The following is a 69,860-nucleotide window of genomic DNA, read 5'->3' as shown; positions in this document are numbered from 1 at the left end:
TTATGTCTGAAGCTTTCTGGATGCTTTTCTTTGCTGTCGTTTAACTTTTCGCTTAGTCAGTTTAAAATGTGTGCCGAATTTATCGCTGATGTTCGTTCTTCGCATTTTGACCGTTTTTCCTTTGATGCGTGACTCTGAATAAATGATTCAATGTTATTAAACTAGCGTCGCGCATTTTGACAGCTGAGTTTCGCATATCTGCAGAAGTTCTCGCCTGTCTGGAGACTTTACTCATACTGAAGCTCTGTGTTTAACTCTGCTCTGCAACCTTTACTTATGTCTTTTAACCGCATATTCTGTTCTTATTTTTTGATAAAATTACTACTTTTAAAGCTGTTACGCATGTTAAATCCCGAGTTTTAATACATTTGAGTGAGTGTATCTGCACTGCAGATGTGTGTAGTGCTGTTTACTGATGAAGGATCTTTGCTTTCTATTATGTAAACTCGGACTTTAATCCAAAGAAAGCTAAACTAGCTGTTTTTTGAATGGAGTCTGGCATGCTTAACTGATTCTCCTGCACTGTTGTAATATCAGATGGTTTTTGATGTTGTGGTCATGTGCTTGGCTCAGGCTGACCTCCTGTTGTGTTTCTCAGGCCGCCGTCATGCCGCCGGTGTTGAACAGCACAAACTACGATTATGACTACGACGTGGTCCAGCCCTACTTCTTCCTGAATGGTGAAGAGGAAGACTTCTACCCTCCTCCACGCAGCCAGCTCCTGCCGGCTCCCAGCGAAGACATCTGGAAGAAGTTCGAGCTGCTGCCTACACCTCCCTTGTCCCCCAGCCGGAGACCCTCCCTGTCTGCCGCCGACCACTTGGAGGCGGTGTCTGACCTCTTGGACGATGACCACAGCTCCTCTGCAGCATTTCTGCAGTCCTTCATCATCCAGGATTGCATGTGGAGCAGCAGCTTCGCCGCCGCCACAGAGCTGGAGAAGGTGGTGTCAGAGAGGCTGGCCTCGCTGCGGGCCCGCCGGGACTCCTGCAACACTAAGACCATCACAGACAGAACAGCTGACGAGCAGGTGGGCGGGTCTCAGGTGAGCGCTGGGTACCTGCAGGACTTCCACACCTCGGTGACAGACTGCATTGACCCCTCTGTGGTGTTCCTGGGTGAGAAGCAGATGGATGATGGTGTGGCGATGGAGGTGGGGTCTGAGCTGAGACTGGACTCGCCACCACCCAGCAGCAGTGACAGCGAATCAGGTGAGTTTTATTTTGAAAAGCCAGCTCTTTAATCCTGAGTATCAGAGTCACTGAACTCTGAATTCTGCTTTTCTCCGACCTTTCCTTCACTTCTCATTTACCCTCTGAGACCAGTGGTTAGAAACAAAGAAGCATCAGGTAGGATCCACTTGCATTTTGGGAAATGTAGTAACCCAGTGATTTTCAGAGCATCTCAAAATACTGCATCTATTGATATCCAACACTACTGTGGTGTGGCCATCCTTTAATTACAGCGTCTGGGAACAGCCTATCACCAAGCAGGCAAATATCCTGCAGGCTGTGTGAGGATTTTCATAACAGAAGTAGAAACGACAGACTTTTCCTAAAGTAGTGAAATTATTTTTAATTTATTAGACTTACAAATATTAGATGCTGCAAACATTGTGACATCCTGCGCGCGCACACACACACACACACAGGTCAGATCTCTGAGTCAGGGAGCCTAAACAAGGCGGGGCTCAACAGGCTCAGGTGCGTTGGGGTCCAATCAGCTGACATAAGTGAACTCCTTAAAATCAGTAGCTGGTTTTCTTCTTGCGGTCAGTACTTTTACATCACAGGAAGTGCAGAGGACAGTCAAATGATGTGGGGGCTCTCAGTGAAGCCGTGCCTGTCATCCCAGATCAGACCAGCTGTTCAGAAAGCTTCACCACAGGGCTCTTTCTGTTCCTCATACGTCACCATTATTTTGACGCTATAGTTACTGTGGATAGTAGTACACTAAAACGTAACCTTGGTCTGAATTAAGCTGTGGATTAAAATATCCACCAGTACTGTCAGTGTCAGCAGACATCTGAGAAATGTTTTCATTGGCCGGTAAATGTCTGAAAACTATGGAAGCGAGGAGTTCAAGGAGGGCACGTTTTCTGTCTCGCTCTGCTGCTTTCACTCGTTTTCTGTCCCTGTTCAGTCACTCGTCCATCAGCAGGACGGTGGTTTTGGCTCAGACCGCGATCACTTTTATTTACACCAGAATGTTTTTCCTTGTTTTTTCTCAGAAGAGGAAGATGATGAAGAGGAAGAGGAAGAGATCGATGTGGTGACAGTGGACAGGAGAAAGTCATCTCGACGGTCCCACACCTCCCCTCTGGTCCTGAAACGCTCTCATGTCAACATCCACCAACACAACTACGCTGCCCAGCAACCCCCTGAGAAACGTGTGAAGGCGGAGAGCAGCAGCGCGGCACCGAGGCAGAGCGGCGGGCGCCGGTGCTGGAGCCCGAAATCGGAGGGCGAGGACAACGACAAGCGCAGGACTCACAACGTGCTGGAGAGGCAGCGGAGAAACGAGCTGAAGATGAGCTTCATGGTTCTGAGGGACGAGGTCCCAGCGGTGGCCAACAATGAAAAAGCGGCGAAGGTGGTGATCCTGAAGAAGGCGGCGGAGTTCATCATGGAGGTCAGAGAGCAGGAGAGGAAGCTGTTGGCAAAGAAAGATGAACTGAGGAAGAGGAGCAGAGAGCTGAAGCAGAGGCTGCAGCAGCTCAGGACTTCACATTAACATCTGCTCAGTCATTCTAGTTTCTTCACTTCAGGTTTTAAAGCTAAAATAATGACCGACGTCACCTGAATGCAGCACGCTGCCCGTGGGGCTCGCTGCTCGTCTGTAATCAGGTTTTCTGTTTTTTATTTATTTTTGTTTTTATTGACTATTTTAATTTAAAGTAGTTTTTCAAACATTCCAGTTTGAGGCGACAATGTGAATAAATGTGTCATAACTTTAATTTACAGCTGATGATGAACAATAATTTAATTCACTATTTAATCCGTTCACTCCCTAAAGCTTTTGTATTTGTGATTGTGTATTTTTAATTTCAGAGTTCATTTTTTTATATATATATTGTTTTTGTTCAAAAGCTTTTTTTGCACTAAAAGTACATCAGAAGTGTTTTCATCCCTTCAGAATAAAAGCCCTTCACATGTTGGAGCTTCTCTTGATCTCAAAGTGTCTGCTTTGTTTCTGCAAACCTCCCTGTTTGTTTGTAAGTCCCAGAATTCATGTGGTGGTGTGAAACGTGCCTCAGGCAGCCGCTGGATCCCCCTAGAAGGATCAGCTTAAACCCACAGTGACGTTACCCCACAGTCACTGATAAACTTCCAAGTTTCAGTGGAAGTGTTTTCAGCTTCTTGTAACATCTGAGGGTGGAATCGCCAAGTTGGTTCCTTAGAGACAAATTCAGCCTCTTGAAAATGATCCAGCGCATATTCCTGTGGGTCATTTTCATGGCATTTCCTCTGTATTCTGGCCTGAGCTGTTTCTTTTCAGTCATTACTCAACATTTCGGCTGCGTCATCGGAGAACATCCGGCCCAGCGGAGCAGCGCGCTGAGGCTGTCGTGGTGCTGCGCGATTTCCACACTGAACACGGGGTGAAAGTTCAAACCAAATCAGCTGCTCTGCATTTACCAGCCGCATCACTTTAAGAGGGTCAAAGGTCAACCGGCATGGCTTTGACTGAACAGTATCTATATACACAACTCCCTACTCTAGTAGTTAAATAATCTTTTGACTGAATAGCTGTCAAAGTTAATTTAACTCAGGACCACAGAACGTAACAATCAAACACACCCGAGTTAGTCACATAATTCAGTGTAAGTTCAGGCCAATCACGTTCACACAAAGCTGTCAAACATACAGCTGATCTCAGAAAGCAGCAGGCTGTACACTTACGTAATCAAATATATCCTGATCATGTGTCATACAGCCTGGACTCAGCAAAAAAACTGTATTGATTGAACACAGAGGTGGTAAATGTGTCCATATGCTGAGTCACGAATGTTCCCACCTGGAAGTGTTCGTTCTTCACGCCACAGAGAATTTACAGGGAACTGTAGGGAACGCAACACGATATGAAATTCAGTTTGTGACTTATGCTCAGATCAGTCAGGCAGGGTTTGTGTTCGGCTCGCTCGTCAGATCTGGTTTTAAAGGATTGAAGTTGTTACAATGAAACAAGCTGGAGGCGACAAACAAGCTTCACTGAAACAGGCTGGTGTCACAGTCATTTATTTTTACTGTTGAATGTGATATAAATGAGTGATGTAAGTAAAACAACCTAAAATCTGAGGTTTCTGAGGCAGAACAGGATAAAGTGTGTTTTTGAAATATACGCTCAAAATGAATGAGACCAATAAAGCAAATGTTTTTTTAATCAATCAGAATCAGCATATTTAATCCCTGAGGAAATGATGTGGGTTACAGTTGCTCTGTATAAATAACAGAAACACAGACATTTAAGACATTTAAGTAATAGCACAATATACACAAATCGCTCAACAATAAAATAAAATTAGGATTAACAGGTGATTATAAATAAATATCAAGAAAGCTGACAGGATAATCGCAGAGTAGAAAGAGTGTGTGCAAAAGGGTGTAACTACTGCAGTGTTTGCGCTGTGTTAGAGGGAGATGGCGTCGGGCAGGAATGGTTTCCTGTGTCGTGGTGATATTTGGTCACCTGAGTTTCTCGCTGAACGAGCCAGCGTGTCATGGAGTGGGTGGGAGGTGTTATCCAACATTGTCTTTATGACACCACCTTGAGGGAGTCCAGCTCCATTCCCACAACACTACAGGCCTTACGGATCAGTTTATTAAGTCTGTTGGCATCTGCGACCCTCAGCCTGCTCCCCCAGCATGCAACAGCGTAGAGGATCGCACTGGCCACAACAGACTCATAGAAAATCCTCAGCATTGTCCGGCAGATGTTGAAGGACCTCAGCTGCCTCAGAAAATAGAGACGACTCTGGCCCTTCCTGTAAAGTGCTGTGGTGTTTTTAGCCCAGTCCAGTTTATTGTCAATGTGAACTCCAAGGTATTTATATTAATCCACAACGTCCACACTGACCCCCTGGATTGAAACAGGGGTCAAGTGTTTCCTGGTCTTCCTGAAGTCCACGATCAGTTCCTTGGTCTTTGCCACGTTGAGCTGCAGATGATTCTGCTCACACCACGTGACAAAGGAGTCGACCACAGCCCGGTACTCTGTCTCATCATCCCTGCTGATGCATCCAACCACCGCAGAGTCATCAGAAAACTTCTGAAGATGGAGGTCTCTGTGCAGTGGCTGAAGTCTGTGGTGTAGAGGGTGAAGAGGAAGGGGGAGAGGCGGTCCCTTGTGCCTCTGTGTTGCTGATCACCTTGTCAGACACATAACATTGAAGACGCATGTATTGTGGTCTTCCTGTCAGGTAATCAACGATCTAGGACCCCAGAGAAGCATCCACCTGCATCGCTGTTAGCTTATCACCCAGGAGGGTCGGCCTGATGCGGTTGAAAGCACTGGAAAAGTAAAAACCATGACCCTCACAGTGCTCGCTGGTCCAGGTGGGTGTAGACACGATTGAGCAGAGAGATGATGACGTCCTCACTTCCCAGACGGGGCTGGTAATCAAACTGAAGCAGATCCTGATGTGGCAACAGTGCTATATGGAGAGGGAGGGAGCGACAGTGGTGTGGCTCAGGCTGACAGGTGAGGTTGTGGGTGTGTGAGCATTCACTGAAAAACAAATTCAACTCGTCGGCTCTATCCTCACCTGAATCCAGTGGTGGTCTTCATGCCACTCAATAAAGGCACATGAGTCAAATTCAGCCTTCATATGGTTGGACTCATCAGCAGCAACGACGTGGGAGTTCACATCTCAGACAACCTCACCTGGACCACCAACGCCGCCTGCATCACCAAAAAGGCCCAGCAGCACCTCCACTTCCTGGGACACCTGAAGCAGCCAACCCTCCTCCCATCCTCACCATGTTCTACAGGAGCACCATGGAGAGCGTTCTGACCAGCTGCATCTCCGTGTGGTTCAGAAACTGCAATGTTGGTGATCTCAGCAAACTACAACGAATTGTTAAAGCAGCTGCCAAGATCACTGGAACATCTCTCCCTCTGCTGCAGGACATCTTCCACAACTGCTGCATCAGTAAGGCCTCCGGCGTCATGCTTGACCCCTCACACCCCTCACATGGACTCTGTTCCCTCTGGCAGACCCTACCGCAGCATCGGGGCCAGATCCTCCAGACTGCGGTTTAGCTTTTTCCCCCAAGCCATCAGACTCCTGAACTCACTGCCGCCCCCTCGCAAACATGGGTTCTCTGAAAAGACGTTCTGAATATGACTTTTGCAGGGAAAATAAAGGTATCTTTTGATATTCTTCTGACTTTTATTTCACTCATCTGTTTCTGATATTTAATCACTGATAAAGAGTCTGGGCGCCGGCCGTGAACTTTCCTTGTTGCGTCTAGAGTTCAGGCATGCAAGAAACAAAAGAAAAGAACCACTTTGATAACAGCATCAGGACAGGATCCTCTCTCATTCTTTCCATGAATAAAAAACTAATTTCTGAGTCGCAGTGACTCAGGCTGATTCACGGGAACAGTCCAGACTGCTGAGTCATGCTGAAAACCTGCAGATCGTCCAGGACGGTCAGCAGTGACTGAGGGGTGACGAGTTTCCGGTTTCTGCTGCTCCAGAGCTTTGTTTCCCACTTTTTCCACGTTTCTGTTACCTCAGCGCTCATGTTTCTGATTAATTCTCAGTTTGAATTTGAAATCTGCATTAAGAATATTTTAGAAGAAGGCACAAACAAGCAGCCGCTAAGGGACAAGGAGCTTTGAGAGATGGAAAGGACTTTGAAGACGTCTCAGCGACACTAAGACGATTCTTGTTCGTCCACACAGAGAGACATATGAGACTCTTTGTGAACCTCCAGGTGTCCAAACCACCGTGGACAGCTGAGTGTTGCTCTGAGGTTCCAAACAGAGAAGCCTGTGGACCCACAGCCTCTGAGTGACTGACTGTAAGGTGCCAGGAAGAAAATCCACATGAAGATAAAGAATGGGCTCTCGGGTGTCCACTGGGCTTTTAAATGCCTCCCACAGCAACCATAAATGAGTCCAGTGTGTCCTTGAATAAATCATGAGGTGTTTCATGGACTCCTAAATCTCCTCATAAAAACATATAGTGGGCTCTTAGGTCTGTGGTAGTCAAGCGTGCAGTGGGTAATCAGATGTCCCCATGCAGACTTGTTGGGATTGTCATGTTTCCATTTATGTCTTTTAAGGATCTTTCAGGAGGTGACAATAGACCCTCTGCTGTCAAACGAGCCATTTGAAAAGCACATACAGGGAATATCATGTGTCCACCTAAAGACATTAGAGGCTCCGAGGTACCCACACAGGCAAAATGCCAAGAGGAAGTGGGGACGTGTACTCAAGGGAATTTCTGCATATTCTTGTTTGTACAGGGCATCCAGGTGCTCTCATTTTCCTCTTGAGGGGAATTTGGGAACGAATAAACACTATAAAAGCTCCATAAAAGACTGAGACAAATTCCTGTGACCACTGAGGCGATGGCAGGACTCCCACCTGCTGCTCATAAATCAGGAGCTGCACTTTCCTTGCGATAAACACAGTTGGAGGTCTCCCTGAAAAGCAGAGAGACTCCTTTGGCGTATCTTTTCCTCTGAAAACACACAGTGTTGAAATACTCCTGCTGAGCAGCTTCATCCAGACTGTTTGACACCAAATGATGTTTTAATTTCTGCTGAGTTACAGTCGGGACAAAGCTGGAAGCTGTGAATCTCATCAGGTAGGCAGAAGGCACGGATCAGGTGGCAAATCTGCCAGACTGGTGTTTGTTCGCGCTCTCTGACAGGAAGCTCGCAGTCACATGATCTGAGCTCTCAGGGTGACAAACAGCAGATCAAAGAGAATTCACAAACCATCGGGGGTGTGGTACATGTTGCTGTTACTTTGGCCATGTTGTCAGCAGAGTGGGATCTAGTTTGTGGTGATTACATGTTGATACAAAAAGCCCCTTAAAAACATATTTGTGTGTAACTCTGTTGTTGTGTTAAAGTGCTGCACTGTACCAAAGACAAACACGTGAGCTCAGTGAACCTTCCTGCATGGATGCAGGTTCAGTGACTGCCGGTGCTGTTCCCACTTCCTGCTGCAGAAACTGCAGTTGAACTGCATAATTTGAGATATTCAAATAAAAGCAGAAAACAGTTTCCTGGGACTCCCCTTGGAGAGATTTGCATAGACTTACCAGAAATTTCCATTTTTAATAATTGGTTTAAGTTCCATCCTTTGCATTTTATCCTGATTTTCTGGAGTCCAAAGCTCATAACTCATAACAGGCAGGAGTTTCTACACGTTCAGGGTTTTTGTACATTTAATAACTGAAAACTGTAGAAAAATCTTAGACAGGTGTTTGCTGGATACAGTAACTCGAAGTGTGCACAAAGAGACAGTTTAACTGTCATTGAAAGAGAATAAAACTATGACACACCTGTTACAATCATCCAGCGTCAGTCATTATTTGTCAGAGGTTCCACCGTGTGGACGCGTCTTTGAAACGCTAAGCTGCTGCTGCTGCTTTGGATTCAAACACAAACACTCAAAGAAGGATTAAATAGGGATGCTTGCATGTGATGTAAGGAAAATGTAAGGAATTCATTTTTGAGTTTGATTACTTAAAAACAAACGAACAAAAAAGTATCAAGTAATGTGTGACACAGATGTTTACAGATGCTTGCTTAGAGCTTTGCACTGATATAAGAGTTAAAGTTCTGTTGTAAACATCTTTATTTATGTTTTCCCTTTTTTTTCCTGTTAACTTTGAAATGTATTGTTTGCTACAAGATTTAAATGTAGATTTTAGGATTCGTTGTCATTCGCGCTGAAGCACTGCCGAGTATGAGGCTTTGTTTTTGGAGCAGATGGTAAAAAGAGACGCAGAGAAACGCAGAGTTTTCATTTATTCAGCATTTATTGTTGCAGGCTGTAGAGGATCGTGCAGCTGAGTTTTCTCACTTTTTCCAGGTGAAGCAAACAGCAGCTTCCCCTGAAGCTGTTCAACTGCTCACAACATTAACATGCAAATGAGCTCACGTGTAATTTCCACAGAAAACACAGCAGCTTTACGTCCGGTCAGAGCTGGTTTACCAGCCTGCAGGGCAGAATTAACCAGCAGGTCTTTATTAACATTTCTGTGCAAAACCTGAGAAAGCAGGGGTAAAATCTTCTGTTCTCCAGGGCAAATGAGGCCAAACCTAAGAAACAACACCATCTTACAGATGATGATGATGAAAAAAGAGAGGGTTTCCTTTAAACCTCATACCTGTCTTACCCGTCATTAGACATTTAAATGTTTGCTGCAGTATAAACTGTAAAAGCCTTTACAGCCACCTTCTTATTTCACGTCTTCATCCACCATCAGTGTCAGTTCTCCACTAGTTTGGTTTATGAGTGACTCTGATGACTCAAGCAGAACTTGTTCTCATCCTGAAAAAGTCCAAATCTGTTGACTTGTCGTATTATGCACAAATTGTCCTTTGACATTGGAGCATTTATGGATCTGCTTTAGCAACACAGGATGCTCAAAGATAGCTTTCCACTTTGAAAACCAACAAGTTCTGGATTAGACTGGAGGGCTGGCAGTGGAGTGTACTTACCAGTGTTTGCTTTGTGTTGGCAGCTCTGTATTTGATTACTTTGTTACTTTGTAATGCATTACAAAGCAACAAAGTAACGTGTTAATGTAATTACTTTACATTTTTAGCAACACAGTAATGTGATGCGTTACTGTAATAATTGAGTAATTACATTACAGTTACAATCCACTTTCATTACAAAGGTCCACATGGGCTACAATCAGCTGATTTCAGCTCAGGTGCAGGAGGAGGAATATGGTGGAAACAGCTGTTAGTCAGTGGAGAGTTGACTTTTATTTTATTGCATGAAAGGTAAGGAGCACGATGGTAAAATGCAAAATGCACCCAGAAGAGTTGCAAACAGCTGCATCTGCTGCTAACACAACTTCAGCTCTTTGTGTTCACAAACAGCATGCTAATGCTAAGCTAGCCAAGCTCCCAGAGTGATGTTAAAGCTGAGTGCATGCTGAGCCCACCCAGCAGCCAGAGCCTGGACTTCAGCAGGTAACAAACTGATGAGCGGTCAGTTTATAGACAGCGTGGTGATGGCTTTAAAGTCTCTTTGTGCTGGATTTCATGTTTGCTTTGTGTTCATACCTAAATACTAGGGGTGCAACGATACTCGTAACGATATTGAACCGTTCGATACATCTTTTGGTTCGGTACGCATATGTATCGAACAATACAACATTTTTAATTTATTTTATCAACTTTTCTTCTGACGATGCCGTCTGTGTTGAACTGAACTGTGAATTTTGTGTATTGTTGCACGTGTGTCCTCACAGGATAGGGATTTGTGTTGGCGTGTGTAGCCTCAGGTTTATATTGTTAAATGGTAATTTTGTTACAATGCATTTCTGGTCATTTTACTGAGCAAAGAGTTATGTAACAAGTAGTGTAATTAATTACTTTCTTTGAGTAATTAAGTAACATACTGCATTACTTTTAAGAAAAGTAACAAGTAATGTATACTACATTACTTTTCTTGAGCAACAACCCAACACTGATGCTTACATATGTGGAGCTCTGTGGTTTGATCTTTGGCTTTCACTTACTGTTTGGTTACGTTTAGTCACTAAAAGTTTTGGTTTAGAAAAGGTCATAGGTCAGGATGATCTTCTCGTTCCCTTCGTAGCAGTAAGCCCGCTCGCTGACTAATGTCGGACTTAGAAGTGACAGTTTTGTCTTTCTGTTATCATAATGCTATGTGTCATAACCTGATGTGTCAGGTTCAGTTTTGACAAATCACATGAGAGCAGGTGGCCAAAGGATGTTTTGTGTGTAAAATGTTTGACAAACTGAACAAAAATGGGCTGAAAGCACACCGAAGCTGAAACACTGACGTGCCCCCTGAGCTCCCCCTCTTTCTGTAGCTCAAAAACCAGTCAGGTGACCTTACAGCACACCTCCACAGGTGTTCATCTCTCTTTGTCAGGACTGTGAGTGACTGACGTCTTCTCCTCAGTAAGTTGTCTTGCACCTGCTGCTTACGGCTATATCATTTTATTTTTGTGCAAACTGTGGTGACCTGATAACTGCGCCTTTATTGAGCAGATCTAATCAACCGTATCAGCAGCTCGAGTTTCAGTCTTGTGGTTTAGGCACATCTGAAGCTTTTTTCTGGGTTTTTCTCTATAAATAAACAAAAAGTTCAGCTTTGAAAAGCACCTGTAGTGATGACACTGAGCTTTCACACCCTTCAACCTTCCCACCCATCCTGCCGAGCTCCCATGGGACACCGAGATGGCCTCCCCCCAAACAACCCCCTGCGCCCCCTCTCAGTGCGTCTGCAGCAGGGTTTTCCCTTGCGCAGAGCTGCTCCCCACGCTGAGCGGAAAAACTGTCTGTCTGCAGACCACCACAGAAAAACCTGCCGACCACAGCGCGGCGTGCTCACTGTTGGGTTTCCACAGACGTACAATTGTTTTAATGACACAAAGGATTTTCTGTTGTGGTGGGTTCGTTACTACGGGAAGAAAAGCATCCAGAGTTCAGCTGGTTCAGTCATTAATTTAAAATCAAGTGAAAAATAGAAACTAAGTTCACTTCTTGCAAAGACAATTTAAGACTGTAAGACTGTCTGAGGTTTGAAGGGAAACAAACTGCCGTGTGACGTCTCTGCAGATGATTTATAGTCATTTTTACAACAAGAAATTATTCTTAGCACAAAAATTCAACTCAGCAACTCTAGAAATGTGAGAAAAGCTCCATGCAGACAAAGATGCAAGCATGCAGACTGAAATAAATGCTTGATTTTTGGGGCGATGATGTTTTTGGAATGAAAGTTGTACCGTAAAATTAAGTTAAAATATAAGAAACCATTAGAAAAGGATCATATTTTACACACGTCAACAAAAAGTGACGCCCGTCAGGCTCAACAACACCCCAAGCTCCTAAAACAGAGGGAAACAGCACCACGAGCACCTCCTGACGAGGCCCGATTACTTTTTGTGGCCTCAAAGAAAAAGAAACTGAGGATGATGCAGGAAAAAATAAAACAAGAGAAGAACCAGAAATTATAAATGAAACCATGTGAGTGACACAACCTGCAGTACCTCTAATGACCACCGGTGGCAGGTAAGCAAGACAGTCGCTACCAGCTCGCAGGTTCAAGCTTTTGTACTTAAACTTCATCCATATTTCTATAAACCATTCATATTTATTTATGGTCATTAAATCATGAACATATTTTATATATATATAGTAAGTAGTTAAACATCTCTCATTTATTCAAGTATCTTTGCAACATAAATATATTATATGCATATATGGTTATACTGCTGTGTAGCAGCTGTGCGACATTGTCAGTATTGTGTGTTGTTGTTATTCTGTTGCATGAACTACGGTGGCCCTGAGAGGCCAAACAGACTGCAACAAACACCAGCAATAAGAAAAACACTGCAAAAGCACACAAAACACAACGGAAATAGAAAAAACTGATTTCCAAAAGCACAGGGGAAGTGTTTCTGGGGAGACAATAACCCGACGGACCAGTTGCAGGGACCCAAAACATGGTAGGCGTGTTTTATCATCATTCATATAATACTGATGACGGATTGTTAGGCTAATAGTTAGGCTAACACACTTACCTCTCATCTTTTCTTTCCTCACAAAACCACTTCTGTTCAGCGTCTCCCAGCACAGTTCTTAGCATATTTTGCTTCCTGCAACTGGTCTGCAACTTTTTTCTATTTCCGTTGTGTTTTGTGTGTTTTTGCAGCGTTTTTCTTTTTGCTGGTGCGTTTGGCCTCTCAGGGCCACCGTAATGAACACACTGAAAGCAAAGAAATAACTGCAGCCCAGTTCCTTGTATGTGTGAACATAACTGGTCAATAAAGCTGATTCTGACACATTAAATCAAACAAGAAGCACAATCAGAAGAAACAATTTTAACAACAGCACTGGGAGAGTTTCCTGCTTCATGTCCTGCATCACATCATCACACAGCATGGACACGAGAAAAAACAAAGTGTCAAAATTCTTCCAAAACAAAGAAGAAAATATCTGAGGGGAAATTTCCCTTCAAAGCAACAATCATAATGGAAACAAAATCTGGGGCCAAAGAAAGACACGGGTGAGTAAATCTGGAAGGTAAATGTGTCAGAAATCAGCATGTGAGTAAAAGCGTGAGTCATCGGTGTCTCCCCTTCACCTCCCTCAGCTCTTCACGCTTCATCGTTCAGACTGAGCAACTTTCCACAAGAACACTTCTGCAAAATCAGCTGAAGGAGCAGCCCTCTGTGTTTCTGTTAAACTGCCTTTCACCACAGGCCAGCTCGCTTTGAAGGACTCGCGCTGTGTATTTATGAAAGCAAAAACAAGACTTTCACTGCACTCGGAGTGGGAAGATGGTCTCAGAATTGCTTTTGTCTGGAAGTTCCCACTTTCAGAACCATTAGACAAAAAGGCGTAAAAACGACTGCGGTTAAAAGGTTTGCGCAAATAAACATCAGAGAGGCGTGAGCGCGCAGGCCGGGTTACTCTGACCGACGCCACAACATCTGTTTATGAGCATTTCAAATCTGCGCGTTAAAAATAAACCGAGCGGAATCCCCGAACATTCAAAGAAAGTATTTTCATAAAATTGTGCTGAAGAACTTTTTTACTTAGCGGGAATGTTCGTGCATGCAGCAGAGCAGCAACGCCGCAGTGATGCTGCATGTGAGGCGTGTTCAGCATCCACGCTCCCTGAGCTCTGACTGATCCTGTGGGCTTCACAGCATTTCTGTCGTATTAATAGTGCCCACTGATACAGTGAAGAAGAGTTTCCATTGATGTTCATCATGTTTTGTGTCGTCATATGCAGCTATATGATCAACAAAGATGATTTTGCTGGATTAGCAGAGACGGGAGCTTCATGATCCGGGCTTTCCCTTCTGGAATCATAACAGGAATAATAAACTGATGCCACAGTGAACATGGACAGCTCTGGACTCGCTCGCTCACTACAAACCAGAGCAGTCTGCAGATGTGCTTTAGTAATGCTTCCAGGATCGCTGGGGCTAATGGCCGAATGAAGTTCAAGGACTCACAATGAGGCAGGAGGGAAAGGAGGGAGTCCTAAACTTCTTTGGAGCATCCATACACAGTTTTGTGTCTGTGCCACTCCTGAGTTCAGAGCCGGTCCAGTTCTTGTTTTTCTTTGGGAGGAGCAGCCATAAGCAGCAGGACTGGAGTCTGTCCCAAAGCTCAGTGACCATCATTCACACTCTCCAAGGTCCATCTTCAGAATAATTTATCATCACTTCTGCAGCTGCCTGATGGAGCAGCCAGGCTCTCAGCTGCACATCAGGATGTTTTCAGTCCAGCTGAAGGTCTTTCAGAAAACACTGTGAGAGGGAACTTTTGGACTATGTTACCGAAACCTTAATCTGGAGTTTCAGCTGTATTTCCATGCACTGTGCACAGTAGATGGAATGATCCACTTTACTCTGGTGTGAAAAGTGAAAAAGAAACTGAAAGGCACATTTCAGTAAACAGCAGCAGCTCAGTTATCTGGAAGGCAGTAACCTAAAAATACACCCTTGTTTCCTGAGCTTCAAACACACCACCTTGTGTTTTTCTGAGAAGCTTCACCTGCTGTGGTTTCTTACATCAGCTCAGGTTATTTATTGACTTCTAGTCTCTCTTGAGACGACTGACAGCAGCCATTCGTCTTCAAGCTGACAGAGATGGTGACACTGTGCACGGCCACGTCTCGTACAGCCGTCCCTTCATCCCAGAACCAGAGAAAACACAGATCCCAGAACAATAAATGTTAATGGGCTCCAACAATGCACCTGCTGATATACATGTAAAGAGGACCATTAAACTAATGAGTCAGAACAGTCGGCTTGGAGCTGACGGCCACAATAGGGAAGTCGGAGACGGCCCAGTCTGGCTGCTAAATGTGGAACAGCTTCACTGCTGCACAAAATGCAGTATTTTTACATTAATGTGTCACTGTGACTAAACTACATGTTTATTCTTGGGGCAGGATTTGCTGACCTAGCAAAGTGGGAAAAAAACTCGAGCGATTCAGCCCAAACCAAACTCCATGATAATGAAGACGGAAAAATAACTAAATATAAGGACACTGACTGAAACTCGGAGTAAAAATAACAGCACCACAGAACATGAGCCCCAGCCTCCAGCTCCAACTTCTGAGGTGGACATTTTTTGTTTTGTGGCTGCAAAGCCAAATAAAGACAAAGAACCTTGAAGCTTCAACGCCACAAAACCAAACAGAGAACCATCGGGCTGCCAAGCTTCAGTTTAACCAACGCAGGCGGCTGTAGCTGCTAACTGCACCCCTGAACTGGACACGCGTTTGTGCTGTTGGAGATTTTAATGAGCCATGTGACCAATAATATGGCTGCTGTGAGTTTAATGGGAATAACAGGCCGGCCAAGACGTCTGAGCTCCAGCTTCTCTGAGTGAAATTCAATTTTTTATTAATTTAATTACCGTCTTTATAGTCAGTGCTAACAATGCTAATGAGCGTTAGCATGCTTTCAGCTCAGTTGGCCAAAATGTTCAGGTTGAGGCCCAAAATCAATGAGTGATGCCGCAGTAATCACGTCCATCTTTTGTATACAGTACGTGCAAAAACGATTTTATTATTGCGATCTTTTCCTGTGAAGCTCATCGGTTTTGTAGACCTCGCTGCTCTGGACCCACAAAAGTACAGGAACAAAGGAGGGATGCAGGTGTTTGGGAGATTTAATGAAAACCACTTCATGCAGCAGAGCTTTGAATCCTGTTCACAGTGTTACTGGTGTGTTTTGCAGGAGGCACTGGTGAACTGTGGGCCAGTAACAGTTAGCTGTAAATTGTGAGTCAGGACGTTAAGATGAAAAGAAAACAGTCGTGTTAGTGTTTGCAGTATCTTATCACACAGCTGCCGTCTGGTTAACCCACAAAACTAAAAGTAACACTCCCCACCTGACAGATCGAACTGCTGAGCTGATAAGCCTTCACGTGTCCCCTGTTTACCCACGATGCCGTGCGGTTTTATCACTCAAACGATGGAGCGGTTTCCTTTTTCACTCCAACATCAATCCCACCGACCTGCAGGAAGGAACTCCTAACACGGGCAGCAGGTGTGCTGTGTCACAGTGAAGTTTAATGAATGCACACGAGCGGTTTCAGGGACAGAGATGGTTGTTGAATAAAATAAGTTCCTCGAGTAGAAAGCTCACGTTCCTCATGTTGTTGGAAATAGATTGTTAGAGTTCTCTTACATGGAAAAACCAGAACATCACTTCCTTATTTCCTCACTTCAGCCCTTCCTTAATAACTAGAAGGATGCACATCGGGATCCAAAAATTATTTGTTCATAGAAATGAATCAAATCAGAATCCAGCGATAGTGACACCTCACAAGAACAACGTCCTGGGTTTGGATCGTTCAGCCTGTTTGCAGGTTCTCTCCAGGTTCTCTCTGGGTTCTCCGGCCTCTATAGTCCAAAGATAAGTATGATTGGTTAACAGGTGTTTCCAATCTGGCTGCAGGTGTGAATCATTTTGCCTTTGGTTTTAACCCTGCAACCACCGGTCCAGGTGTACGTTACCTTTTATTAACAGACAAATACAGGTTACATGTTACAAAGGAGCCAAATCAACAGTAAGTGTTTGCATCCTGTTAAAGCAGAGTGCTAGCGTGGCTCCTTCACAGCTCCACGCTGTATAAAATCATTCACACACAGTGTTTTGAAGCAGGTGATCACCATTTGCCTGTTTTGTCCAGTACAACTTCTGGCCCAGGTGTTATGAAGTATCTGACTAGATTTTTCCACTTCACTCATTTAAAACACTAAATTTCTGCCGCTTATCATTTTTATTTTTCACGCCTCCACTGACATTACAAGCGTGCCTTACCTTTTCTGTGTTGCTTTCGTGTGGTTTGGCTCTTCCCACGGTTCGTGCGGATCCTGATATTGATGCTGTTTTGCATGTTTTTTGCAAAAATGGAGATTTTCCAACAAAAGAGCAAAAAACCGAAGCGTGAAGAGTCTGAAGTTGCTTCTTTAATTTTTTATTTTTATTGATTATGCGGATCATGAGAGCTAAAAAGAAAAGGTTGGATATGATTATTGATGATGTATCTGGTTTCTTAGATTCTACACGTTTTTAAAATGCCTAAAATCATCACATTCCTGTAATAAAGATGAAGAGCAGCACTGATGGAGACTGCAGCGACTCCACAGCAGTGGGAGCTGCTCCACCTGCGTGAGCGTTTTATTATCTGTGAGGCTGATACTAAAAACCACTCTCGGGCTTATTTTTAACTGCCACAGCTGAAGGAAATCGTGCCTGATGTGATAATAATAGTTGACCTAAAAGGAGTCAGGAAAGGGAAATATCCCCGAGGTTTGACTTTATCTCAGTAGAAAGTGAGTTACAGCCTCCATCTGCCCCTGCAGGCCGCCGTGAACTGATCAGAGATTTCTTTTTCCATTTTAACTGTCATGAAGTTATTTTACAGGAAGTGACCACGATCTTCTGTCCCTGCACGGGGAACCGGTCTGCAGCGTCGGGTCCAGGTTCTGTCGCCCCTGAACGCACAGATCAGTCATCTGGTTTACTGCAGTACACGTGCTGCATTGTTTCTATAGCTTGATGTTGTCATCTTTAAATTAAGCAGTAGTGGGTGTCTCCCACCTGACTCCCTCAGAGTCAGCTGACTGGTTGACGTGTGTCCCGTGGTTCTGGCGGTTAGAGGCCACACAGAAACATTAACGAGAGTTTGGTTGTTTCATGTGTCAGAGCACTTGTTGATCCCTTCAGCAGGACATGGGCGTGCTCTCTCCTCCTTCTACAAACGCTTCATAAAAAGTGTCTTTGATCTGCGATGAGACACGTCAAACACGCAGGAAGTCTTTCTTTCTGAAACACACACACGCTCACAACCCACGCACTTTATCTAATCTTTACACTCTCACTATAAAGATAAGATTTCATTCAAATATCTCAGTCAAGATAACATGCATTCCTCTCCCGCCCACGTCCCTCTCTGAACACATTAGCAGCAGTCTGAAATCCAGTGAGGCGTGGAAGTGCCCCCTACAGGCTGCACTGCTCATTACTGTAGCTGTAAACGACTCGTGATTAAACAGAATCAGGTCGAGCGGTTTGGAGACAAAGTTAGAGACACACTGAGACGGTTTGACATGTGCAGAGCAGGGACCGAGGATACACCGGACACAGGATGATGAAGATGGAGCTGCCAGCAGATACAGGTGCAAATATCAATAGTAGCAGTCCAGATACTGGTATCAGATCAATACCAGCACAAGAAGTTTCTTTCTTCTCAGTTCAGTATGGAGCCCACTGATTTATGTTAAACCTTTTTTCTTTTTAATGACACAAAAACCTCAAACAAGCACTGTGGAAAACATCTGACCCTTTTTGTGTCGACTGTCACGTCTGTTTTATTTAAAGCCTATGTCACATTCAGACTACAGCAGCTGATCCAAAGTGCTTTACAGACACATTTGCATAAAAAACACATTTCCCAAAAATCCAGCCTCAATATCAGAAATTACAAATTGGTCATGATTCAGCCCAGACATCCCGACACGCTGCTCTCCCACATACGCCGCCTTCATAGGGTCAAAGTATTGGTTTGGTCCCTGTGTTACTTGGTATCAGCTGCCAAACAGCTGGAGAAGACAAAGACCTCAGAGGAGGGTCACAGAGGGGTGGTGCAGCAGAGGAGGAGGAGGAGGAGGAGGAGGAGTGTGTGTGTGTGTGTGTGTGTGTGTGTGTGTGTGTGTGTGTGTGTGTGTGTGTGTGTGTGTGTGTGTGTGTGTGTGCAGAATGTTTACAAACCACGTCATCATTTTGTGGTCATTGTGGTTTGATATGACAAAAACATGTGGCTGGTTTGTTTTCTTGTGTGATTAAAATGTGTCAGTGTTGTTATGTTGCTCTACAAAACAGGTGTGTTGTGCTGACAGAGTTCTTCACCTCCTTTTAGCTGATCCTGTGCTCCTGCTCGCTCCCAGTGAAGAGCCTCTGCCATCTCCAGCTCGGCCGCCTCCAAACCGTCAGAGCAGGTCTCACTAACGTCATATAAACCTTCTCTTTTACTCTTGTTGCTGTCCTACTGCCACACGTCCCCCTTACACTCATCTCCACCTGCTCCACCCTGCCTGCACCCTCTTCTTCACCTCTCTGTCCATTGCTTTGAATATTTGACCCCAGGAATTTAAACTCATCCACCTTTACTAGCTCTGATCCTTACAGCTTCACCGTTGCACTCGTCTCCCTCTCATTGACACACATCTTACGTCTGCTGTCTGTAAAAGAAAGGAAGAGAGCTCCTTTTCCATCAGGAGACCAGCTATCAAACAGATGGACAGACACCAGAGGAGGACACAGAGACTGGGGAACCAGCTGAGAAGTTTTAATCTATGAAACCAGCCTGAGAATTCTAAAAAACCAAAGTCATGTAATAACTATACGGCGCCAACTGGCAGTCCACAGTATAACTCCTCCTAACTCCTCCTCAACATCCCACACCAGTTCCATAAACGGAGCTTTTATATTTGGTTTGAAATCATAACATTTGAACACATATATACATACAGATATAACATCTGTGTTTAGTGTAAAGCTGCTGCTGGGATTTTATTTCTAACACCGAGCAGTTGGGACTTCTGCACCCTGCGGGGAAAAGAGCGGAACCAAAGTCCGACAGTATCACCGTCGGAACCTCAGAGTGTGACATCTGCCGGATGTAGACAATGAAAGCGTTAGCATCTAGCGTTAGCTCGAAGACCTGAGAACTAAAAACAGGAAAATGTTTCCGTGTTTGTATCTCTGATGGAATATTTCAGCTGTTGAAGTAGAAATGTCCTCTCCTGAGTGTGCGACAGAGTTTAAGAAGGAGAGGATAACGGAAACCGCAGAGGGAGAGCTGGATGAGCGCAGACTGCTGGACATCACCTGGAAACCCGACATAAAGCCGCACAGCACAGGTGAGTCTCACATGAAGCTGACTCATTCTCATCACAGCTCTGCGTTGGATTAAAGTCCAGGAAAACAGATACAAATGCCATGAGCTCATCTCACAGAGGTGACGACACTGTCAGGGGAAAGTGATGTCAGCTGGACAAAGACAGCCGTGACAGCATGAATGTTTTTAGCAGTCTGTCTGATGTCATTCATTGTTGTTTGTCTGTGTGACGCGTGTTTATGTTTGCTTCAGTCAGGATCTGTTCAGTCAGAGAAACAGTCCCTGTGAGCCGGAACTTAAATTTCAGCTCTGCGGCTTTATTCGTTTATTATTGTCCACGACTGTCCGCGTACACATGCGCAGTCAGAGCTCGATGGAGCGGAACAGGAACACGTGATGTTTTCATACAGCATGGAAATGTTATTGGAAGGAGGAGGCGGGTTACAAAGCAGCTTGCAGAGAAAGCAGCAAACCTTTACCATTGAAAGGCTTCAGTTCTGGCTCGTTGCAGCTGAAGTCATCACATGTTTAGAACAGTTTCTGCTCAACCATCTCGCTGCCTTAAAAACGTTTGATACGAAGTTTGAACACCGAAAATAATTACTGGAAAATCTTTATTTTTGGTTTTGTTTTGTTTTTCCACCCACTGTCAGGCCCTTTGTCCACACAAACATGAATATTCCGCTCACACTGGTGTGGTTCACAGCCAAGTGTGAAGCCACGTCGCTCAGGTCGCGGCTCTCGGCGTGCAGCGCCCTCTCCTGGTCAGGGAGCCACAGCATTTTCTCAATCGAGACCTGCTCTATTTTATTTTGCTTCTTTGTTTTTTCTGTGTAACTGAAATCTGTTCTTTTGTCTAATTTTGAGACATTTAGCTTTGTCGTATTTTTTCCAGTTATTACTGTTACTCGTTGCCTTCTACAACAAAGACATTTTCCATCGTTTATTCGAAGTGTTAGTACATAAAATAAGAAATTGCTTTTATAATTATTTTAGATTAATTTATTACATTTTTAAAAATATTGTTGTGCCTCCAGACGTCTCACAGCAGCATGTCTGTAAGGAGGAGGAGGAGGTTCTCCCTGAGCAGCAGCTCTGTGACCAGGAGAGGAGCTCCAGTGTGGGCCAGGAGGAACCAGAAGCTCCACAGATTAAAGAGGAACAGGAGGAACTGTGCAGCAGTCAGCAGGGAGAGCAGCTGGGACTGAAGGAGGAGACGGATACCTTCACACTGGTTTTGGAAAAAAATACCATGCAGTGTGAGGGAGACATCAGACATCAGTGCAGACCGTTGGATGTCATCTGGAAACCTGAAATCAAGTTACACAGAATAGGTGTGTGAAGCTGAGGTGGTCCTAATGAAGCGAGTGTGTCTTACATGTGTAGGAGCACAGGGTGAGGAGTACGAACTAAGGCTGCGTCCACACTGCAGGTCTTAATGCTCAATTCCGATTTTTAAATCAAATCTGATTTTTCTGTCTGCTTGTTCAAACTACAAATAAAATGCGACAGCAAACGCGCTCTAGTGTGAACGCTCAAAGCAGCCGCATGCGCAAAAGAAGACGTCACACACAACGCGCTCTGTTTACACCCAGAGTAAACAGTATTGTTTGACTGATGGCCCTTAATATTACGTTTCCCAATTTTGCTTTAAGTTATAAAGTTATTTTATTATTTACATTTGGCCTAATAATGATCCTTATTGCTGTTTCAGAGGAGCGCTGCTTCAAAGGATAGCTGCAGATTTCTGTCACAATCTGCAGATTATACAGAACAAAGAAAATGTTCACGTTTCTCCAACGTTGTCTTCCCAACAGTTTCACTGGATGGACAGGAAGTGTTCACGATGTCTTCTCCGGCGCTGATAATCGGCGTCTGTCTTGTGTCAGTGACGTAAAAAAGACGGATTTAATGCGACGTGACCATCAAACAGCAGTCGCTTTCTAAAACATCAGATATGTCTCGGCTTCAGTAGCACATACGAAAGTGACCCAGATCGGATTTGAAAATATCGGATTTGCGCCGTTCACGCTGTCAAAGCGTGATCAGATATGGGTCGCACAGGGTCAGAAAAGTCGGATTTGATGCGCTTTCGCCTGCAGTGTGAACGTAGCCTTAGAGTAGACCCTCCTAGCACATATAAGACACACGGCTACAAACAGAGAGTGGACAAGATTTTAGCTTTTTTAAACCCAATATCAGTTTTGCTTAGTCAATCAAAAAAGTCTTGTTTCAAATCTCTAGAAAACTTTATTCAGGAAAAATTAAAAGTTTAAATATAATATTTTTACTTTAACAATTTCCTTTTGATTTGATTTTGATTTGATTTTGATTTACGTGCATTTGCACAGTAATCTGACTTTAGCACACATCACAGCTCCACGTCCTGAAAGCTGCTTCACTTATTTCTCCACAAATGAACATTTTACTGTGAAAGTCTGCCTGCTGACGGGGATCTGATGTTATCAGTTTGTGGTTTGGTCCCTTTGGCTCTGACAGAGCCGCGTTACTGTGTGATGCTTCTTCTGCCTCATAAACAACAGATTCTATCACGACAGTGAAAAAAATGTGTGATGATGATTTTATGACAACATAGAAAATTCATTTCTATCCTTCTCTTACTGATGATCTGAGTCAAAGCAGGAATCAACTGTCACAAAGTGCCAGCAGCATCATTACAGTGTAACAATGGTGACACAGCTTTATCTGCAGTGATGCAGCACAATATCAGCAGAGGCTGTTTTCAATGGAAATATTTAAGTAAAAGTATAAAATAAGTGCATAAAGCTTCAGTTTCACAGTAACTAAAGTACCTTAACCTTTGTGACTCCACAGAGCTTCACTGTTGTCACACAATCAAACTGAAACTGATTTTCCAAGCAGATGTTGGGTCGAGCGAGCGCTCCAGCGACGCTCGGTGGAGCCGCTTCTTGCTGCTCTCTGCGGCATGTCTGCGCTTGTGGCCGATGTTGGGAAGGGAAGACAGGGAATGTAAATACAGGATGATATGTCTGTGTCACTGATATGGTGACAGTTATCACACCAAAACCTGTACCGATATTATTTAATGGTGCAGGCAAAGCTGCGTCGGCCTGTTCTAATAACAGACCACAGTGTGAGGAGCTGAGACAGGACAAAGTAACCAGACTGTAAATAACAGGAAACACTTTCACATTAAAAATAAATAAGCCAGTGATGGAAACACGCATTCTATGTTTTTAGCCTAATGTTTGGGTCTCTGTACACTGAGGTGTCCAGTTTATCAGTACGTGCATCAGCAGACAGCTGAAGCCAGCGTCTCACTGCGCTAACAGCTGGCTCATGTTAGCGCGTCTCTGATTTTAACGTTTATGAAGAGATAAATGTTTTTATGATGTTACAAAACTCCTCAGGAAGTTGCAAGGAAGAATGAAATTCTGGAAAAATGGTTCAAGGAGGTCAAATTAGGGCAAAACAAATTGATAAAAACAAATTATCATTAAATTTGAATAAATCTAAACTTATGTTATTTGGAAATAGTAGTTTAAATACAAATGCAAAGATTCAAATAAATGGTGTTGATATTGAAAGAGTCAGTGAAAATAAATTTCTGGGGGTAATAATAGATGAAAAACTTAACTGGAGAGCTCACGTAAGATATATTCATTCCAAAGTATCACGAAGCATTGCAGTACTAAACAAGGCAAAACAGGTATTCGACAGAACATCACTTCATATTCTCTACTGTTCACTGGTTTCACCATACTTAAGCTATTGTGCAGAGGTCTGGGGCAATAACTATAAAACCACATTACATTCACTTTTTACTCTTCAAAAGAAAGCAATTCGAATCATCCACAATGCAGGTTATAGGGAACATACAAACTCACTATTTTTGCAGTCTGAAATATTGAAAATTGACGATATAGTGAAATTCCAAACAGCACAAATTCTATTCAAAGCAAAAAATAAAGAACTGCCAGGTAATATTCAGAGTATGTTTCTTTTGAAAGAAGGAAGTTATAATTTAAGGGGTTTTTGTAACTTCAAAACAATGAAGGTACGTACTACAAGAAAAGGCTTTTGTGTTTCTGTTCAAGGAGTGAAACTATGGAACAAACTGAATATGGAATTAAAGCAATGTCCAAACATAAAACTGTTCAAAAAGAGTTATAAAAATATGATCTTCTCGATCTATAAAGAAAAGGAAAATATTTAAATTAAGTGAATGTCTATATTTAAAAACAAACAAACAAAAAATTCATGATGTGATATTATAGTATATAGTATATCAGAAATCTGTTCACTATTTTTATTACAAATTATATCAGTAAGGAAGCTGACTAAATATTCACTGATAATTTATGGGACAGGGGTGGGATTAAATAAGTGTATACTTCTTCCCACTCCCTTTCAACATGTAAATTAATCAGAATGTTTTTTTGTATGTAATTTGTATAGTATATATATTTTTTTCTCTCATTTCTTTTCTAAATGTACTTGTATATTGTTCACATGTTGAAATAAATTACCAATCAATCAATCAATCAAAACAAAATATTTTTATTAATACCTGGAAAAAAGACCCTAAACTACTCCATGTACAAAAGGGCTCTCCTCACCCTGAGCTGAAAGACTCTGTCAGCCTTCAGCAGCTGTTTCTCAGGTGCATCCAAATAATCTGACATTTCATCTCTAATCACAATTAGATTCTAGAATATTTTTACTTTTCCTGTAATCACACTACAAACCTTTCTGTGTCCCTCCAGACGTCCCACAGCAGTACGTCTGTAAAGAGGAGGAGGAGGAGGTTCTCCCTGAGCAGCAGCTCTGTGACCAGGAGAGGAGCTCCAGTGTGGAGCAGGAGGAACCAGAACCTCCACAGATTAAAGAGGAGCAGGAGGAACTGTGCAGCAGTCAGGAGGGAGAGCAGCTGGGACTGAAGGAGGAGACGGATACCTTCATGGTGACTCTTACTTACGGTGAAAGCGACCACAGTGAATCAGAACCAATCAGTGAGCAGCTCCTCTCTCACAGCTCTCAAGAAACTGAGAGCCGAGATCGGGAAGGGAGCGGGAATGTTGAGTCAGGAAAGAGTATCAAGCTAAGAGGGAAGAAACAGTTCAGAAACAGAGGTCACAGTGATGTGGATAACTGCAACACTGTTGCAGGTAAAAAGCCGGTAAAATGCGCTTTCTGCGGAAAGGTTTTCAAACACAAGTCGCAGATGGAGCGACATCACAGGATCCACACGGGCGAGAGGCCGTACTCCTGCACAACGTGTGGGAAAGGGTTCAGCCAAAGCAGCAATCTGACCGTCCACATGAGAACGCACACCGGCGAGAAGCCGTACTCCTGCGAAACCTGCGGGAAACATTTCACCTGCAGCTACAGTTTGTTGGTCCACATGAGAATCCACACAGGTGAGAAGCCGTATTCTTGCGAGGCGTGCGGGAAGCATTTCAACAGTAGCTTCAACCTCAAAGTCCACACGAACACCCACGCGGGCGAGAGGCCGTATTCCTGCAAACTGTGCGAGAAAACCTTCAGTCAGCCGAGTAACCTGAACGTCCACATGAGAACTCACACAGGTGAGAAGCCGTGCCTTTGCAACACCTGTGGGAAAAGATTCACAGACTTATCGGCACTGAAAAACCACATGACCGTCCACACAGGGGAGAAACTTTATACCTGCCAAACCTGTGGGAAAAGTCTCAGCTCTAGGAAAGGCCTGATGGTCCACATAAGAACCCACACAGGTGAGAGGCCGTACGTCTGCAACACCTGTGGGAAAAGGTTTACCGAACTGACGGCGCTGAAGAAGCACGTGATGATCCACACGGGCGAGAAGCCGTACATCTGTAACACCTGTGGAAAAGGTTTCATCCAGAACATCCATTTGCTGTATCACATGCGGACACACACAGGTGAGAAGCCTTACTCCTGCAGCACCTGCGAGAAACGATTTAAAGACCCATCCAAGCTGAAAATTCACACAAGGACTCACAGAGGTCGGAAACAAAGCCCGGAAGCACCTGTGGGGGAGAATTACCCGGCAGACCAGGCCCGATAAACGTCTGGATTTAAACATCTGTTTGTGATGTGTGAGCTCGCCGTCACACAGAGAGCATCGGAAACTGTACAGCAGGCGTGTGTGAGATATCCCACAGTAAGGCTGCTGTGAGCCTCTGTTATTCTGTTACCTGTGTTTATTCCACTGTTTAGGTTATTTTGCTGTGTACTGTAGCTTTGCCTGTTAGGAGTCACCACATTTCAGTCTCCGTCACCTGCATGTTCTTGGCTCCTCCCACCTGACAGGCCCACCTTTAACATTGTTGGGGTCGTTACTCCAAAAATCCAGTATGCTGTCTGCACGTCCTCGCTTATTTAAAAGTCCCTGAAGAAAGTCGCACTTTACATCATTGCTGCATTACTTCGAGACACCTGTGGTGCAAGCAGCGCTGTATCTGTATGTGATACCACACCTCCAGTTTCTCCACAGAGACACATTTCAGCTCCTGTCTCCGTCCATCAGCGCGCTCGGAGCAAACGGCCCACCTGCTGCTGACGTGACACCACTGCTGCTCACTAATCTTCACTCTTCTTTCCCAGAACTTCTTCTGTGGTCACCTTTATTCCTTGGTGCTTCCTGCGGCTCTGCTCCATGTCATCAATATGCTTTATAAGTTTATTAGATCTCACCACAGCGTGCGGCCTGCAGTGAACGCTCAGCGCTTAGAAGCCGTGGCATTCATGCAGAACGTCTTCATGTTTCCTGGGAACGTTTAAAATTTGAAGGTTTTTATAAGAGACTTGTTTCAGTGTTTGAGATCAGTGCATGACTTTAGCTGCGAGGAGTAAATGTCTGAATGTTTAATTCAAATATACAATTTAAACATTTTATTAAACTATTAAACTGTTTGGTGCAAGTGAAGTAATGTTTGTCGCTATAGTTACAGCATTCTCCTCCCTCCACACGGAGCAAAATTAACGAGTTGTGTTTGAGAAAAAAAACTTTTAATCAGGAGCAGGTTCGACCATGACTGTAGAAAACATGGACGACGCAACAGCTCCCCAGAAATGAAGCCAAAACGTCTCTATCGCCCCCTGGTGTCTGGCTGCAGTATAGGTCATAAACCCCGCCTCCTCCATGTTAGCGGATGGGACTGGGGTCAGACTAAAATAGATTAATTCCCCTTAGATAATTTTTTTTCCAAAGATTCTTTCTTTTGTTTTCAATAGTTCTCATCACGCTGATTGATGTCCGAGGGGTCTCCTTTCCCATGAGTTTGATTCTAATTCCTACCGCCATTGTGTTAAATTGGGGTGAAACATCATCATAACAGCTTTGACTGACAGCTGCAGTCACGGAGAAACTTGCGTATCTCTGTTCGCGAATAGCAGATAGAGCGTAGGCTCTGCGAGGAGGGCCAGAGTTTACGCTACGAAAACACGACCCAGTGTTTTAACCTGACAGCCTGAGGTGTTCTTCAGTAAACTGGACTACCCGACAGAAGGACCCGAGGCCCTGCTGCACCTTTTCGGTAAGTTAAATGTGTTTGTAAGCTAATGCGTAACTACTGTCCTTAGCTCGGTCCTGAGACCTAGCTAAGATGAGCACTCGGCTGTCAGGGTTCGTTTAGCTAATCTGTGCAGGTGAATGAATTTACCCTGACTAAAGAAATCAAGCTGCTCAGTCACTAATTATCATTACTATACTTTTATTACAAGTATTATACTGTAAAAGCAACAGGCTGCATCCTGCTACAGCTCCTGTGCAGAGCTGAATATTAAATATGTGCAAACAACAGCATGTTTTCAGTCTCTTGCCACATCTGTAAAGACAGTAACAATTTTTTAAAAGCTTGTACTTCAGTAGCTCCTCATTACTCTGGAACTATGGATTAAAGTACTGTAGTGTACTGTAATACTGAAAAAATGTAAGAGAAGAGCTTCAGATCCTGAGTGTGTGAGGACAGAAGAATCAGCTTTATTTCAATTTTGAGGGATAAAATTTATATCTGAGTTTGTGATGGTTCTGTTCTCTTTGTGATTACAGGAGCTGCCCTCAGATTCAGACCTCAGCACCACCCAGTGACAGCAGACAGATCATCCAACATGTTCACGTGTTAACTGCAAAATGAACTGATGGAAACAGTGCAAAGGTTAAAGTACCACACTGTTTTATTGATAAAGTTAAAGACAAAAAAACAAAAGGATTAATCACCCCTGTAACTGTGTCACTGTATATCAGCATTAACAGGACCTCAGTTTGGTGTTTCAGAGAGCTGCTGATCTCAGACCTGCACAGCTTCTGTTTTAAACACTTCATGTACTCAGCTGCATGAAGAGCACGTTTGAGTTTCTCTGACACAATTAAATAAAACCTGATGAAGGTCAAAGGTCGTCACTTGTATGTTGAACTACAAACTTGTGATCTGGAATTCTTTCAGTGTTTTGCAGATAGTGTTATTTACCATAAAGTGATTCAGAGAGGATCATGTGCTTTTAAATATACAACTTTCTACAGGACTGAATATAATATCTTTATGTAAAAGTCCGGAGCCTCTGGGGAGTATCTGAGTATTTATAACATTACACAAACCAAAGGTCCCCATCACAGTGTTCATGAATCTATGAATCATGTATCTATGAAGCGCCTTGAGGCGACTTATGTTGTGATTTGGCGCTATATGAATAAAATTGAATTGAATTGAATGAAATGCTGGGTTTATCCATCTCGTGGGGCGGGCCTACGGAGGAGTGCTGAAGATTTCCCTGTGAGGGAGCTGCTGGTGAAGATCAGCAGCAGCCGTTCTTCTCTGCGTGAGTAGCTTAATGTTGTTCGTGTGTAATTTACGTTGAGTAGGCTAACCACGTTATTACATTAATGCATGTAAGGTGAACTAGCAAACACCGTGGTAGTTACATGCAGCTGTCTTCTTGTTTGATGGCAGATACTCCCTTCACCCTGCCCAAAAAGGCTAAAATGACCAAAGAAGAAGAGGGAAACAGCTGAACATGAGAGCTCTCATGTTTAACACACACTTTATCCATAAACAGAGGTTTTTGGATAAAGTGTGTGGTTTTTTTTCCATTGTTTAAGCACTGCTTCCAGCCAAGAGTGATGCCATATATCCCCTATAGCTGCAGAAAAGGCTAACATTGTTATCTTTTTACAAAAAAACAGCTGAACATGAGAGGTTTTTGGACCAATTTTGTGTTCTCCATTCTTTAAGCACCGGTTTGAGCACCGTTTAAGCACCGGCACCGTTTCAAAAGTACCGGTTTGGTACTGGTATCGGATAAAACCTAAACGATACCCATCCCTAGTAAAAACCAAGGAGGAACCTACCCGGGGGATTAATAAAGTTTTATTTTATCTAATTTACTCTAATAACTTTAATCTCAGCCAAACCGGTTTACTCACGAATAAATAAAACACTGAAAAAAGCCCAACAATAACATTTTTAGGTTGTCTAAGTGACTTATATATTACGTTTAACCTGAGTAGCGAAAGTCCACGGTGATCTGAAAATGATGTGCCGGGAGTTGTGCCGTTCTCGAGCTCTCGGCTCGCTATCGAGCTGGTGGGTAACAGACGTCTCCGAAAACGTCGAAGCACTTATGCAAATATGCGAAATCTTGATAAACCGAGCAGATATTTCAAGTTTACACGGCCACGTTCTCGCCTGAAAATATGTTAAAAGTTTATTTTGTTACCCAGAAAGATTAGTATGAGTAATTTTAAAACTTAGTAGAGGCCGCCATTGTTGGAAACTGGAGTTTGGCTGGGCTGCGCTATGAATTCTGGGATATGGTGGGCCACGAAGGACACACCCGACCCATCCTTCAAATTTGGGGAAAAGGAGGACGCATTTGTCGGCTGCATTCGGAGGAATGCAGCCTTTGGCACGTCGCTGTGACGTAATCTGTCTACAAATGCGTCCTCAGGAGGACGCAGCCCATGAATTTGGACACGAGCTTTTGGCTTCATTTTTGCACAATGGGAGGAGGCGGTGTCGCGTCGTCCATCTTTTATACAGTCATTGGTCCCGACTTTAGAAGGACGTCGTCATCCAGCGAACACAAAGGTCAAACCTGCTGCTTAGTGCGCCCCCCTGTGGTCTGATGAGTGACGCTGAAACCTTTGATTAGTTAACTGCTGTGTGGACGCTCCCACTCAGGACTTGATGATGACATGAGAGACAGACGCATCATTCTTAAAAATGTAAAAAGTTTATTTTGCCAACACAGACATCATTTCAAACACTTAATGCCATACAGTCCCTGAAACGGCAGCGCTAACATACAAAGCAAAACAAGAAGCTCAAAGTTTCCAGTCAGCCGGCCCAAAGTAAAGTCCTCCTCGGTTTCCCTCGTACCTCATCCTCCTCATCATCATCATCACAGTGGTTCTTTGGTTGGCCGATACCCGCTCTCAGCCCCTCCCCTCCCCCCGACAGTTTTGTGTTAGAGGATTTCAAACCTCAACAATGTTTCAGTCTAAGCTTAACAAATGAAAGATAAATTGAGCTGAGTGTAAAGAACATACATGAAACCACAGAGAACTATTTGAAACGGTGTGTTTGGTTAAACCAGGGGACCAAATGAGGAATTAAAGCTTTTCCACCAAAGAAACTTCAACGTACCATCAAATAATTAGAACAACTCAGCACAGTCATAAAACAAGAAAACGAGAACACTGAAAAGGCCTCAGATTTACCATCAGGCTGAAACATCTCAGCTCGATGAAACTCTTCTGTAATGTTTGAGATGGCTAAACCAGTTTTGGCTGTGACGTTTTGCACCGCTGACCTCACCTCACTGCAGACATCAACAAACTACATTTCATTAAAGTTAAGAAATAAAAGTGTGAGTTGTGCAGAGCAGGACTCCACACACGGCCGTGGTGACGGGTTGGTTTTCCTGCCTGTTGGTTTGGTTTGATAAAGATTTTGGAAACAACAGCAGCAGCGGTTCAAGACCCTAAAAACATACTAATGCTCATTTTATAAATGTGAGGGGGAAAAACATTCTCAGAAGAGGACAATAAAATCTGCCTCTCCAGGAGTTTCAGATGGTTTCCATAATGTTTGGATCTTGTTCCGCTGGTGTGAGAGGACTGGTGGAGAAAATAGATCCTCAAAATAACCACAGAGGGTTTTTTTTTCTTTGAGGAACGACAGCCGAGGAGTTCGATCAGATAAAAGCTGTCTTGGGTTCTTAAAAAAAATTGTGATGGAAAAGAGGCCAAAGTGGTGATTGAACCACCAAAACACTTAAACAGATGGACGCTGACTGATCTGTGCTGCTTTGAAGGCGACCGACTCGCATTCACGTCACTGAGCGTTACAGACGACCTGCTGAGCGCTCGCTCCGCAGGTTTGGAGATTTTAGTCGTGTGGTCGACTTTTTTAAGCCCTCTGACATCAAACTGCTGCGACCTCACTTTTGATTGTTTCTGTTTTATGAATGAGACCCAATCAGCTGCAGGCAGACCTCCAGGTTTTCCATGCGTCTGAAATTTTACCCACATGGCTGTCCATCATCATCATCATCGCCACTGGTGAACTTTCCTGTTTACTTCTGTTTCCTGCATTTACAACGTGAAGTCTAAAAGGCCAGAGTGACACTCTGTTCACTGGCTTTTCTTACTTTCCTAGCTTCTTTGTAAACTTTGCTAATGACAGAGGTGTGGATGCGACATCATCATCAGGATGCTTTTAGGCTGGAACAAACACCTCCACCAGAGGGCGCCGATATGTTTTCTGCATGTGTGACTTTCTGTAAATTTGCAATAACCAGCAAAAGAGATTTAAGACATTAAGTCAGCTGTACTACTGCTAATGCCCACCAGGTGGCCTGTAAACCACACATGACGTGAATGCGAGTCGAGTTCATATTTAACCAATTGTTCTTGGTTTATGTCCTTTTTTCCCTTTTTTTAAAAAAAATTCTTAACAACAAAAACAGCTTTTTTTCAAAATGACAGTTTAAAACAATAATCACAGAAATATTAGATAAAGGTTTGTTCAGTAGTTCTTTTGAAATTCGGACCAAACACTGTGACCTCCCTGCAGCCTTCCAGTTTCATGTCGGGTTAATTTTGCTGCAGCATGTTTTTGATCTGCTTGGAGGTAGTCTCATCGTTCAGATGTTTGGTCGTGTACCTGCAGGGGTGAAAGGGTGGAGCTCGTTTAAAGCCTGTTTGGCTGTGCTGGTGGTTTTGATGTGTTTGTGCGGCGAGTACACACCTGAGAGCGTTCAGTAAACCCTCCACGCTGCTGGGCGGCTGCTCCTTCAGCACTCGGATGCACCCTTTCATCTGAAAAGCACCAAAAACCAAACGTTGATTGATCCCTGCAGACACAGGCTGAGGTTTCATGCTCAGCAGATTCGTGGGAAACGACAACGGGGGTGATTTTCTTAAACTGTGAGGAGATCATTGCAGAAGTGTGCAGGGTTATTTGTAAAATTTTAAAAAGTTATGTGTGCTAACTTACATCTATATTGGAGGTCTTAACGAAGGCTCCAGCTGGGTGAACGTGGTCGTACAGGATGATGACGCCGACCATCACGCGGAGGCAGAATAACACGGTCTCCTCGCTCGCAAAGCGACTGCGATACTCCCTGCGCACAAACACACACAGTCATGAATCTGCTTCATGACAGAGAAACGGTGATCGTGGTGTGTTCAGGGACACGTCAGGACTTACGGTGTGTCCAGCATCACTTTACACACGCTGGCCATCGTGCTCAGGCAGTCTGTCGTGTTTTCGATCGGCACCTCTGGATGCTGAGCAACAAAAATCAGAATCAGTTTATCAAACTGTGTTTTCACAGTCGGTGCTGAGGCTGCCCTCTGCTGGTGGGTTATAAAAACAAAAACCAGCATACAGTTCTGTGTATTAAAAAAACTGCAAATAAAATAGTCCTGAAGTACACAGACTGAATCTCATACTGAGCCTCTGCAGCTTTATTCTTCTGTTTTAGCTCCTCAGCCTTTAAGCCAGCTTTCACCTGATTGGCCGGCTGTTTGAACTGTTGTAGGTGGGTGGAGGCCTCAGTATGCACTCTCACCATATGACATCATGCAGATGAACTGTGTTGGGAGCAGTTTGCAGCTCGTACACAGACCTCGTTATTAGAGAATGAGATCATGTGTAATGTGAGCATCCAGGAACAGGAGACTCAGACAGGAAGTAGAGAAAAGTTCCCTCAGGTAACATTTCAGGGCGGTACTGAAGGATGTAAAAAACCTCCAGCAGTGAAGACATAGAAACCCTGAATCAGAAGTGAAAGTGTGCAGGAACTTACATCTGAGACAAACTTCGACGTGGCGTCGCTTAGCGTCTTCAGCATCGGCGTGGCGCTGGCGTAAAACAGAGACATCCGATTGGCCAGCTCGTTGTTGACTTCACTGCCTGCTTCAGACTGAAAAAGTGGCAGTTTGTAAGTTTATAAAGTGAATTTAAATCAATGTAGACGTGAGATTTGTAAGTTTGCAGAGACCTGTGAGGTGAAGCTTCTGTTCTCTGAGACATTTACAGCCTGGGCTGCAGCCATCTTTTATATACAGGCCGTCATTTTACAGCATTCATGTGGTTTTTTATTCTCGTTCAATCATTGCGACATATTTTAGATTTTCAGATGCATTTTGGAGCTGTTTGCTTACAGACAGGTTGTTGATTCGCATGCGGCTGATGGTGCGACGGTAGTAGCTGAAGTCATTCTGGATGGCGGGGTTGGTCATCTGGAGCAATCAGAAAAGGAGATGAAGAACATGAAGAGGAGGATGAGCAGTGAATAACAGAGACGAAGAGCAGAGGAGGAGGAGGGGGAGCGGACCTTGAGCTCGTCGAAGCGTAGCGTGAAGTGCAGGATGTGGGCGAACTGCCGGGCCAGAGCCTGCTTCTGCTCCAGGTGCTGAGTGGGAGTGGAGCTGGAGCTGGTGAGGACGTCCAGGAGACACTGCAGGCTGGTCTCTGTGGGACGCGGTAGAAAGCACCTCTTTGATCAGGCCGAACAGTAACCTGAGCTCAGTGTGAACGTTAGCTGCTAACATCCCTGAAACGTTTCTGCATCTGTGTGTGTGTGTGTGTGTGTGTGTGTGTGTGTGTGTGTGTGTGTGTGCGTGAGTGTGTGTGTGTGTGTGTGTGTGTGTGTGTGTGTGTGTGTGTGTGTGCGTGAGTGTGTGTGTGTGTGTGTGTGTGTGCGTGAGTGTGTGTGTGTGTGTGTGGTTATGAAACCAAATACATACAGAGGAGCAGCACAAACAGAAAAAGGTTATTAAAGAAGGTTATGCTTCTTCCTGCTCCTTTTGAACATTGTTATTTATTTATGTTTGTTTTGTTTGTAATATTCAAACGTGCTGAAGCTGAAGCAGCCGTCTGTGGTTCTTACCGAGCTTCTGGGAGAACTCATAGAAGGTTTTGAGTTTTATAACCAGAGGAACGACAGCAGACCAGGCCTTCTCCTGCACGCCCTCCACACTGGGATTCTGGATCGCCTGCACACACACACACACACACACACTGTTGTTATTATTCTTTCCTGCACGTTTCTCTGCTTTTTCACGTTGGCTGTGACCCAATCAGCTGCTTCCTGTGTCACTGTTTGACAGGGAGCGGCTGTTTGCTGCAGTGATCGCCCTCTGGTGGACGGCTCTCGCCACTTCCTGCTGACGGCGTTTACATTTACGGCTCAGCGAGTGAAAAGCACGCTCGCACTGAAACATTTGTTCCTGTTTTCTCTCGGATCGCTGACAGCACAGTCTGGCTCATGAACGCAGAAACATTTTTCTTAATCATTACCTGAAATTACTCCGCGGCTTCCTTTGTGTGGTTTTCATTCCTTTTACTTTTTAAACTTTCACTCTCATACTACAGACAGTTTTACAAAGATGTAAACAATAAAAACTGAACCTCCTGAAGCGGCGTCTTCTCATTGCTTTGTTTATGACTGTTTCCTGAATCTGATCAAATTACGTTGATGTTTGTGGTCGCTTTCATCATGTGACCTGTACAGATCAATCTGCTTTATCAGAGGAAAGTCGAACTCAGAGTAGAGACCTCATCTTCCTCATAATCATCATATTTATAACTTGTATTCTCATAATTCAAATATCACAGATTCTCGGGCAGATCTGCGTCTGCCATCATCAAAGTTTGCTTTTATTGATCCTCCTCACACTGAAACATCTTTACACAGATCTGCATTTATCGACCTCTGTGACTCGTCACTGCATCCACCCTGTAAACAGTCGACTATCAAGGATGAAAATACCAAACTAAGACTGCTCACGATCTTTTTCCTGCTGGAAAGTCAAAGAGCTCCAGCAGAGGGTGCGTTTACGTCCCGACGTCAGCAACTTTTATTTTGGAACTTTGTTCATGGAAGACTGGATCTGATAAAAATCTCAAACCCAGACTGCAGCCCGAGTTTGTTTTTCCTCCTCTGTTGAAGCTTCGGTGACGAGAAACAAAAAGCTGGCGTGTCCACGGTGGCGTGAGGAACCGGAGCGCTCGAAGAGCGACCCGTACAGGCCAGCGGCGAAGCCGTAAACGCTTCATGGAGTCTGCACGCAGATTATTTTGGATGCATGTGAGATCACAGCGATATCCACAGGAAGTGGAAATCACACCAAATCTAAAAAGAGGTTTTGATGCCTGTGTGCTCCGAGCTCTCGCTCTTTCACCTGATATGCTTTTGCATCACGTTTCTTCTCACTGCTGGAAGTGAGAAATCTTTTTTCCTGCACGATAACAGGAAGAACACTGACGCCGTTTCCTGTGACATCACTCTCACGCACGGCGCTGTAATCATAACGGCCCGCGCACACGCATGTCTTCGTCTGTGTGCTCAGTCTCACCTGTCGTATCTCCTCTCCTGCCCCTTTGTACGACTGCAGGTCCTCCAGGATGACCTGAGCCTCCGTCAGTACCTGGTTCACCTTCTCCCACACGTCCGTCTCCGACTGTGAGGGCTGAGCGTCTGAAACACAAGATCAGGGTCAAAGGTCGAACTGTCTCAGGTGGACAGCTTATTTGAATGTTTCCTGACGTCACAGATCTGCACATGTGCGTCAGACTGTGGCGTTTAACCCGTTTACTAACCCAACCCGTTAACAAGAACTCGTTAATAAGATTTTTATGTGTAAAAACATGTAATAGGAACATTTTTGTTGAACTTTGGCCTGAAAACAAAAAGCAGCACGTTGTTAATGTTGGTGACCACAAACCCAGACGGGGCAGTGAAACGCTGCATCAGCAACAACGAGCTTTGATTCTGAAACACAGTCACACAAATCACTGAGCTTTTCTACACAGTCTGAATCCTTTCACTGAAGCCCCCCCACACCCACACCCACCCACCCGGTGACATAAAGAAACTCGAAAGCTTCATGTTGACAAAGACTTTCTGTATTTACTGTTTACTAAGTGAAAGGTGAGCTTAAAGAAAAGGTCTGAACAGCCTGACGTGAACACAGGTCTGTGTGTGTGTGTGTGTGTGTGTGTGTGTGTGTGTGTGTGTGTGTGTGTGTGTGTGTGTGTGTCTCACTCTCAAAGTCCAGGAAGAAGTTTCCACCGTTGTTGTCGATGTCTCTGGTTAATACCTTGATCAGGTTCCCCATGCTGTAAAAACAATCACGGCGTCAGCGAACAGATTCGGAGCTGCACACGTGCGATTCACAGAGATGCAGCCGTGCTGCAGCATGATGAAACATTCAAACCGACACACTGAAGTATTCAAACACAACGACACAGGTATCGATGCATCACTGAGATTCTTTTCAAACCAGCGCACAGCTCAGTCTGTAACATGCTGGTAAGATCTTTAGCTTCATTTTCCATTTGGTGGCAAAGGAAGAAGAAGAGGTCAAAGCTACTGGATGCTGTGCTTCAAAAGTAAGTTTAAGAGTCCTACACCCTTTAACGTGAAACACTGACGATACCTGATCCAAGCCAGGATATTGGTTCATGTTTCACATTTCCACCTGTGGTTTTTCTGTGTTTGCAGGCCTGCGTTTCCTCAGTGCGTCGAGAGTTTCACGTTCTGTCTCTCAGACTCGGAGAGGAGCCCTCCGAACTCTGTCACACCCAATCTGGGATGAATCAGAGCTTCCATTATGAAACTGCTAGAGTTCTGGTGCAGCGTGTCCCTACCAGCTTGGCTTTATTTCACAGTTTTGTAATTTATGGGGTGTTCCACAATATCTGTCAGAGCTTATGAAACCTCCAGTGTGGGGTAAGTAGAAAACTTAAGCACTGTTCAGCGGCTTTACCTGGAAACATAAACAGAAATCCTCCCGGCGTCTGAGAACTGACCCTTTAAATGGATCAGAGCTGCCTGAGTCACCAGATCAACACCAAACACAGAATGTGAGCACAGATTTAACAGTGTGAGATCAGGATTTCTTCACGTCTCTTAGATGTAGTGAGACTTTTAATTGCTTGGAAGAAACACCGGCAGAGAGCAGTGGGTGCATCTTCACCTGTTATCAGAGCTATCAGTTGGATGCTGCTACAGCCGCAGCCTTTACATGCAGCACTGAATAAGAAGACAGAACAGGATACGCGCGTTTCACGGTCAGAATAAAGACACGATGTGTTCGCACAATCGAAACCACTCACTGTGCGCACACTCACTGTAACAGAGGTGAAAACACTGATTTCACAGTGAAAATTCAGCCTCACACATTAAACTCTGATGTTCAGCAGACAGAGACGAGTCACAGAGGAAAACATGGCCGAACAAAAAGACGGTTAAATAAAGAAATGCAATTAAACCAGGAAACTGGTGAACCACTTCAGGTTGGGGTTAGCTAGAATTTTAGCCACATGCTAACCCTAAACCAAGAAAATAGAGCTGGTTATTCTTCAGATGAAGAGTCAAACAGACACTTTGGCCTCTGATGTCAGATTCCCACTTGGTAGTATGGAGGGGTGAATGTGAACGTAGCCATAAACCTATACCTGGTGGATGCTAACAGGTCTGTGCTAAAAGGAGCAGCTATGAAGATTAGCATCGATGCAAACATTCAGCAAAAGATCACTCTGGATGTTTGAGTCCACCAGGACTGAAGTCTGAGTCCGGAACAACGATCTTTATCCAGAAGAAGAAGAACACATGGCCCGACCTCAGTTCAGTTCAGTTTTATTTATACAAATACCAAATCACAACAACAGTCGCATCAAGGAGAGGAGCTTTATACTGTAAGCTAGACCCTACAATAATAACTACAGAGAAAAACCCAACAATCATATGACCCCCTATGAGCAGCACTTTGGCGACAGTGGGAAGGAAAAACTCCCTTTTAACAGGAAGAAACCTCCGGCAGAACCAGGCTCAGGGAGGGGCGGGGCCATCTGCTGTGACCAGTTGGGGCAGGGCCGGTGTCCTGCAGGTTTTAGCTCTCACCTTGGGTCAACACACCTGAATCACATGATTAGTTCGTTACCAGGCCTCTGGAGAACTTCAGGACATGGTGAGGAGCTAATTTAGCCATTTAAATCAGCTGTGTTGGATCAAGGACATCTAAAACCTGCAGGGACACCGGCCCTCGAGGCCTGGAGTTGCCCACTCCTGGGTTGGGCTGAGAGAAGGAAGACAGGATAAAGACCTCAACATCACGGAGCCAGTCTGGATTACTTAAAGCACAGGTGTCGAACTCCAGGCCTCGAGGGCCGGTGTCCTGCAGGTTTTAGATGTGGCCTTGATCCAACACAGCTGATTTAAATGCCTCCTCAACATGTCTTGAAGTTCTCCAGAGGCCTGGTAATGAACTAATCATTTGATTCAGGTGTGTTGACCCAGGATGAGCTCTAAACCCTGCAGGACACCGGCCCTCGAGGCCTGGAGTTCGACACCCCTGACTTAAAGAGACACAAGGTCAGCTATAAACTGTATATAAAAGATGCCCATGCCCACTGTGATTGACTGATTTCAGAGTCCATGACATTAACAGTAATCAGCAGGTATCTGTGCGATGCACACGTGCAGTCTATGGATGCAGCCTGCTAACCAAGCTAGTTCACCTTAGCTTGACCCTCTCGTCCAAATATGGATACTCGGGGCTTCATTAAAACCACAGCAGCAGACAAAACATCACCGCTAAGGCTTCAAAATGTGAACTCCAACCAACAATGTGTAACGCCGGCCACATCCATCCTTTATTTACAGTCTCTCACTGAGACACAAGCTAACGTGGAGTGAAATCAGTTTTTACTCCACTGCTGCTGTTTAAAAAGAAGGACGTCACTTTGTTTGTTCACTATACATCAGTCAGAGACTCTGGGACACATTTTCTGTAATTTCAGTGTTTTTAACCGTCTCACATGTCTGACAGGCCCAGCTGACAGGCAGCATTCATGCTGAGCATTCAGATTTACTGCTGCTGATGTCACACCACATGTGAAACAAGCTGCAGGTTTTGGTTCTCTGTTCAGATGAACGACATCTGATGTTCTTGTCCAGGAGCGACAGCCTCACTGGCTGCTGGAGTTTTTAGTTTGAGTATCTGCAGAGCTGCTGCACGATTTCACTGCTGTTCCTAATAAAGTGTCTGGTGAGTGCATGTCTCCATTAGGTGGAAGTGGAACCTAAATTCTACCTCAGAGGAAACACAACAAACGGACAGTGGGTGACACAGAGTGGGTTTTACTGGAGAAACGGTGCGTTTGTGTGAAATCTGCTGCAGAGGAAACTGAAGCTTTCTGTCAGACTTTAAGTTTCAGCTGCAAACCAATTCAAACTGAAAGAAAACGTTTGCTTGCGTTGCGTTTGCGGGCTGCAAGCTGAACTGGAAGCAGCGCCTGCTTGTTGAAAACAGTCAAAAGAGGAAGTGATGAAGTCTCTGAAAGTTTGGCCTAAATTTAAAAACAGAGGAAGTAACGCAGACCGAGCAGCTCGGGTCAGGTAAGAAAGACACTGGGTGAAAATAAGAAGTCCAAGCTGCACCGATAACACATACCCAAACCAAAACATCTATTCTGAGTTCGTCTTCTTCTGACAACGACAGAAAACCTCTTAATGTTTCATCAAGCTCACATTTAGCTGCAGAGGAAGTTTCCACAGCGCTCACATGAAACTCTGAGCATTTACGTGAACTGCTCCTCTAATCCTTGGCGATTTCCTCTTTATCTGCGGCACAGCTTCAGTCGCTTAAAGCCTGCCCGTGTGGTAAATGGCCTGTATTTATATAGCGCTTTTCTAGTCCCTAAGGACCCCAAAGCGCTTTACATATCCAGTCACCCACCCATTCACACACTGGTGTGCAAAGTTCAAGTTCATTTCAGCACATTCTTGTAAACTTTCTCTGCAATCACCTCTTATTATAACACCATTGAAGCCGTCTCCTGATCTACAAGTGTGACGGAGCACAAAGCAGCCGACACAGGAGAAAAACCTCACCTACACTGATGTGCTAAACCTCACATTCTCACTGAAGTCTTTCTGCAGAGTCCCAGCTGGTAAATGTACTGATCTGCTGACAGATAGACCAGAATAATACACGTGATACATTTATAAAAGTCTTTTCTTTATTTATCCTCAATCTGAGTCTGCTGCTCTGTTAATCTCTGAGAATATTCACAAGCTGTAAAGATATCCTCGATCATGTGTCGTGCTGTGCAGAAATAAATGAGATGTCAGAGTGTGAAGCTGCTTCTCTCTGCTTGGTGTCAAACTAAAGTTCCTCTTATGCTGAATGAACTGCGGCGGGTATCAGTGATTAAGTTGAATATAAAAACCAGTCAGACGTCCTGTTTTACTTCTTTAAAGTGCTAATAACGGAGTTTTCTGTTCGGTGTTTGGTCAGTTGGGAGCTAAGTGGGTGTTTAAAGCAGCTGAGCTAAAATTAACAAATCTTCCCCGCCATTAATAACTAACCCGCTGAAATGTGATGTTGTTTTAAGGAACATGTGGTTTGCAGAAAATTCTTTATGAGGAACCGTTCATCCCGACAGTTTGAAGCAGATTCGTTAGAAATGAGTGTGCGCTTCATTTTCCCCGCCAGGTCTTTACTTCAGACTCAGAGCAGGAAACTGAGCCTGTGATGTGGGGGAAACATCACTTTCTTTCAACCAACCACCAGCGCAGACGAGTCGCCGCCCAAACAAGCTGGACAGGGCGTGCCTACTGCAAGTACTGTATATAAAAGATGGAGGGCGGCGTTCTGAGTGTTGCATCCAACCAAATCTGATTAAGATCCTACACTCAGCAACACCGAAGCTCAGACTTGGTATTCTCTCAGTGCATTAACCTCACTGCAGTTACATTAGTGGTCAGATAATCTCACTAAAGCCTCCCACAACACAAACACAGTCCAGCAGTGAAGTTCAGGAACTCGGGTCAGCTGAGGTGAAGCTAAGTTTTGGTATCAGGCGGAAAAGTTTTAACATGAGAGTCTCACTGCTGGAGCCTCCAGTGGGCATTAGAGGAATTGCGGCACGTGGCACAGAAGAACCAGTCAACAAAAACAAAACTTGACATTAAGACGTTCCAAACTGACACGTTTCACAAAATTAGCAGCTTGACCCTGATGTAGACTTTGGTAATCCTGCACAGGTTTCAGGCTCCAAGTCTGTTTGGAGCAGGTGAATAAAGCTAACACGGGGCCAAAACAGCTCAAACTCTGAGAGAAACCTTTTCAGAGCATGTGGATGTGAACCACAAACAGCGAGACTGCTGGATGTTAGAGGATGGAGGAGTTATACAAGGATGGAGGCACAGAGGCTGTTTGTGCTGATGTGAGGACAGTCTGAGGCTCTGGTTTGGCCTGAGGTACCAAAAACACTCTTTTGCAGATTTTACACATTTACCATCAGAGAAAAGCATCAAACCCTTGAATCCTGACATTCAACGAGTTAAACTGAGAAAATGTTTTTCTCCTGAAAGCTTCACGACTAATTTACACTGTGCTGATAGTACCACTGTACTCGAGTATATCACTGCCTGCATTTATCTGTCAGTTACTGTTTGCCAGCACGAAGCTCTGCCACCATCAGTCCGTGCAGCAGCCACACCGAGCTGTGATCACCTGTCGGTGACTCTCAGCTGACATGAAACACAGGAGAGCAGAAATATTCAGGCAGAAGAGAACGAAATGACGACGACTCAAATGTCGAAGCATTTGCAATAAAACGCATCTGAGGTCTCAAAGTTCAGCGTCGCTGTGCACCAACTTATTTTTGCTTGGTGGTGATTCTAATTATACTTAAGTGAAACAGCTCGAACTTCCTCCAAACTCTGCTGATGTGCACATAAACCAGATTGTTCTGGTTAAAAATGTAGTTGTTTGTGTTTGCTGCGTGAGATGTTCCTCCCTGCTGGAGATTTGATCCAACATTCACTGTGAGATGGCTTCATTTAAAACGACTCAGAAAACATCATCTTACCCGCTTAAAGCAGCCGAGTTACACCAGTTGGTTTATTCAGTGTGCAGAACTGAAGTGACGTTAAAAGATATCCCAAAATAAAAGAGCTCGGCTTCAGACTACTCTAGGTCGGCACATTTTATTTCAAAATGTGCCGACCTGTGAGTTACGTCGACTTAATGTAGAGAACAACGGCTAAAGAGCTCTGAGTTAAAGACTTTACACTAAATAAAGGCCGAGTTTGTGTCTCCTCCCAGGATCGAGCGGGACATCAGTCCGTGAGGTGAAGGTGTTAACCGCTGGACCGCAGAGGCACGACAAGTCATACAAATCATGTCTAAATATTAGACACTGGTATCAACTAATGCACTTCACATCACCTAAAACCAAACACTGAGAAGTTGGCTTTACTTAAAACATCAGTAATGTCAGCGTCATTGAGTCATAGTTACTTATATTTACTTAAGTACTTAAGGGTCGAAAGTTACATCTGCTTAATATAGAATCAGTTAATATGACTTTCGTTTTTACAGCTAACGAAGAAACTCAAACACTGAATACAAGTAAACCTCAAACGTTTGTATATTTTAAGTTTAAAGCAGTTTATTAAACTTTATTTCAGGACATTTTCTAATAAAATAAACTCACTGCCTCAAAAACTGACTTAAGCTCACTTTTAGAGGTGCGAGTTAAACTAGCAGGTTAGTAAATTTAGGAGAACATAAGTTGAAGCTCATCAGCTGGGACACTTTACACAGATAAGAGAGTTTATATCGTTTCATAATCTGCAGCTGGTGTTTTGGTGAAGATCAGTGGATTGAACGTGTCTGCTGTTTGATGGTTGTCAGGTTTTACGCCCGTGTTTGATAAATGAAGCTCAAACACAGCTTTAAACAGTAAGAGTTTAACTGGATTCCATCAGGATCCATAAACAGTGATGTGCAGCTGACACGGAGCTGCTGTGCAGTAAACACGGAGTCGGCCATGATGATGCTGACAGTTTCACTCATCAGTGCGCGCTTCTCCTTTCTCCTCCGCACTTTCAGCGGAGACTCTGCTCCTCTTTCAGGGAGTCTCAGAGCTGTGAGCCCGCTTCAGGAGCTTCGTCTGCTGCGTCAAACTGTGATCACAGAGCTCCTCGCGCCGCCCGACAGTCGGGCTGACCGGAAGCAGCGCGTGCCAGCGGCTCCGGCTCTGTCTGCGTAAAAACGCGTAACCGAGCGGCTCGTTCCCCGCGGCACACACACGCCGCTTCGCCCGGAGCGCCACGGAGCTCCAGATTGGCGCTGAGGCGCATTTGAGCCGTGATCCGCGGACAGAGGCGCTGCGGCTGCAGGAAGAGGAACTTTTTACCCTGCGGAGTTTTTCTCGGAGTCTGCAGATTGCAGGACCTGACATGTCTGATCTGAGACCAGGATCCACCCAGAGCACTGGTCGCCCCCCTCCTCCCTGCAAATCCACCACCACCCTCCCTCTCCCCACAACACGGCCCCCCTCTGCCCTCCTCACCTTCACTGATAGCTGATCGATAGCTGCGGATCGATGCCGTGCGTCCGGGCTCCGGTGTGTCCGCGGTGGTCCAGGTGTCTCCCGGCGGTCCGCCTTCTCTACATGCTGCGCGAGTGTGAACCCGGAAAACAACCGCGCGGCACTCCGTTAACTATAAAAGGAGTGATTTCCTCAGGAGGAACTGAGCGAGCAGCCAATCAGCGAGCCGTGACGGCAGCAACTGCAGCTGCAACCTCACGGTCGACCGACGGAGGCAACCCGAGCTCCGGTGCAACTAAAACACAAAAGCAGAGCCTCGAGGCACGAGTCTGCGCACTGCTGCAGTCTCACAAACACCAGGCATCACCAGAAAGTAGCTCCACGGGTTTTATATCACAACCATCGTCACGGAGACGTCACAGCAGAGTTATAACAACTCCAGGCTGTCCGAAGAAATCATAAAAACATCGTTTCCGTCAGTCAGCCGCGTGTTTGTGTCTCTGCTGCGCACACGAAACACTCTGCATCCATCACTCCACAAAACTTATAAAACACACAGTAACTACAGACTCGTTTATGGCATCATGTGTTTTCATCTCTGTGCTCTGATTGGTAAATTCTTGGTCAGTATTTTATTATTTTATTCTATTTTATCTTATTTTATTCTATTGTTTTTCTTCATCTTTGCTGCTCTCAACTTTGAAATGTCCACTTCCCACGCGTGGGACTAATAAAGGTTTATCTTGTCTCAATAAGAAGTCTCATTTACAATATCACAGCTGTCCTGAATATAAGCAGGCAGCAAGACGCTGATGCTGAAATCTGTCCACAAATTTCGACTGACTGTTCGGTGTGTTTGAATCTTTAATGTGTGTTCATAGCCTGACCACGGATCCACCAATCAGAGCATAAACAGATGAAACGTAAGAAAGAACACGTTACAGAAAGTCTAGAGGAACTATATAAGCTATAAGTTCACAGCGTGGAGGTCTTGGTTGGTGGTGTCTGTGTGGCCTGTTCCCCTCCCACACTGCAGAGACGTGCTTGTTAGCTCAGCTGGTGAGCTGTGCAGGGTGTAGCTCGCCTTCTGCCTGTGACAGCTGGGATGGACTGATGGACGCTACATGTCAAAAAGCTCCACAAGAATCTAAGTTCATCTTTAAATAGCACAACAAGGCACCGTGGGCGGTGTGGTGAAGCAACTTTTTCATAATATTCCATAAACTATATTTGAAAACTATTCACTTGGTATGTTTTTGCAAATCAAAAGTTTGCATTTTTAATCATTTTCAACTGTAACGTCCGTTTTCTTTTCTTAACCACGATTCCAGTTCCAGGGTCACGATTAGCTGGAGCCTCATAGGCTGACAGCTGGGTAACACCTGGATGCTCATTTTCACCTAAATATCATATAACCACATGCTGTGTCACATGATCCACTTTAAATGACTCTCTTTGCTTTGTGTCTCATTTAGTTTTATCCTAATTTAAACCTCATCCTCCTCTCAGTCGTCTGTAGCCTCTGCAGGACTTTACACTCATTCTCCTTAAACAGCAGACATTTTGCACTGTAATGCAGAACAGTGACCACAGCTGACGGGCGATAAAGTGTCAGCACAGATGCCTTTTCTTTCAGTTTCACACAGTGACACAGAAATGTTCACACTTGTTGCCTTTTTAAAGTTTGGGGTGAGCTGGTGGACCCAGACTGAGAGGCAGAGGAGGAAGTTGCAAGCAAGAGGTGGCAGACGAGGAGGAAGAAGAGGAGCAGGATGAAGAAAAACACTGTTCGAACATGTTCTTGTTGATTAATGAGACTGAGTAGGGCAAAGAGTTCAACCCACTCAGATCCTCTGTGGTCACGATAATGAAGAAGAAAAATAGCTCATGAAAAGCAGAAAAAGCCGGAAGACTCAAGAGTGTCAATTCAGTTCTGTTCAGTTTAATTCAGCTTGATTGAATTTTATTTGTGTAACACCAAATCACAGCAGCAATTGCTTCAATGCACTTTATATTGTAAGTTAAGACTTTATAATAATAGAGAACAAGCCCCAGAGATCACATGACATCATATGAGCAAGAGTTTGGCAACAGTGGGAAGGAAAAAACCCTTTTAAAAGGAAGTAATCCCCAGCACAACACGGCTCAGGGAGGGGCGGTCATCTGCCATGACAGACATAATTCAGTACTTTGTATGTGAGGAGCAGGATTTTAAATTCTGGATTTAACAGGAAGCCAAAACAGGAGAAATATGCTCTCTCTTTCTAGTCCCTGTCAGGACTCTTGCTGCAGCATTTTGGATTAGCTGAAGGCTTTTCAGGGAGTTTTTAGGACTTCCTGATAATAATGAATTACAGTCGTCCAGCCTGGAAGTAATAAATGCATGAACTAGTTTTTCAGCGTCACTCTGAGACAGGATATTTCTAATTTTAGAGATGTTGCACAAATGGAAGAAAGCAGTCTTACATATTTGTTTAATATGTGCGTTGAAGGACATGTCCTGGTCAAAAATGACTCCAAGGTTCCTCACAGTGTTACTGGAGGCCAAGGTAATGCCATCCAGAGTAAGAATCTGGTTAGATACCATATTTCTTTTTTTTTTTTTTCTTTTTTTTTTTTTAAAATGACATCAGAAACAGCAGTATGCGACATTACGTGATGGCAGAGCTTCAGTTCATCCTTTGTCATTTTTTTTTTTTTTTTTTTTTTTTTTAATAAATAGGACAGGGGGAATGAATGAGAGAAAGAGGGGGAGAGAAAGAAAGAAAACCAAAGGGGAGAAGAGACGGTGAGAAGGGGGGGGAAGAGAGAGAGAAAAAAAAAAAGAACTCCTGGGTCACCTATATGGAGAAAAAAACAAACAAACAAAAAAAACAAACAGAGGAGACAGCAAACAACAAAGAGCAACATAATAATAGAGAAAACAAAGCACCATCACAATAAACTAGCTAGTCATAGATATCAATATTTACTAAATAATAAACGATATTGTGCAGCACGCAAGATAGACAGCGCACAGTGTGCTTTGAGGCAGCAGCCAAGAAAGCTTTAGTCCGCGTCTGTGAATACCCATGTGTACACCTGTGTGCATACCTGTGTGGATCAGCATGCTTGCATTCCAAAGGTTTCTCCATGTAATGATCTGCTAGGGAGTGTGGGGGGGCCACAGCCCCGTCCTCCAGGGTGTGAAGCGGGTATGGAGGAGATCAAAACTCCAGACATCCAGAGGCCCCCAGAACACAAGAGACCATGGAAGACCAACAGAGGGGCAGCCGCGCCACTGTTCCAGTAAGAGCTGAGGAGAGTCCCAGATGAGGGCTCACTCAGCAGCCGCGGAGCAGAAGCCAGGGGGGGTTGCAGTGACGCGCCCGTGAGCTCAGCCGGCCCCCAGCTGTGCCTGAGTGACCGAGCCCTAGGCCGAGAGGCCGGGGGCATTTAGAGATGTTGCGCAAATGGAAGAACGCAGTCTTACATATTTGTTTAATATGTGCGTTGAAGGACATGTCCTGGTCAAAAATGACTCCAAGGTTCCTCACAGTGTTACTGGAGGCCAAGGTCCAGAGTAAGAATCTGGTTAGTTACCATATTTCTAAGATTTTCAGGGCCGAGTACAATAACCTCAGTTTGATCTGAATTAAGAAGCAGAAAGTTAGTGGCCATCCAGGTCTTTATGTCTTTAAGACATTCCTGCAGTTTAACTCATTGGTGTGTGTTATCTGGCTTCATGGACAGATAGAGCTGGGTGTCATCTGCATAGCAGTGAAAATTTATGCTATGTCTTCTGATGATGCTGCCTAAGGGAAGCATGTATAATGTAAACAGAATTGGTCCTAGCACTGAACCCTGTGGAACTCCATAATTAACCTCAGTGTGTGAAGAGGACTCTCCATTTACATGCACAAACTGGAGTCTATTAGATAGATATGATACAAACCACTGCAGCGCAGTACCTGTAATACCTACAGCATGCTCTCAGTCTGTTCTCTGCTGAGTGAGTCTTCTCAGCAGTGACCCTCAGAGGCTGAAAAATAAAACACCAACACCAGCGGCTCCAGCAGGGACTTCCATGTTCAAATTTTACAGCAGAAATAAGCGTGTTCACAGCCTGATACTTTTCTTTGTCTTTATAGATCATTTTCTCCTTCATAACATCTACACAAGTGTCATAATTTTTATAACACAACTGTTTAAATTGCATTAAGGCTTAAAGTTTGTGCTTTTAGGGGTGTGTCTGTTTCCTTTTTATGATCTGAATTCTTTGCTTGATTTTAGTTGTTTGAGATTTGAGCTTGTTTCAAAGTCTGAAGAGAGCAGGTGTGAGCTTCCTCCTCACTTTTCAAATAAAAAGCTACGTTTTTCTGTTTCTAAAGATGTAAGAGTTTCAGATTCTTCTTTTATTAACTCCCAATTTTAATTGTTTAATGATTTTTCTAAATATGTCCAGTTTATTTATCCTCTATACGTCGCTTCATTAGCTTGATTTGCGAAGTCATAGTTTTACCTCAGCTCATAATTGTGCCTTCATTTTTGGAAGGAAGTAAAAAATACAGATGCAGGGCAGAGATAAGAAAAGTCAGCAGTGCTATTTTTATTGATGTGTGTTGACCCGTAGTGATAACAGTGTAATAGAATAAAGCTTAAACATGACAGTGTAATATATTAGTGAAGGTCACATTTTTATTTGAGTGTCAGCCTTTATTTTCTGATTGCTTTTTAAATACTTTTATATGATTGTTATTAGTCATTATTCTGACTAGTATTGGTTTAAAATGTGGAACTAACTTTTTCTCATCCTTTAGAGGAAGGTGAGTGAACATGTCCAGTTTGTGTGCACAGCAGCAGGATTTTGATGTTAATTCCTTGAACTCTGTCGCAAAATTTCTTCTTGAAAGCACAACGGAAACATTTCAGTGGCTGACTTCACTGTGTTCAAACCACGGAAACAAAGACTTGAGTGAACTTCAGTGTGAAAATAACCGTTTTATGTGCAGCAGGTGCTCCTGCGGTTTGAGGAGCCGCCGACACCCCGGAGCTCTGCTGCCCTCTGTTGCCCCCTGCTGCTCAGGACCGGCATCACTGCATCCGTGAGATCAGACGCTGTAGTCTGTCTTTACCTCTTATAACTTTGTACTTTATAGCTCACAATCCTTCTTGCTTTTATTTTGTAGATTATGGCAAAAATGAAAAGCGAATCCTTAATTTCCATCCTCAGAACTTTGGGTGGGTTTAAAACATTTTATTATCTTTAAATATATATACATAGAGACTATGCCCCAATACTCTCAAAAACTACATTTCCCAAGTTACCCCCAATCCCGGAAACGCGTCATCACTTGCGACCTTGTCTTCTTCACTTGGTTTTCTAACAGGCGGAGAGGACGAGCATGGCGAATAAAGATCCCGGGGTGAGTGTTTGTGAGTCTCCCGTTTAAACTCGGCTTTAAAGGGAAGTTTTCTGCCTTCAGCTCAGGTTCAACCGCTCCGGGTTTCCCGCGCTTTGCACGCACCTGGGTGACATTTTAAAAGCTTTTAGGTCTGACACGTGAGTCTGATGTAAGCAGGTTTACACTCGAAACCATGTCAGCCAGGTTCCATCCAGCCTGACGGCACTAATGAGGCACAGGTGAGGCCGTGAGAGCCACTCGATGCCGGTTAGCTAGCTTTACACTCAGGTAGAGAGTGGGAGTCGAACATGACGCCGGGGTCCCTTTAAAACTCTCTCAATTATGAAATAATTGACTTAACACATGTATACGCATTAGAAGTAAATTCACTGAAAATATTGCAAGTTTCTAGAAGCAGTTACTTAATTCTGCGCATGCGTAACACACTCAGGTGCATCAGGCGTGCAGGCAGGTGAGTCTGCAGTCCCTGATGTTACACAGGCTAATTAACCCGCAGCTAGCGCATCAAACCAAAGAAGCTGCTTCTCTTTAAGTCGAGTTATGTTTTGTGCTTTTTGCATGAGCCGAGTTTAAACTTAGTCCTTAAAGTTCAGACAGGTGATCAGACGTGTCCAGCCTTGTGTTATTAGCATCCTTGTTGCTTTTTTAAAACAGTTTATTTTTAGAGAGAATCTGAGCGTCCTCTAACGAGGTTTCTGTGGCGGGTACATGCAGGCCTTGTAGATATACAGGGAGGGGGGTTGTCCACTCGGAGTCAAGGTCACTGAGTTTTAACCATGAGTGTCCTGCGTGAGCGAGCACGGGGAGATTTACTGAAATCCTTGTGTTTCAGGGTTTTCTGCAGCAGCTGCGGCAGATCGCAGGCAGGATGTCTTCAGGACCTCGGGGCGCAGGACTCGGCTTGAAGCTGCTGATTGGTGCTGGAGCTCTGGCTTACACAGTGAAGGAAGCCACATACACAGGTAACCCCCAGTCACTGTGAAAGCATGAATATTCAGCACAGCTGGGGCTCTGATCCCTGACACTCTCACTCTCCTGGAGTAATCTGTCATATTTAGTGTGACAGTTCTTTAGAGACCTTTTATCAAAGCGTGTCTGTGGTACAGGCTCGAAGCTCAATTCTGTCCTTCATTGATACAAAACACGGGATTGCCTGCAGCTGCTCTGCAAGTTTCCAGCTCTGATTAAGGAAAAGTGGAGTTGGGCTGCAGTTGTTACCCAGCCAGACACAGACGGAGGATGATGTAAATTCTGCGTCTAAAGGTGGTCGGCTCAGGCTTGTGAAACAAGAAGTGATTAAATACGTACAAAGTATTTACTCACTAAATGGTTTTTAGCAGGCAGCCACACAGTCTGCTCCACCTGCAAGCACTGGTGCTAACAGCCTGTTTTTTATTATATGAAAAACTTTTAATGTTTAAAGCTCAGCAGGATGGAAATGGGCCTTTCCTGTATCTGTGGAACCTTCAGGCTGATGGTGGTAAAAGAGAAAATCCACAGCTTTGTGCTTGTATTAGTTTTCATCTTGTTTCACGAACTACAATCTAAAACATCTTCACTGTTTAATTAAAGTCTTTCATGTTCAGATCCATGTTTTATATTTTTATTAGAGCAGCTTAGCTGGAGTCCCAGTTCGCAGGCCTCGGTGCTCCTCAGCTGTCTGTAAGAAGCTGTTTTACCTTCACTTAAAGCCAACTTCTGTGCGTGAGCTGACCACGTTTACAGTAAGGTCTCTCTATGACATCATCAAGGTCCAAGAGCAGGAAAAAACTGCGTGAAACTGAGTATTTAGAGCAGTCTGAGCTTTAGACTCAGGTAGGGCTGTGCGATATGACCAAAGTCTCATATCCCGATAAAAGACATTTATCGTCCTGACAACGATATAAATCACAAAAATGTAACATTTTCTGTCAACTCTGTGAATCTCGGGCAGCTCGACTTGTGTGAAGTGTTTCCAGCTGGGCGTCGTGTAGCTGGAGTCGAGTGTTTTAACCGGTGCATGAAACATTTTTAGACATAAGTCGTAACGTTTTCTTTCAAAGTTTGAGTCTAAGGTTTATTCTTTAGCACCTGGCGGCTCTTTGTTGCTTCTCCTCCGTAAACACTCTGCATCTTTCACGTGATTCAGTTTATTCTGAAAAGTCTCAACAGGATCTTGAGCTTTATTGTGAAAGGTTTACGTGGAAAACAAACAAGCGGACAGCGGAGCCACTTGATGGTGTTACCGTCGTCGTTGCTAACGACAACGCATAAAAACAGGCGCTTGTCCGTCTGTAGTGTGGTTATATTAAATATAAGAGAAAGAGAGAACTTTAAGAAATGAATGTAGCCACTGCAGTGACGTAGTTTATTTTACGACACCACGAAACAAAAGAGCGTGATAGGAAACGACGTTTTTATATCGTCATCTGATATATATGGTTATATCCAACAGCTCTACTCTCAGGTGTTACTGACCACATGTTAAACTTTGGTCACGTTAACGTGAACGTCCGCCTCTGGACCAGGTGAAGGTATCAGAAGTTTGTTTTAATCTCGGTGTAACAGGCTGAAGTGTCAGCAGCGATGTCATTCGCATCGTTGCTGTGACGTTCACACAGCAGAGAGGTCTGTGCTGACAGATCTGTTTGTGGTTCATGTTCCTGAGTGGGAGCTTCAGGCCGGTGGAAACGGCTCCGTCAGTTTAGCAGAAACTGAAGAACAGAGCTCAGGGTTCAGTCTGAGGTTGGTCTCCTGTGTGCAGTGGAAGGAGGTCAGAGGGCCATCGTCTTCAACCGGATCGGAGGGATGCAGATGGACACGGTGCTCGCCGAGGGACTCCACTTCAGGTACGAGTCCACACCCACACTGTTACCATAGCAACCAGCTCGTACTGACTGACAGGTGACTGATGCTGCGTGTTGGCTCATATTAATGGGCGTGGCTGTTTGGCGGTGTGGGCGGGACTGTAAAACAGTCAGAAAGTGTTTTAATTCTCTGTTTCACTGCTCCGTGTGCTCTGTTTCTAAATCTTTATCAGCGGCTCCTCGATACATCTCAGGCTCTCTAATCTCATTTTCTAAATTTGACCTTTTCTGAGTTGATTTATGAAAATAGTTTTTTCCTTTTTGAGTTTAACGGATCAGTGTTGGTCAGGCAGCAGGCTTTTCAGGGCCAAACAGTCGTCCGACTTTCTTCCTTTCCATGAAACGGCACTAAAAGAAGTCCTGCAGAGTAGATGGACATGAACATGAAGGTGCAGCCCCCAACACCTGAGGATTCCAGCATTAGTTTAATAAAAACGATTTACGGATGCAGAAAAAACAGATCAGCAAACTAACTGATGTGATTCTGTGTCTGTCTTCAGGATGCCCTGGTTTCAGTATCCCATCATCTATGACATCAGAGCCAGACCCAGAAAGATCTCCTCTCTCACTGGAAGCAAAGGTCAGACGCCTCCGTCGTATAACTGAAGACCGTCTGTGGACGTGTTTGGTTTTAGAGGAAAACGAGTCCAGTTTTCAGTCCTGCAGCCTCGAGGACACATCAGGTTGTCCTCCAAGTCTTAGATTAAGCTTTTAATCATTAAGTGTCAGTAAAGCTGCTTCTCAGCATTGTTGGAAACTCCACAGGTGCAGCTTCATGTTTTCATGTGTTTACAGACACTTCACTGTTTTCATATAACAGCTGGTTGGTTTCAGATAATCAATGAAACAGTAGATCGATATGTTCAGTCAACAGTTTGGAGACTTGGAATAAGCCTATAAACTATAAGAACATACCCACAGATGGCCCCAGTACGTTACTGGGGCCATCTGTGGGTTATTTCACATAAAAACAAAGCTGGTTTAGCTCGCTGACGAATCCGAGGTGTGAATGGAGCCTGTGCAAAATCATGAGCTTCAAACAAGTGCAGTCGTGTGAAGCTCAGCAGAGATACGGCTGGTTAGTCAGCAGCTGTCACAGATGTTCAGCTTCTGACTGGTTCTGTCTCAGACCTGCAGATGGTCAACGTCTCCCTGCGAGTTCTGTCCCGGCCGCTGGCGTCCAACCTGCCCGTCCTCTACCAGCACCTGGGACAGGACTACGACGAGCGCGTGCTGCCCTCCATCGTCAACGAGGTGCTGAAGAGCGTGGTGGCCAAGTTCAACGCATCGCAGCTCATCACGCAGAGAGCGCAGGTACGAACACGCCCCCAGAGCAGCGCGCTTAGTTTGAATCTGTTTAGCCCTTTAAGACCTGCCATAGAACCAAGTCAGTCATCTTTATATTCTTACATGCTGTGGAGCCATTTGTGGGAGCATTTCAAGTTGCTTTACATCAATACAACCGTTACAGCCCAAATTTTAATAATATGTCTGCATTAAGTCCACAGTAACTACAAAAAGTGCAAAAAAGTGCAATAAACTACAAAAAACTTGAAAATCATTTGTTCTTTTTACATATATTTCTAGTTAGAGAAATTTAAGAGGCTTATCCCTCAAAACTGTAAATACAAAAAAGTTTCCAACCACAGAAAGTTTATTTTGAGTGTCTGCATAGTTTTATTTTTGAAATACACCAAGTTTTACATACTGCAGGAAAAACAAATAATTATTATAAGTATAAACCAGCACGTGCATCAAAAGAAACTATTTCCAGCTCTGCATCACAGAAACGACACAGAAAAGCATGAAGTCAAACACGAGTTTTAAAAACACCAGTTTAGGCTCAGAAGACCCGGAAGGTAAAAAACTACATTTTCCGCGAAATGACGTCACTTCGGGTTTCGGGCAGGTCATGGCGGACGTGCGATCGTTCCAACGTAGGAAGTGTTTTGAACAGCTGATCGGCAAAGTGTGTTTCTGGAATATTCTGTTTTTGTTGCTGCAAGTGCTTTTTATGCTGTTTTTGCAAAACTTTATGTGGAAGGAAACTGTGACCGAGCACAAGCTGATGGCGTAAGATGTAAGTACAACTCCTCCAGTTTCATGTGCAAAAACAATTATTGCGCTAGCTCACGTGGTTCCGGTTCTACAGGGATTTAAAAATAGTTACGCAAAACGGAGCGTGCTGCTCTGCCCGGCTTTAAAGGGTTAATCACGTGTGGTGATGTGGGGTCACACACAGACGCACCTGAGGAGGATCTCAGTCCAAAAAACAAAATAATTATATTATGGAAGCTGTTACATCACATTATTTCTCTGCGGGTCGCCTGTGCCTCTTCGTCTGATAACCCAAAGCTGGGCTGCAGTTCAGTGCGGTGGTTGTTCCAGAGGTCCTTAGACCTCCGAGGTGAGGCACCCCGACTGTTCCCCGATCAGATACCTGAACCAGCTCAGCTCGTGGAGGTGCAGCTCCACTCTGAGCTCCCCTGGGTGTAAGCTCCTTAGAGTGTCTGAGAGCTCAGCTCAGACGCCCTGTGGAGGAAGCTTATTTTGGCTGTTTGTGTCTGCGACCTCGGCCTTTCAGCCGGGGTCATGACCTCAGGGGAGGCTTGGATCCTGGTGCCACTGGTAACCTGAAAGCTTCACTGTCTGGTTCAAGCTCTGTGCACCATTACGCTCTGGTGCTACACTGTGACACTGACCATGAGCAACACTGTGGGAACGACTCACCCTATCCACAGCTGTGGAGTGTTCCTGCAGGGGACCAGTCAGAAGTCCTGACTGGTCCCTGCAGCTCGACATAAATTGAATATTTCAGAGTTCTTGATGATCACTGTTAGTGATCTGACACTGAGGTCTGTCTGACTCCGTCTCCTGCAGGTTTCCATGCTGATCCGCAGGGAGCTGTTTGAGCGGGCCAAAGACTTCAACATCATCCTGGACGACGTGGCCATCACCGAGCTCAGCTTCAGCCGCGAGTACACGGCCGCCGTGGAGGCCAAACAAGTCGGTGAGTGAAGAGTTGCTCAGTCTTTGTCCTGCAGCCACATCGGGCTGAATTTCTGACCCCGGGGACTCGATGATTACTGCGTCCACCTGACGGCTGGTTTTTCATCAGCGTGTGGAGAATGAAATGATTTCAGTTTATTGGAGACTCACTGTGACCTAAAGCTAAATATGTACATTACCCAGATTAAACCAGAGTGGTGAGCTTATAAAAACAGTCACGTAAAAGGTCGTTGGCCTGCTGGGTGAACGATTGTTGTTTGTTCCTCTTCAGCCCAGCAGGAGGCGCAGCGAGCTCAGTTCTATGTGGAGAAGGCCAAACAGGACCAGAGGCAGAAGATCATCCAGGCCGAAGGAGAAGCTCAGGCCGCCAAGATGGTGAGCTCCGCTTTGGAGGGACATGTCTTTAAGATGAATCACTTTTTTAGATCAAAAAAACAAATGAAATCCACAGAGTCACAGTGTGTGCCACAGCAGCCCCTCCAGACCGCCGTCTGAGACTCTGAGACTCAAACGTTTGGTTCGTTATAACATTCAGAGCTGAAAAACCTTTCAGATAAAATTATTGAGCCTAATGCTGTCGTTATAATTACCGGATGAAAATAAACACGTTTCTAGCAGAGAGGAGCTGCAGGAGTCGCTTTTTCAAGAAGCTCGTTCATTAAACGTCAGCAGGTGACGTGTTCGTAGAGGAGGCCTCCGGCTGTGGCAGGTTCAACAAAACCTCAAACCCAAGTCAGAGATTACAGCTTCTCCCTGGTAACTCAGACTGACAGATCTGACCAATCAGCGGGCGATTAGAGATATCTGAGGAATATTAACAGGACACGAGAGCAGCGCTGCAGCAATCAGCACCTCTGAGCTCAGAAGTTCACGTTAATCACTCGTTTGTAGGTTTATCACAGAGAAACTTCAGTACATGTAACGTCTGTCACGTCACTGAAAGCAGCATAAAACACATCAGGGACTGAGCATGCTCACTGTAACCTCATTTATGACAACGCATCACACTTATTAGCTCATCAGGTAATGTGGCTCTTCCAGCCCGGGCTGTGGGTCCGGCAGCGTCACCCACACGTTCGTGTTTCCTCGTTTCAGCCTCTGATCAGAGACGTGAATCTTTGTGCTGGTGGTGCTTTCAGCTGCTTCTTATCCCAGTCAGGTCCCCACAGTGGGCAGCTCCTCCGGAGTTTGCCTTCCTGACACAGCCCCAGTGGGGTGCGTCTCCTCCTGGGATCAAACCAGGAATCTTAGACTTGCAGATCTCAGGCGTGAGGAAGCTGAGACTGAGTCCATGTAAAGCCTCAGACGACCTCTGAGCAGCAGTTTGGATGGCAGTGTGAGAGCAGCTGTTTCCAGCTGTTGTTTTTGTTAAACATCTGCAGTCATTCAGCGCTTTCAAGGATTTTTACGAGTTGGTATCCAAAAACAAAGCGAGTGTGCTTCAGTAAAATCCAGCGCTTGTTGCTGTGTGTGAACTCGCTCACCTCAGCCTGTGAGAACCAGAAACACCTCAAACAAACACTTCATCCAAAAATGTGCTAATTGTTTTCTCTGCACGTCAACGTGCGTGCGAAGCCGAGCGGCGACACGCCCGCAGCGTCGATCCCGCTCGTCGTTGGAGCGCTGGGAGTGGCTCGCTCGGCCCGCCGCTCGCTCTCCTGCAGGTGCGTAGCGCTCACTAACAGCCTGTTTCTGTCTGCCGCAGCTGGGCGAGGCCGTGACCAAGAATCCAGGTTACCTGAAACTCAGGAAGATCCGGGCGGCGCAGAACATCGCCAAGACGGTAGGAAACACGACCCGCACCATGTTCGTCTGTTTGACACGTCTTAACCCTCAAAGCCTGAAACAGAATCCCACAAATAAACACAGTCGCAGTTCTCCTCTGCGTACTGTCCCTTTAAAAACGCACAAACAAGCACAAACCCCCGTCCCAGACTCCACCCTGCTGACACTGAAGCAGGGGAGAGGAGCACCAATGCTTTTTGTTTGAGTCGAACGAAACCTCAGCAGAGCCGAGAGTCGTGCGCCGCCGATGAACTCGTCACATCACGATTCTCTTTAAACCAACAGGTTTAAATGTAAACTCGTCAGGTTTCTCAGTCGGACCCTCCTGTGACTCCTCGTGGTGGAGAATAAACAAAGTGAGCGGAGGTGAAAGGCGAGAGGAAATGTTTGACGCAGTGATGCTGCTGTGCTGCATCGTGCATTTACCATCAGCTGTAAAAGAGGGGAGGTGTTGTCACCCGCTGGGGGGTGGGAGCGGGTGGGTTGGCGTGGAAACATAAGTTTCTCGAGCACGAGGTGACGTAGGATTTTGAAATTCACACCAAAGGTGGAGCTGACATCAAGGTCAAAGGTCAAGTCAAACCTTGTGTGTGTCTCCTAGGAGACTGCAGGGTCGCTGATAGGATGATTAAAACGATTGTTTCAAGACGTTTCCTGTGACACTCGAGCGTCACTTCTACTGTGGACACCACAGAGGAAGAGCTGGCCTCCTCTAAAGGGTGGATGCACGGGTGGTGTCTCTACCACTTTGTGCTCGTCTTTCAGTCTTCGATAGTTTGAAACGCTCAGCAGTCATTGGTTGTCAGCTGTGGAGCTCGTCGTGCTCGGCGAGCCGCCTCTGTCGGAGAGAAGTCCTGACTGTCGGTGCTCCGCAGAACTCGCTGCACCAGAATGTTGCAAAGCTGATTATGAACACTGAGCTAAAGTAGAACCAGAGCGCTGCTTTAGTGTAGCTGTTGTTGCAGCAGCAGCGCCGGCTCACCTGTCGTGCTACAAACACCTGCAGAGTCCCGCCTCTAACCTGCCCCTCCTCCTCCTCTGTGTGGGAGATGAAGAGACACGTATATGAGGTTGAGAACAGCTGTTTGATGGGAGGTTTCACACTCGTCAGTTTGGCTTTGGCGGCTCAAACGTGGACCAGATGATCCTGATGTGATGTTTCGTTTTCTTCAGAGTAAACATCGCACGTGTTCCTGCAGCGGCGTGGTCTCACTGTCGGTCTGATTCTCATCGCCAGAGTAAACTCGTTACTCGGAGCAGCGTGGGGTCCTCCTGGTTAATCGCTCTTTGTACAGTAACTACCAGCAGCTGAGCCGAGCAGCTGACGTGAACAAGAACAGTCACAGATATTTGTTCTATTCATTAATCACCGGATGTTTGGTTTGAGTTCGACAGTGTTGAGCTGCCATGTGTGATCCAGACCACCAGGTGGCGCCAAGAGAGCAGGAATGTAACAGAAAGCAGGACTGAAACAAAAGGCTCAGACTGTAAACTGTCCTTTTTGTCCTCAGCTCTGACCTTTGACCTCCACTCACGCATCAGCCCACAGCAGGAAATGTCGAGCATTAATTCTGGATTTAAATTAAATGTTTGAACGTTTTAAAAGAACGCAGATGAGGTGGAAGAGGCCGAAACGATGATGAGCAGCAACAGAAGAGAAACGTGGCTTCATCGAGGCTTTAAAGTTGACTTTGCATCAAAATCACGGGGAAAACGTCGGGTACTTAAAGTGACGAGCAGGAAAAACAAACCCTCGTGAAGCAGAGTGATGCACTCACACAAAATACAGTCAAATCGTTGATGAAGCAAACATGTTAAACAGGTCGCTCAGAGGAATGAAAGCACAAAGATGTTTCAAAGAGTTTGAGACATAAAATCCTGAGAACCTGACGAGGGAGGAAGCCGTGAACAGACCTCATCGCGAGCTGTGACTCATACATGGAAACTGTGGAAGGCAAGCAGAGAGGAGATGGAGCCGCTCCGCCCCCCTTCAGACACAGGTGAACCTCAGCAGCCAATCAGAGCAGAGAGCAGGTTGATGAGGATGATGAAAACACAGATATGTTTGAGTTTTTATTCCGATGTCAGCCGCAAACGTCTACCCAGCGTCCCACCTGCACCGGCCTCATCCATCAGCTCTCTGCTCAGCAGATGCTGCTGCTTGTCTCACAGTGCAGCTAAAAATGGAGCCGTACACTGCAGCAGCCACTTGAAACCTTTTTCTTCCTGTTTTACTTTCACACATTTTGACCAAGATCTGCAAGTTTTACATACATGTATAAATGTTAAGGAGCTTTACAATTTGGAAAAGCTAAACAAACTGAACAGCAGTTGGTGACGGTGGGATGGAAGAACCTTTTAACAGGAAGAGACTCGCAGCAGAGTCAGGTGATGTGTACAGACCCACAGCAGCATAACTAAGGGAGGATTCAGGGTCACCTGGTCCAGCCCTAACTATATGCTTTAGCAAAAAGGAAAGTTTGAAGCCTGATCTTGAAAGTAGAGATAGTGTCTGTCTCCTGAATCCAAACTGGAAGCTGGTTCCACAGAAGAGGGGCCTGAAAACTGAAGGCTCTGCCTCCCATTCTACTTTTAAATACTCTAGGAACAACAAGTAGGCCTGCAGAGCGAGAGCGGAGCGCTCTAATAGGGTGATATGGTACTACAAGGTCATTAAGATAAGATGGGGCCTGATTATTTGAGATTTTGTGACGAGGAGGATTTAAAATTGCGGTGAAGAGAAGTTGATGTGGGTGAAATCTCTCTGGCTCTGCTCCGTGTCGGTGCGCTCGCCGTCGCTGTGGCGTTTGCAGCTTCATTCAGACTGACTGCCCAAATCCATCAGAGCTAATGTGATGGTGATAATTAGCAGTGACTGAGACACCGTGCGAGTGTTTGTCTCCACCAGAGGATCACTGATGACGCTCATTCATCAGCAGCTCTGAGCGCCTTTTCCATGGCGGCGTGATCGCTCTCACGCGGCAGGAACGTCATCGGGCCCGGGCGTTCGGCTGGCGTCATGCGCCTCCTACATGGATGGCGAGCGTGCTCGGCAGCTCTCGCTCTGCTGTGAATCAGCTCAGTGTTGAGACTCGGACAGTGTTCCCATTGTGCTCGGTCAGGCCCGCAGGCTGCCTCCCACCTGTGTTTTCTCTCTGCTCACTCTGTTTGACCTGCAGGTGGCGCAGTCCCAAAACAAAGTGTACCTGAACGCCGACAGCCTGGTGCTCAACCTGCAGGACAGCAAAAGCTTCAAGTAAGTTCACCTTTTTCACTGGACCAATGAGGTCAAAGCTCTCGGTTACTCAGTGCCGTCTGAACACAGACGGTCCGATGAAGCATGACCCAGTCACAGAGACGCCAGCTGAGTGTGGCCACGTTTGAAACCTTTAAGTTTAACTTGTAGTCCTGCGTCGAAGCCCCGACGCAGTCTGCGCTGTTTTCTGCGGTCGCATGTTGACCTGACAGGAGTCGATGCTGGAAGAGTCTAAACTCTGGAGTTGCTACAATAATGAGGAAGCTGCATAAACAACTGCACATTAATATTTACAGCATCAGTAAAGAGTGTCTGACTCGCACGTATATACTTTTTTTTGTACTTGATTTAGTTTTAGTGTTTGATGTCTCAGCCTGTGGTGTTTTAATGAGTAATTGTGAGGTCAACATTGTGAGCTTTTTATGTAAACCTGCTGACAGAGTCTGGCACCAGTGCCCAGCCCCTAGTTTACACAGATGGGATCTCAAAGTCCGATTAAAACCCACAAACGTGACATTGTTTTTGTTTCGTGCACGTTGTGGGGTCTGCCGCGCTTCAGGCCTGGATTTACGGGTCTTTACGAGGTCAATCGGAGGTGTTTTTGGAGTGCACACCTGCACAATAACCACGATGTTGGCGTGCTGTCCACGGAGCGTTTGTAACGTTTGACTCTTTGTGTCTTCCAGTTTGTCGCTCTTGAAGAAGTAAGAAGCTGCTTCTCATCATTCCTTCAGTTCTGCTTCTGCAGAAAGAAAACCCCTCCGGTCTTCTCCCGTCTTCTCCCCGCCGGCCCTGTTTACCTCCCACAGCAGGTTTATCGGTGATCCACTTCGTTTCCATGACACCGAGCCTGACTTTCATATCTGATAATGTAACATTTACAGACGTTTTTCTCCTTTTTGTAGAATCAGGAAAAGCTTTTTATTTGTGTGAAGTAGTTCCTCTCTGATGCAGCCTTCTGCTTTTCGGAGCTTTCGAACTTCCTCTCATGAACACTTTTCATTAGCACAGCTTAATTTCTGCGTGACCTGTCGCACAGCGCAGTGCTCAAAGTAACAGTTTGACGTGTCGCTCTGAACTTTTCAAACACTATCAGAACGTTTTTCTGTTACTTTGTCAGAAAACTCAAACAAACAAACTCTGGTCTCCGGCGTTAAAGCCGCCCTTTGCGTCTGACGTGTGATCGTAAATGCAGGCGTGTTGCCGTCAGACTGCAGGAGGACGATAGAATGAGTCCACCTGTCCGTGCTGACGCAGTCCGACAGGGAGCAGGTGAGCGCTTAGGCCTGGCGCCGCCTCGCGTGAAGACTCGGAGTCCAGAGGCTTCCTGGACGCCGTCGGCAGGTCAGCTGCGGTGAGTCGGCGCTCGCAGCAGCTTTTGTTTTGTAAGCGTCTCATTCAACATAAAACCTCAAACCCTGCTGAGTCACCGTCGTTAATGCCAGCCAGTATTTGTCAGTGCGCCTCTAACACACCGCAGTTTGTTTGTATGAACGGATCCATGTTTGAGCACTTACACAATTTATACTGAATAAATATGAAGTTCTTTGGAGACTTGCTGCATTCACATGTTTTTATTCACTCTCCTTCTGCTCCACTGGTGGATGTTACACACAGTGAGGTGACCACAGGCCCAGTGTGACAGGAACACTGGTTATTTTGAACTGTGACGCATGCAGAGCTAAAAGACGGAGCTCTTGATGCTCCTTAGTGCTGACGGTCTTATTCAAAGGACTTTGCTCCACTTAGCACAGCGAGCCATGAACGTCTGTGTAATCTGTAATCTTAGAGAAATTCCTTCTCAGGTGTTTAAGATTTGGAGAATCGAGGACCAATGAGAGCAAAGCTGCAGCAACACAGTTGATTTCACAGGTTTGATTAAAGTACTTGGAGGCGTTTACAGTGATGTGACCAAACTAAGCACTGCTTCCTCACCCTCCTCCTGAGAGGGTGAGGAAGCAGCCGAAAGTCAAACATGTTAACTGAACATCAGAAAGTGTGAACGCCTATAAAAGCAAAGGTTTGGGCAGGTTGCAGATGTGGAACGTTGGGCTGTTTGGTAACACAGTGACACAATACATCAGGAGTGGATTTCCCAACGAGTTCACCCCAGGGTCAGACCCACAGTCCTCAGAGAAACCACTACAAACCCAAGAGTGCCAGACTCACAGGCCTCTGTCAGCATGTCAAAGGTTAAAGTTCATGGAAAAGACTGAAAGCACAGCTTAGGTTTGAAAGCTGCATCTGAGCCAACCACAAGACTTCTGGAACGATGTCCTTTAGACAGACGAGACCAAAGTGGACGATGCACAAACACCTCAGTGAGCACGGTGGAGGAGGGTTTGGGCTTGTTTTGCAGTCCCTGAGTGGACAAATGAGATCGTGAGGCCGTCTGTCCCTCAGCTGAAGCTGGGACCACAACAGGACGATGATCCGAGCACAGCAGCAGATCTCCACCAGCGAAAGAAAAGAAGCTGCTGCTGCAATAGTTCAGAGTTCACCGTGCACAAACACACACCTGCAAACCTCAATGAGCTGAATCAGAGCGGCAAAACCATCACTGCTGCACAGCGTGAAAAACATGACTGTACATGTTATCATGTCAACATGAAGTCTGAGAAAATATGAAAGATATGCAAAGAGACGAGAACGAGGAACCGCAGGGCCGAGACGCATGCAAGTGAAAATGACCTCATGACGCAGATCGAAGTGTTTCCGTATCAGTCGGCTCGTGAAAACGTGGCACCATCGATTGATACGACATCAAACTGATGTGAGACGTTTGGAGGGGAGCTGAATCGGACCTGCTGACGGCTCAAAGACGACCCAGACGTGATGCTTGGGGTCGGGAGCTGCTGGGTAAAATCCCATTTTGATAACTGAATTGTGTAAAATATGATAAACCTGCTGTGTGTCACTGCAGATTGCGAGGTCACCTTGAGTCTGATTTCTTGCATGTAAATGCGACTTTAAAGCCAGTTTCCTGCGTCTGAATCAACACGTTTGACAGCTCGTTAATATTCATGCAGACACGCCGTCGTCTGACTTACAAACAGCTACGCCTTCAATATCTGATGCTAGTTTCTCTAAAAGTACTCCGTCTAGTTTCATTTGAACAGTTTAATGTCAGAGGCTGCGTGGAGGGCGTTCCAACACTTTCATTTAAAATGGCATTAGAGACAAACGTAGGGTTCATCGATAAAACAGAAAACTGAAGCAGTTAAGCTCAGCAGGCACCGTACAGCTGATCTTTCACTGGGCACAAACGGGAGCCTATAAAACGATGCTAATAGACTCGTCAGTGTGACAGCTGTGCCATGATTACAGCTGTGACTTGAGTTAAATTAATGAAAGCGAGCTGATGTTGCTGATGCTCGTGTGGCTGCAGCCCTGCAGGGTTTAACCTGCACAGCAGTCAGCAGGCTTACCTGTGACCAGGTGCCCCGATCACGGATCGTATGACAGCTCATGGAGCATAAATATCACATCAGGAGGGCAAAATAAAGAAGTTGTTCCTGAAGACAAAGACCTCAAACACAAGCCCGGGGGCACAGGAGGCCGGGGGGGCTCATGTTTAGGACTGTACTGCCTGCACTTGGATCAGTTTTACAGTCTTACTGTCACACAGCACCAGAGCAGCTCCAACCTTTGAAGGAAGTTTATGAATAAAGGAGGTGTTGGTTTTTTATTGTTCATATTCATTTAAAAACAGAACATTTCCTGTTTTTTGTTGTTTTTCTTTTCATTTTCTTGTAAAATTGTTTTTATTTTTGATGAATTAACAGAGAAAGTGTTTCAGAGCCCAGAGAGCCACACTCCCGGCTTTATTATTTACTAAAGCAGAATTTCTTTATGATGAAGGAAAACGATGCGTCAGATTGTTGGGTTGTTCAATGTAGGAAACAAAGAGACGACAGCAGTGTGGCTCAGCTCTGCTGCTCCGGCTCGCTGCAGATAGAACTGGGTTTTGTGTGATGCTCTACAGTCTTTACAGTCCACAGCGCCACAGTGATCCACTCGATCCTCCAGAGATTTGATTGGTCAGTATGTAACCACCTTTGCAACCTTTAAGCTGTAACCTGAAGTTAGCTCGCTAAGCCCCCAATCCTGCTGGGGAGCAGACAGAAGGTCACCATTAGGAGAGAGGTGGGCTTTTCCAGAGGAGCTGGGAGAGCGACAGCTGCTGTTCATTGTGAACGAGCCCACTGAGCTCCAAGGACTAAATAAGAGACCATCTGCACCGCGGGGGGGGGGCGTCTCAGAAAGACTCAAAGTGATGCAAATGTCCTCTGACACGCCGCGAGTGACGGGACCTCTTCCAGCACAGACACGGGCTCCAAACAACAGCCTGGAGGTTAATTATTTACCCACAAACAGGAGAACACCTCCAACCACCAACTGCTCCTCCCGCCTCACAGCAGCGCTGCTGCGAGAGGCAAAGTCTTCCTGACCTTTTGACCTTTAAATGTTAACAGACTGCAAAACGAGCAGAAATGCGGCTGCAGCTCAGTAATCAACACTTATTCTCTTTAGCAGCTCATAATGCTGACGCTTCGAGGCCTTCGGCTAATTTCGTCATCACATTTGTCCCTGGAGCCCCCCCTCCCCTTCCTCTGTTCCACGGGGGCCACAGCACAAAAAACAAAGCAGAGGAGCAGAGATAAGATGGCTGCCGAGTTATTTATAGCTGCGAGCGAAGAGAGGCTGCAGCGCAGGCCGAGCTGCTGCAATGCAACCTGAAATCTGCAAGCAGGGAGGACGGGGGAGGGAGGAGAGCCGGGGGAGGGAGGTGGTGGTGGAGTCTATTGTGTGAGTGACACAAAGCGAGCTGCCTCCCTCCATGTTGTGTGAGGCTGCTGTTCTTCTACATGAGGAGGAGGAGGAGGAAGGGGGCAGATTTAAATCTCAGAGGGGATTTTTTTTCCACTCAGGGAGGGAGGAGGGGCGAGGAGGGGGAGGGATTGGGGAGGGTGAATATTCATGGAGGGTTTGGAAGAAGAAAAAAAAGGGGGCCGGGAGATGGAGGGAGCACGTGATTGGCTGCCACTCCCCGCCCCCTCACACCTCACAGCAAGCCTTTCAGCCAGCCAATCAGGAGCTGCTGCTGTGTTTGAAAGATGCCAGAGAGAAGAAGAGGAGGAGGAGGAGTTTAAAAAAAAAAAAAAAGATAAATGTGCTGCCGGAGTGGATGTGCAGCGGCTGCAGTTTGTAAAAACAGAAACCTGTTTTCTAAATTTGGTGTTTTTCCACTCAGGAAGCGCGCTGCGAGTTTACCCTGCCGCGGGCTCTTGGCTCATGCGCCTTCACCATATGGTCGCCTCTCTTCCACACATGGGAGGCACTGCTCCAGATTCATCAGAACATCTCCCCGTCCTCTTTGAACTGCTTAATAAAGTTTATTCTGCTGTGAATGTCTGCACAGAGCGTGGAGTGTCGGAACGAGGCGATTTATCCCCCTGTGAGCCGTGGGTTCTCGTTAATCATGTGATCAATTAAAGGTGGTGTCAGGGAAATAAGTCTTTATTAGCCCCTGGTGGCAGCTGTGGGGAACTGCAGCCTCATCTTTTTATACCCGTCTTTGATCTGAAGCACTGATTTAAATCTCACTGCGTGTACTTTAAAGTGTATCAGTGTATACTGCTCACGCGTGAATTCCAAAATAAAAGCATACAAGGATCAAATAAAAGCACGGACTGTTTCGTGCAGAGCCGAGACCTGAGGCTGTGTCAGTGTGTCTGTCCTTCGCCGTCCTTCCCGTCGTATCCTGTCTGCTCAGCTTCCTGCAGCAGTGAAACGCCGCTCGCTCGCCCTGACCTCGTTTCTTTGCTCCAGATCATCAGCGCCTTTTAATCTTCCGCTCCTGCTTGATCTGCCGTGCATGATTGCAAATTCGCTATTAAGACTGAAGGGAGGAGGAGGGGTGAGGAAAGGACTGGAGGGTGAGGATTTAGGGGAGGGGGGTGAGGGTGCAGCTTTGGTGAGAGAGTGATATCACACACATGCTAACATGCTCACGACTCCACCTCCTCCACCTCCTCCACCCTTCCTGCGTCTCTGCCTCCACCCACACGTCCTGTTTCCACGGCGCAAAAACAAGGACGGATTACCGTTCATCTGCTCCATTGCCATGGAAACACTGACCTCACACCGTGGTGACCAGCAATCTGGGCTGGTCGCCATGGCGATTTGCCGCCCGGTGCTGTGCCGTTGCCGGAGCGAGTGGACAGGCGGCGTCTGCAGCTCTCTGCAGTGTCCAGATAGATGATTTACTGTGATGTGACCAGCAGAGGGAGCTCAAGATGAAGACAAATAAACTACAGTCAGAGGCAGAAAAGCGATGACATTTCTGACTGGTGTTCATGGACGGTCTCTTTGACTGTTTATTGTCCCTGAAGACGTCAAATATGTAACTGTCATCACTGTGTTAGCCGCGTCCTCCTGGCTGCAAGTTATAAGTTAGCAATGCTTTGCTTCCCTCGGCAAAATGTCCCTGCTGGGACTTAAAAAAGTACGTAATCTTGACAGATTTAGGCAGTTTTTACGAGCTCTGAAGCCACTGCAGAAGTAAAAGGCTAACATCAGGCTTTAAAAACAGAGTCGTACGACCGCGGCTCTCAGGTGAACATTCGGCAGTATACTGATATACACCACTGATGCCTGCTGTAGGACAAAGAGTGAGGAAGAGTTTTGTGCTCTGGGTACTCGTAGTGTACCACATATAGTACACTATATGTGTATATTAACTTTATACACTCAGAATAACAAATCAAGTACAGAAACGACTACATCCTCAGGAAAAACCTGTCCTGAGACACGTGGAGGCTAATCGTGTTAAGCTAACTCTTCGTTCACACAGTGCACGATTCTCTGGAATGACACTTTTTATGCTGCACCTCAGAAATCCTAGTTTGCACTTTGCTACGTCTTATTAGTTTTAAAAATAGTGCAAAATGACATGTTGTATATGCTAATGTTTGATTTGTAATAAAATTGTAATTCAAAGGAAAGTCAGCTAAACTAGCGTAGCTAAACGCTAACTGTGCCAATGTGAAGGGTTCCCCGTCTTTCTGAATTAGCATCACTGATGTCTGTCTGTGGTTCGTGTCCGAGTTTGGATTCTGTTAGTTACCTGTTACCTGTTACATACAACAGGTTAGCTTTAAAATGTTTTTGTAAGAAGCTGTCATACCTCATTGTTCCAAAAACAATAATAAAATGAGTTAACTGAACTAACCCTAGATGGATGATATGAGGTCAAACTTGTGAAGGAGCACAGGTTTATCTTATCCATACCACTGCACTTGTCACTCTGTTTGGTGAGTGTATGAGTGCACATTCATCTGAGTGATCAGATACTTCTTGCAGAAAAAGCTCTGTGGGAGTTGTGCACATTTTTTCTACCTTCAGGTTTTATGAAAGATTTTGTTGCTCAGTGATGATTGAACCAACAGGGTTTGGTGCCAATTAAAGCCACTGAAGAGCTCCAAGCTTGAGTCATAAAACAAATGAATGAAACCTTGACTCAGTAAATCATAACTCTGCTGCAAAAGGCTAAAAATACTTTTTTCAAAGATGTTTTATGAGATTCATTAAAAAATGAATTCTGGCATCACTACCCAAAGCTGTAACTACGAGCAATCTCTTCTCATAACTCTGTTATCAGCTGGAAGTCTTCACCGTTTCCTTTTCTGAGTCGAATGTTCTCTGTCTTTACTCTAAATGGATCACTGAGTCACTTACGTCCTAATCCACCCCAAACTATAAGATTTTATTAGCAATGCCCAATACATTATTTCACCAGAATTCTCTGAAGTTTATGGAGAATAAAAAGCAAAAGTTTGGACCTCCTGGCATCGTCAGTGGACTTAAATAGCTCCCGTTGCTGTGCCATCCTCGGCACTGCAGTCGTGTAGCTGCTGTTATGGAGGAGAGGCGTCTTTATGTGCCACACGACAACAATACGGCAGCGATATCAGAGCGAGCTGCAGGGACGTGTTGCGGCGATGACGACAGTGTTTGCTGAGCATGAAGGAGAGTCAGTTTCCCAGAGGCCTCTGCTGTTGCTACCAACTGATTTTACACACAAACCCTCCTCCAGAGAGACCGCTAACGACTGAGTTATTGTTTTTACACTTCTTATATACGGATGGATAACCTTCTCTGAACTCTGAGTTACTACGGGGAATTATTCCGAAAACACCAGAAATGGAAGAATGGGTAACTTCCTCCAAAACGTCGGAAACCTTTTTGTCCTGGTGTCATCTGATGCCATCACATGGCGTCTGCAGTACTGGCTTTTCAGCGACCTTCCACCAGGACATTGGAGGGACACCATGAGATCATTTTGGAAGATTTAAAGATGGCAGTGAGGCCTGCTGTGATCTTTGGTCTGGAGACGATTACACTGACAGAGAGACAGGAGGCCTGAAAACTATTTGCTTAAGTTTCGTCTATCTGTCTTTTCCAATCCTCAATCTTTGGTTTTCATTCTTCTTCAGACTTCATTATTTTTCAACCCTTTTCGTGAGTCTGAAGCACCAAAAACCAAAACCGGCGTTTTCATTAATCTTTTCCATCTGATTATAAGGAAGCTGAAGGAGGTCAAAGGTCACACACCCTGAGAATACCCTAAGCCTCTCCCCTGCTGAGAGCTGGGCTTCATCGGGATCAGGCCCCGTCAGCCGCCCTTCTGCCGGTGTTAATGTGCCGTCCTCCTGTTGAATCCGAGCTCTGCTGTAATTTGCTGATCTGATTGAGCTAATTAACCTGCTTCTCTTTCCTGCTCCCTGATGCCGGGGAAATCCGCGGGGACGATCAGGAGCCGATGTCCCAGTTCAGAGACGCCGGCTCCCCCGTCACGCGTGTCTGCTCCCTTTTTGTTCCGCAGCTCCTGAATTATGTGTGTTTGACACGTAAACGAGCCCTGTGATTGCTTTTACTCACGCAGCGCCTTCCCCGTCACGGCTCGGAGTGTAACTCAAACGCTGGTTTTCTCCTGTCAGACTAATGACTGCAGGCTGCTGCTTTAACTGCTGCTTTGATGCTTCCTCTTTGTGCCTCAGCTTCAGTCTGCACTTCAACTGATCGATGTCTTTTATATGCCTAATACTCTAATGACCATATAATTTGACTTGGTTTGCTGTGGATTGATGACACTCGATCCCTTTCTGCTTTGTCCTGTTTCTGGCTGTGCCTTTATCGTGTTGTTGTTACGCTTTCCTGTCATTATCAAAGTGTTGGTTTCCCTTAAAGTTCTCAGAACTAGAACAGGTCAAGTTGTTCTCTGTAAGAGCAAAAGATTACTGAGCCGACAGGATGAAGAAGCCCTACTGCAGAGCCTCAGAACAATCATCTGAAAATTAGCCAGCAGCTGAAGGAGATGCTCCTCTAACTACAGGACGCCACCACTACTTCTTTATTATATATAAATCATAGAATTTAAACGAGTCCCTAACGGCTTACAAGGTTCATGATGATCGAAGACACAGGAAATGCTGATGAAAACAGACATTCTTGTATAAACGTCCTCTTAAGAGATACTCAAAACGACCAAAAACAGTGAACTGTTTCTGTTAAGAAAGTCGTGTCGTGAGAAAGAAAGTAGAC

The 69,860-nt window shown here is 45.2% G+C and overlaps 4 protein-coding genes across 7 annotated transcripts in view; 3 read left to right on the top strand and 1 right to left on the bottom strand.

Moving 5' to 3' along the window:
- LOC147307620 (transcriptional regulator Myc-2-like) overlaps window positions 1-3,170 on the top strand; it is a 5,348-nt gene extending 2,178 nt beyond the window's left edge. For both annotated transcript variants that reach the window (XM_086271854.1, XM_086271856.1), the window contains exons 2-3: window positions 599-1,211; window positions 2,231-3,170. In XM_086271854.1, the coding sequence (XP_086127980.1) occupies window positions 599-1,211; window positions 2,231-2,733 (1,116 nt within the window). In that variant the 3' untranslated portion in view covers window positions 2,734-3,170. The remainder of the gene's footprint in view (window positions 1-598; window positions 1,212-2,230) is intronic.
- Window positions 3,171-19,711: 16,541 nt separating this feature from the next.
- On the top strand, window positions 19,712-27,006 carry LOC147307619 (uncharacterized). 2 transcript variants are annotated; one of them, XM_086271737.1, is made up of 3 exons: window positions 19,712-20,129; window positions 21,145-21,441; window positions 24,856-27,006. In XM_086271737.1, the coding sequence occupies exons 1-3, from the start codon at window positions 20,003-20,005 to the stop codon at window positions 26,157-26,159; spliced, it is 1,728 nt and encodes a 575-aa protein (XP_086127863.1). In that variant the 5' UTR covers window positions 19,712-20,002; the 3' UTR covers window positions 26,160-27,006. The 2 variants fall into 2 exon arrangements, with proteins under 2 accessions (XP_086127863.1, XP_086127864.1); XM_086271738.1 differs by lacking the exon at window positions 21,145-21,441.
- Window positions 27,007-30,306: 3,300 nt separating this feature from the next.
- On the bottom strand, window positions 30,307-44,230 carry LOC147307618 (CYFIP-related Rac1 interactor B-like). Its single transcript, XM_086271884.1, has 11 exons — window positions 43,975-44,230; window positions 36,650-36,723; window positions 35,961-36,082; window positions 34,493-34,598; window positions 33,938-34,074; window positions 33,765-33,842; window positions 33,407-33,523; window positions 32,806-32,885; window positions 32,593-32,719; window positions 32,344-32,414; window positions 30,307-32,259 (listed from the first exon to the last, which is right to left on the bottom strand). Exons 2-11 carry the CDS (start codon window positions 36,720-36,722, stop codon window positions 32,190-32,192), a joined length of 981 nt encoding a protein of 326 aa, XP_086128010.1. The 5' UTR covers window position 36,723; window positions 43,975-44,230; the 3' UTR covers window positions 30,307-32,189.
- Window positions 44,231-49,255: 5,025 nt separating this feature from the next.
- LOC147307617 (prohibitin-2-like) lies at window positions 49,256-61,808 on the top strand. Of its 2 annotated transcripts, none has more exons than XM_086271902.1 (10): window positions 49,256-49,358; window positions 50,191-50,320; window positions 52,102-52,186; window positions 52,705-52,784; window positions 53,334-53,518; window positions 55,085-55,214; window positions 55,485-55,588; window positions 56,919-56,996; window positions 60,178-60,254; window positions 60,941-61,808. In XM_086271902.1, the coding sequence occupies exons 1-10, from the start codon at window positions 49,338-49,340 to the stop codon at window positions 60,960-60,962; spliced, it is 912 nt and encodes a 303-aa protein (XP_086128028.1). In that variant the 5' UTR covers window positions 49,256-49,337; the 3' UTR covers window positions 60,963-61,808. The 2 variants fall into 2 exon arrangements, with proteins under 2 accessions (XP_086128028.1, XP_086128029.1); XM_086271903.1 differs by lacking the exon at window positions 49,256-49,358 and adding an exon at window positions 49,443-49,576.
- Window positions 61,809-69,860: the final 8,052 nt, after the last annotated feature.

Source organism: Aulonocara sp. 'chitande type north' Nkhata Bay, linkage group LG18, assembly GCF_057382095.1.
Source record: "Aulonocara sp. 'chitande type north' Nkhata Bay isolate Kocher_YH1m ecotype deep benthic linkage group LG18, A_spYH_male_GT1.1, whole genome shotgun sequence".
Taxonomy (NCBI): Eukaryota; Metazoa; Chordata; class Actinopteri; order Cichliformes; family Cichlidae; genus Aulonocara; species Aulonocara sp. 'chitande type north' Nkhata Bay.
This window is presented reverse-complemented; position numbering and strand designations above follow the sequence as displayed.

Bases quoted from the DNA above. Each gene is read 5' to 3' on its own strand.
- LOC147307619 (XM_086271737.1), top strand. From the start codon at position 20,003: ATGTCCTCTCCTGAGTGTGCGACAGAGTTTAAGAAGGAGAGGATAACG. The intron at 20,130-21,144 runs GTGAGTCTCACA...TTGTGCCTCCAG, and splicing joins CATAAAGCCGCACAGCACAG to ACGTCTCACAGCAGCATGTC. The intron at 21,442-24,855 runs GTGTGTGAAGCT...GTGTCCCTCCAG, and splicing joins AATCAAGTTACACAGAATAG to ACGTCCCACAGCAGTACGTC.
- LOC147307618 (XM_086271884.1), bottom strand. From the start codon at position 36,722: ATGGGGAACCTGATCAAGGTATTAACCAGAGACATCGACAACAACGGT. The intron at 34,075-34,492 runs GTAAGAACCACA...CGCGTCCCACAG, and splicing joins TGAGTTCTCCCAGAAGCTCG to AGACCAGCCTGCAGTGTCTC. The intron at 32,260-32,343 runs GTGTGTACTCGC...TCACCCCTGCAG, and splicing joins GGTTTACTGAACGCTCTCAG to GTACACGACCAAACATCTGA.
- LOC147307617 (XM_086271902.1), top strand. From the start codon at position 49,338: ATGGCGAATAAAGATCCCGGG. The intron at 52,187-52,704 runs GTACGAGTCCAC...GTCTGTCTTCAG, and splicing joins GCCGAGGGACTCCACTTCAG to GATGCCCTGGTTTCAGTATC. The intron at 60,255-60,940 runs GTAAGTTCACCT...TGTGTCTTCCAG, and splicing joins CAGGACAGCAAAAGCTTCAA to TTTGTCGCTCTTGAAGAAGT.